Genomic DNA, 72089 nt, shown 5'->3' with positions numbered 1-72089 from the left:
GAATGGGGGACTCCGAAAAAAAAACAGAAACTTTGGCGCCACATAACTCTGCCATACTTTTGCCTAGCAACGTGATTTAAACTTTAAAATGCACACACAACTTTGGTCTTTTTCCGGCCAATGGGGATGAGCTGTAATTGATTAAGCCCCGCCCCCTCTGTAACAGGAAGTGCCTCTATAACTCATGAACCGTTTGTCGTACAGACTCGCGGCTGGTGTCATAAATTTTTTTTTTCTCAACATTTTTTTTTCTCAAAAAAAATATTTTCTCAATTTTTTTTTTCTCAAAATTTTTTTTTTCTCAAAAAATCTTTTTTCTCAAAAAACTATTTTTTTCTCAAAAAACTATTTTTTTCTCACAAAACAATTTTTTCTCAAAAAACTTGTTAAAGTGCGACCCGTGATAACGGCCAAAAATGCGCCAAAACGCCACTAATTAGTCGAAATGGCTGACTTCCTGTTTGGTTTCTGATTGGCTGCTGGCCTTGTGACGTGGGTAGAGCTGCGAGGGCCCGGTCATCGCTGCTTGCAGCTTTAATTCATTAATCCTAGCCTATTTCGCCAAACAGGAAGTGCCCCTCACCAAAAAGGAAGTGACCCTTTTTCTCGTGAACCGTTTGTCGTACAGACATGTGTGTGGTGTCATATGAAGAACAGTAATGTTAAAGCTTATGCAAAAAATGCTAATGTTAAAAAATATAACGCTAATGCTAACACCAACCGCTACACAAGGTTGCACAGACTTAGCGAGCTGCAGGCACACTTAAAATTTCTTAGAAATTGTCTTTTCTAGTTAATTAAGTGTGCCTGCCATGCAATGCAATGGCAAAACACTTATTGTAATCCGCCATACTTAAGTCATTAATTAATTAAGTCTTTCGCCACGAATTTCTGCACGTAATAACTGCCGCACAATTTACGCCACCGCCGCAATATATACATCAAAACGTGCGGCTCGGCCGGGAATGGTGTGCTATTACTTTTCTTTCCGATCCGCGTTACCATTGCGACGTAATTCGCAAAAAACGACGCCAAAAAACCCCATTGACTTAGAATGGGGGAAACTTCGGCACGTAATAACTGCCGCACGATTTACGCCACCCCCGCAATATATACATCAAAATGTGCGGCTCGGCCGGGAATGGTGTGCTATTACTTTTCTTTCCGATCCGCTTTACGATTGCGATGTAATTCGCAAAAAACAACGCCCAAAAACTCCATTGACTTTGAATGGGGGACTCCGAAAAAAACCCAGAAACTTTGGCGCCACATAACTCTGCCATACTTTTGCCTAGCAACGTTATTTAAAATGTAAAATGCTCACACAACTTTGGTCTTTTTCCGACCAATAGGGATGAGCTGTAATTGATTAAGCCTCGCCCCCTCTTTAACAGGAAGTGCCCTTCACCAAACAGGAAGTGCCTCTATAACTCATGAACCGTTTGTCGTACAGACTTGCGGCTGGTGTCATACCTTTTCTTTTTTTCTCAAATTTTTTTTTCTCAATTTATTTTTTCTCAAATTTTTTTTTTTCTCAATTTTTTTTTCTCAAATTTTTTTTTTCTCAAATTTTTTTTTTCTCAAATTTTTTTTTCTCAATTTTTTTTTCTCAAAATTTTTTTTTTCTCAAAAAATTTTTTTCTCAATTTTTTTTTTCTCAAATTTTTTTTCTCAAATTTTTTTTTTCTCAATTTTTTTCTCAAAATTTTTTTTTCTCAAATTTTTTTTCTCAAAAATTTTTTTTTCTCAATTTTTTTTTTCTCAATTTTTTTCTCTAATTTTTTTTTTCTCAAAAATTTTTTTTCTCAATTTTTTTCTCTAATTTTTTTTTTCTAAAAAAATTTTTTTCTCAATTTTTTTTTTCTCAAAAATTTTTTTTCTCAAAATTGTTTTCTCAAAATTATTTTTTTCTCAAAAAAAATTTTTCTCACATTTTTTTTTCTCAAGATTTTTTTTTCTCACAATTTTTTTTTCAAAATTTCTTTTTCTCAAAAAAGTTTTTTTCTCAAATTTTTTTTCTCACAAAACAATTTTTTCTCAAAAAACTGTCGTTAAAGTGCGACCCGTGATAACGGCCAAAAATGCTCCAAAACGCCACTAATTAGTCGAAATGGCTGACTTCCTGTTTGGTTTCTGATTGGCTGCTGGCCTTGTGACGTGGGTAGAGCTGCGAGGGCCTGGTCATCGCTGCTTGCAGCTTTAATTCATTAATCGTCCATGACCTTAATTGGGGCCTATTTCGCCAAACAGGAAGTGCCCCTCACCAAACAGGAAGTGACCCTTGATCTCGTGAACCGTTTGTCATACAGACACGCGGGTTGCGTCAAATGAAATAACGCTAATGCTAACACCAACCGCTACAGAAGGTTGCACAGACTTAGCGAGCTGCAGGCACACTTAAAATTTCTTAGAAATTTTCTCTTCTAGTTATAATAATAATAATGATCCCACAAATTTGGTGCGGTAATAACTGCCGCACAATTTACGCCACCACCGCAATATATACATCAAAACGTGCGGCTCGGCCGGGAATGGTGTGCTATTACTTTTCTTTCCGATCCGCGTTACCATTGCGACGTAATTCGCAAAAAACGACGCCCAAAAACCCCATTGACTTAGAATGGGGGAAACTTCAGCACGTAATAACTGCCGCACAATTTACGCCACCGCCGCAATATATACATCAAAACGTGCGGCTCGGCCGGGAATGGTGTGCTATTACTTTTCTTTCCGATCCGCGTTACCATTGCGACGTAATTCGCAAAAAACAACGCCAAAAACTCCATTGACTTTGAATGGGGGACTCCGAAAAAAACCCAGAAACTTTGGCGCCACATAACTCTGCCATACTTTTGCCTAGCAACGTCATTTAAAATGTAAAATGCTCACACAACTTTGGTCTTTTTCCGACCAATAGGGATGAGCTGTAATTGATTAAGCCCCGCCCCCTCTATAACAGGAAGTGCCCTTCACCATACAGGAAGTGCCTCTATAATTCATGAACCGTTTGTCGTACAGACTCGCGGCTGGTGTCATACATTTTTTTTTTCTCAAAATTTTTTTTTTCTCAAAAATGTTTTTTTTCTCAAAAATGTTTTTTTTCTCAAAAAATTTTTTTTTCTCAAATTTTTTTTTCTCAATTTTTTTCTCTAAATTTTTTTTTTCTCAAAAATTTTTTTTCTCAATTTTTTTCTCTAATTTTTTTTTTCTAAAAAAAATTTTTTCTCAATTTTTTTTTTCTCAAAAATTTTTTTTCTCAAAATTGTTTTCTCAAAATTATTTTTTTCTCAAAAAAATTTTTTCTCACATTTTTTTTTCTCAAGATTTTTTTTTCTCACAATTTTTTTTTTCAAAATTTCTTTTTCTCAAAAAAGTTTTTTTCTCAAATTTTTTTTCTCACAAAACAATTTTTTCTCAAAAAACTGTCGTTAAAGTGCGACCCGTGATAACGGCCAAAAATGCTCCAAAACGCCACTAATTAGTCGAAATGGCTGACTTCCTGTTTGGTTTCTGATTGGCTGCTGGCCTTGTGACGTGGGTAGAGCTGCGAGGGCCTGGTCATCGCTGCTTGCAGCTTTAATTCATTAATCGTCCATGACCTTAATTGGGGCCTATTTCGCCAAACAGGAAGTGCCCCTCACCAAACAGGAAGTGACCCTTGATCTCGTGAACCGTTTGTCATACAGACACGCGGGTTGCGTCAAATGAAATAACGCTAATGCTAACACCAACCGCTACAGAAGGTTGCACAGACTTAGCGAGCTGCAGGCACACTTAAAATTTCTTAGAAATTTTCTCTTCTAGTTATAATAATAATAATGATCCCACAAATTTGGTGCGGTAATAACTGCCGCACAATTTACGCCACCACCGCAATATATACATCAAAACGTGCGGCTCGGCCGGGAATGGTGTGCTATTACTTTTCTTTCCGATCCGCGTTACCATTGCGACGTAATTCGCAAAAAACGACGCCCAAAAACCCCATTGACTTAGAATGGGGGAAACTTCAGCACGTAATAACTGCCGCACAATTTACGCCACCGCCGCAATATATACATCAAAACGTGCGGCTCGGCCGGGAATGGTGTGCTATTACTTTTCTTTCCGATCCGCGTTACCATTGCGACGTAATTCGCAAAAAACGACGCCCAAAAACTCCATTGACTTTGAATGGGGGACTCCGAAAAAAACCCAGAAACTTTGGCGCCACATAACTCTGCCATACTTTTGCCTAGCAACGTCATTTAAAATGTAAAATGCTCACACAACTTTGGTCTTTTTCCGACCAATAGGGATGAGCTGTAATTGATTAAGCCCCGCCCCCTCTATAACAGGAAGTGCCCTTCACCATACAGGAAGTGCCTCTATAATTCATGAACCGTTTGTCGTACAGACTCGCGGCTGGTGTCATACATTTTTTTTTTCTCAAATTTTTTTTTTCTCAAAAATGTTTTTTTTCTCAAAAATGTTTTTTTTCTCAAATTTTTTTTTCTCAAAAAATTTTTTCTCAATTTTTTTTTTCTCAATTTTTTTTTCTCAAAAACTTTTTTTCTCAATTTTTTTTTTCTCAAATTTTTTTTTCTCAAATTTTTTTTCTCAATTTTTTTTTTCTCAAAAATGTTTTTTCTCAAATTTTTTTTCTCAATTTTTTTTTTCTCAAATTTTTTTTTTCTCAAATTTTTTTTTCTCAAATTTTTTTTTCTCAAAATTTTTTTTTTCTCAAATTTTTTTTCTCAATTTTTTTTTTCTCAAATTTTTTTTTCTCAAATTTTTTTTCTCAAAATTTTTTTTTTCTCAATGTTTTTTCTCAAAACAAATGTTTTCTCAAATTTTTTTTCTCAAATTTTTTTTCTCAAAATTGTTTTCTCAAAATTTTTTTTTTCTCAAAAAATTTTTTTCTCACTTTTTTTTCTCAAGATTTTTTTTTTCTCAAAATGTTTTTTTCTCAAAAAAATTTTTTTCTCAAAAATTTTTTTTCTCAAATTTTTTTTTCTCAAATTTTTTTTTTCTCAAATTTTTTTTCTCAAAATTTTTTTTTTCTCAAAAATGTTTTTTCTCAAAAAAAAATGTTTCTCAAATTTTTTTTCTCAAATTTTTTTTTCTCAATTTTTTTCTCAATTTTTTTTTTTCTCAAAAATTTTTTTTTCTCAATTTTTTTCTCTAATTTTTTTTTTCTCAAAAAAAATTTTTCTCAATTTTTTTTTTCTCAAAAATTTTTTTTCTCAAAATTGTTTTCTCAAAATTATTTTTTTCTCAAAAATTCTTTTTCTCACATTTTTTTTTCTCAAGATTTTTTTTTCTCAAGATTTTTTTTTCAAAATTTCTTTTTCTCAAAAAAGTTTTTTTCTCAAATTTTTTTTCTCACAAAAAAATTTTTTCTCAAAAAACTGTCGTTAAAGTGCGACCCGTGATAACGGCCAAAAATGCTCCAAAACGCCACTAATTAGTCGAAATGGCTGACTTCCTGTTTGGTTTCTGATTGGCTGCTGGCCTTGTGACGTGGGTAGAGCTGCGAGGGCCTGGTCATCGCTGCTTGCAGCTTTAATTCATTAATCGTCCATGACCTTAATTGGGGCCTATTTCGCCAAACAGGAAGTGCCCCTCACCAAACAGGAAGTGACCCTTGATCTCGTGAACCGTTTGTCATACAGACACGCGGGTTGCGTCAAATGAAATAACGCTAATGCTAACACCAACCGCTACAGAAGGTTGCACAGACTTAGCGAGCTGCAGGCACACTTAAAATTTCTTAGAAATTTTCTCTTCTAGTTATAATAATAATAATGATCCCACAAATTTGGTGCGGTAATAACTGCCGCACAATTTACGCCACCACCGCAATATATACATCAAAACGTGCGGCTCGGCCGGGAATGGTGTGCTATTACTTTTCTTTCCGATCCGCGTTACCATTGCGACGTAATTCGCAAAAAACGACGCCCAAAAACCCCATTGACTTAGAATGGGGGAAACTTCAGCACGTAATAACTGCCGCAAAATTTACGCCACCGCCGCAATATATACATCAAAACGTGCGGCTCGGCCGGGAATGGTGTGCTATTACTTTTCTTTCCGATCCGCGTTACCATTGCGACGTAATTCGCAAAAAACGACGCCCAAAAACTCCATTGACTTTGAATGGGGGACTCCGAAAAAAACCCAGAAACTTTGGCGCCACATAACTCTGCCATACTTTTGCCTAGCAACGTCATTTAAAATGTAAAATGCTCACACAACTTTGGTCTTTTTCCGACCAATAGGGATGAGCTGTAATTGATTAAGCCCCGCCCCCTCTATAACAGGAAGTGCCCTTCACCATACAGGAAGTGCCTCTATAATTCATGAACCGTTTGTCGTACAGACTCGCGGCTGGTGTCATACATTTTTTTTTTCTCAAATTTTTTTTTTTCTCAAAACTGTTTTTTTTCTCAAAAATGTTTTTTTTCTCAAAAATGTTTTTTTTCTCAAAATTTTTTTTCTCAAAAAAAATTTTTCTCAATTTTTTTTTTCTCAATTTTTTTTTCTCAAAAACTTTTTTTCTCAATTTTTTTTTTTCTCAAATTTTCTTTTCTCAAATATTTTTCTCAAATTTTCTTTTCTCAATTTTTTTTTCTCAATTTTTTTTCTCAATTTTTTTTTCTCAAAAACTTTTTTTCTCAATTTTTTTTTTTCTCAAATTTTCTTTTCTCAAATATTTTTCTCAAATTTTCTTTTCTCAATTTTTTTTTCTCCATTTTTTTTCTCAATTTTTTTTTTCTCAAATTTTTTTTTTCTCAAATTTTTTTTTCTCAAAATTTTTTTTCTCAAAAATGTTTTTTTTCTCAAAATTTTTTTTCTCAAAAAAAATTTTTCTCAATTTTTTTTTTCTCAATTTTTTTTTCTCAAAAACTTTTTTTCTCAATTTTTTTTTTTCTCAAATTTTCTTTTCTCAAATATTTTTCTCAAATTTTCTTTTCTCAATTTTTTTTTCTCAATTTTTTTTCTCAATTTTTTTTTCTCAAAAACTTTTTTTCTCAATTTTTTTTTTTCTCAAATTTTCTTTTCTCAAATATTTTTCTCAAATTTTCTTTTCTCAATTTTTTTTTCTCCATTTTTTTTCTCAATTTTTTTTTTCTCAAATTTTTTTTTTCTCAAATTTTTTTTTCTCAAAATTTTTTTTCTCAAAATTTTTTTTTTCTCAAAAATTTTTTTTCTCAATTTTTTTTTTCTCAAATTTTTTTTTCTCAAATTTTTTTTCTCAAAATTTTTTTTTTCTCAAAAATGTTTTTTCTCAAATTTTTTTTCTCAATTTTTTTTTTCTCAAATTTTTTTTTCTCAAATTTTTTTTTCTCAATTTTTTTTTTCTCAAAATTTTTTTTTTCTCAAATTTTTTTTCTCAATTTTTTTTTTCTCAAATTTTTTTTTCTCAAATTTTTTTTCTCAAAATTTTTTTTTTCTCAATGTTTTTTCTCAAAAAAAATGTTTTCTCAAATTTTTTTTCTCAAATTTTTTTTCTCAAAATTGTTTTCTCAAAATTATTTTTTTCTCAAAAAAAATTTTTCTCACTTTTTTTTCTCAAGATTTTTTTTTTCTCAAAATGTTTTTTTCTCAAAAAAATTTTTTTCTCAAAAATTTTTTTTCTCAAATTTTTTTTTCTCAAATTTTTTTTTTCTCAAATTTTTTTTCTCAAAAATTTTTTTTTCTCAAAAATGTTTTTTCTCAAAAAAAATTTTTTCTCAAATTTTTTTTCTCAAATTTTTTTTTCTCAATTTTTTTCTCAATTTTTTTTTTTCTCAAAAATTTTTTTTTCTCAATTTTTTTCTCTAATTTTTTTTTCTCAAAAAAAATTTTTCTCAATTTTTTTTTTCTCAAATTTTTTTTCTCAAAATTGTTTTCTCAAAATTATTTTTTTCTCAAAAATTCTTTTTCTCACATTTTTTTTTCTCAAGATTTTTTTTTCAAAATTTCTTTTTCTCAAAAAAGTTTTTTTCTCAAATTTTTTTTCTCACAAAACAATTTTTTCTCAAAAAACTGTCGTTAAAGTGCGACCCGTGATAATGGCCAAAAATGCTCCAAAACGCCACTAATTAGTCGAAATGGCTGACTTCCTGTTTGGTTTCTGATTGGCTGCTGGCCTTGTGACGTGGGTAGAGCTGCGAGGGCCTGGTCATCGCTGCTTGCAGCTTTAATTCATTAATCGTCCATGACCTTAATTGGGGCCTATTTCGCCAAACAGGAAGTGCCCCTCACCAAACAGGAAGTGACCCTTGATCTCGTGAACCGTTTGTCATACAGACACGCGGGTTGCGTCAAATGAAATAACGCTAATGCTAACACCAACCGCTACAGAAGGTTGCACAGACTTAGCGAGCTGCAGGCACACTTAAAATTTCTTAGAAATTTTCTCTTCTAGTTATAATAATAATAATGATCCCACAAATATGGTGCGGTAATAACTGCCGCACAATTTACGCCACCACCGCAATATATACATCAAAACGTGCGGCTCGGCCGGGAATGGTGTGCTATTACTTTTCTTTCCGATCCGCGTTACCATTGCGACGTAATTCGCAAAAAACGACGCCCAAAAACCCCATTGACTTAGAATGGGGGAAACTTCAGCACGTAATAACTGCCGCACAATTTACGCCACCGCCGCAATATATACATCAAAACGTGCGGCTCGGCCGGGAATGGTGTGCTATTACTTTTCTTTCCGATCCGCGTTACCATTGCGACGTAATTCGCAAAAAACGACGCCCAAAAACTCCATTGACTTTGAATGGGGGACTCCGAAAAAAACCCAGAAACTTTGGCGCCACATAACTCTGCCATACTTTTGCCTAGCAACGTCATTTAAAATGTAAAATGCTCACACAACTTTGGTCTTTTTCCGACCAATAGGGATGAGCTGTAATTGATTAAGCCCCGCCCCCTCTATAACAGGAAGTGCCCTTCACCATACAGGAAGTGCCTCTATAATTCATGAACCGTTTGTCGTACAGACTCGCGGCTGGTGTCATACATTTTTTTTTTCTCAAAATTTTTTTTTTCTCAAAAATGTTTTTTTTCTCAAAAATGTTTTTTTTCTCAAAAATGTTTTTTTTCTCAAATTTTTTTTTCTCAAAAAAATTTTTTCTCAATTTTTTTTTCTCAATTTTTTTTTCTCAAAAACTTTTTTTCTCAATTTTTTTTTTCTCAAATTTTCTTTTCTCAAATATTTTTCTCAAATTTTCTTTTCTCAATTTTTTTTTCTCAAAATTTTTTTTCTCAATTTTTTTTTCTCAATTTTTTTTTTCTCAAATTTTTTTTTCTCAAATTTTTTTTTCTCAAATTTTTTTTTCTCAAAATTTTTTTTTTCTCAAAATTTTTTTTTCTCAAATTTTTTTTTCTCAAATTTTTTTTTTCTCAATTTTTTTTTCTCAAAAAATTTTTTTTCTCAAAAATGTTTTTTCTCAAAAAAAATGTTTTCTCAAAAAAAAATTTCTCAATTTTTTTTTTTCTCAAAAATTTTTTTTTCTCAAAAATTTTTTTTTCTCAATTTTTTTCTCTAATTTTTTTTTCTAAAAAAAAATTTTTCTCAATTTTTTTTGAGAAAAATTTTTTTTTCTCAAAATTGTTTTCTCAAAATTCTTTTTTTCTCAAAAAAATTTTTTCTCACATTTTTTTTTCTCAAGATTTTTTTTTCTCCCAATTTTTTTTCAAAATTTCTTTTTCTCAAAAAAGTTTTTTTCTCAAATTTTTTTTCTCACAAAACAATTTTTTCTCAAAAAACTGTCGTTAAAGTGCGACCCGTGATAACGGCTAAAAATGCTCCAAAACGCCACTAATTAGTCGAAATGGCTGACTTCCTGTTTGGTTTCTGATTGGCTGCTGGCCTTGTGACGTGGGTAGAGCTGCGAGGGCCTGGTCATCGCTGCTTGCAGCTTTAATTCATTAATCGTCCATGACCTTAATTGGGGCCTATTTCGCCAAACAGGAAGTGCCCCTCACCAAACAGGAAGTGACCCTTGATCTCGTGAACCGTTTGTCATACAGACACGCGGGTTGCGTCAAATGAAATAACGCTAATGCTAACACCAACCGCTACACAAGGTTGCACAGACTTAGCGAGCTGCAGGCACACTTAAAATTTCTTAGAAATTTTCTCTTCTAGTTATAATAATAATAATGATCCCACAAATTTGGTGCGGTAATAACTGCCGCACAATTTACGCCACCACCGCAATATATACATCAAAACGTGCGGCTCGGCCGGGAATGGTGTGCTATTACTTTTCTTTCCGATCCGCGTTACCATTGCGACGTAATTCGCAAAAAACGACGCCCAAAAACCCCATTGACTTAGAATGGGGGAAACTTCAGCACGTAATAACTGCCGCACAATTTACGCCACCGCCGCAATATATACATCAAAACGTGCGGCTCGGCCGGGAATGGTGTGCTATTACTTTTCTTTCCGATCCGCGTTACCATTGCGACGTAATTCGCAAAAAACGACGCCCAAAAACTCCATTGACTTTGAATGGGGGACTCCGAAAAAAACCCAGAAACTTTGGCGCCACATAACTCTGCCATACTTTTGCCTAGCAACGTCATTTAAAATGTAAAATGCTCACACAACTTTGGTCTTTTTCCGACCAATAGGGATGAGCTGTAATTGATTAAGCCCCGCCCCCTCTATAACAGGAAGTGCCCTTCACCATACAGGAAGTGCCTCTATAATTCATGAACCGTTTGTCGTACAGACTCGCGGCTGGTGTCATACATTTTTTTTTTCTCAAAATTTTTTTTTTCTCAAAAATGTTTTTTTTCTCAAAAATGTTTTTTTTCTCAAAAATGTTTTTTTTCTCAAATTTTTTTTTCTCAAAAAAATTTTTTCTCAATTTTTTTTTTCTCAATTTTTTTTTCTCAAAAACTTTTTTTCTCAATTTTTTTTTTCTCAAATTTTCTTTTCTCAAATATTTTTCTCAAATTTTCTTTTCTCAATTTTTTTTTCTCAAAATTTTTTTTCTCAATTTTTTTTTCTCAATTTTTTTTTTCTCAAATTTTTTTTTTCTCAAATTTTTTTTTCTCAAATTTTTTTTTCTCAAAAATTTTTTTTTCTCAAAATTTTTTTTTCTCAAATTTTTTTTTCTCAAATTTTTTTTTTCTCAATTTTTTTTTCTCAAAAATTTTTTTTTCTCAAAAATGTTTTTTCTCAAAAAAAATGTTTTCTCAAAAAAAAATTTCTCAATTTTTTTTTTTCTCAAAAATTTTTTTTTCTCAAAAATTTTTTTTTCTCAATTTTTTTCTCTAATTTTTTTTTCTAAAAAAAAATTTTTCTCAATTTTTTTTGAGAAAAATTTTTTTTTCTCAAAATTGTTTTCTCAAAATTATTTTTTTCTCAAAAAATTTTTTTCTCACATTTTTTTTTCTCAAGATTTTTTTTTCTCCCAATTTTTTTTCAAAATTTCTTTTTCTCAAAAAAGTTTTTTTCTCAAATTTTTTTTCTCACAAAACAATTTTTTCTCAAAAAACTGTCGTTAAAGTGCGACCCGTGATAACGGCTAAAAATGCTCCAAAACGCCACTAATTAGTCGAAATGGCTGACTTCCTGTTTGGTTTCTGATTGGCTGCTGGCCTTGTGACGTGGGTAGAGCTGCGAGGGCCTGGTCATCGCTGCTTGCAGCTTTAATTCATTAATCGTCCATGACCTTAATTGGGGCCTATTTCGCCAAACAGGAAGTGCCCCTCACCAAACAGGAAGTGACCCTTGATCTCGTGAACCGTTTGTCATACAGACACGCGGGTTGCGTCAAATGAAATAACGCTAATGCTAACACCAACCGCTACACAAGGTTGCACAGACTTAGCGAGCTGCAGGCACACTTAAAATTTCTTAGAAATTTTCTCTTCTAGTTATAATAATAATAATGATCCCACAAATTTGGTGCGGTAATAACTGCCGCACAATTTACGCCACCACCGCAATATATACATCAAAACGTGCGGCTCGGCCGGGAATGGTGTGCTATTACTTTTCTTTCCGATCCGCGTTACCATTGCGACGTAATTCGCAAAAAACGACGCCCAAAAACCCCATTGACTTAGAATGGGGGACTCCGAAAAAAAACCAGAAACTTTGGCGCCACATAACTCTGCCATACTTTTGCCTAGCAACGTCATTTAAAATGTAAAATGCTCACACAACTTTGGTCTTTTTCCGACCAATAGGGATGAGCTGTAATTGATTAAGCCCCGCCCCCTCTATAACAGGAAGTGCCCTTCACCATACAGGAAGTGCCTCTATAATTCATGAACCGTTTGTCGTACAGACTCGCGGCTGGTGTCATACATTTTTTTTTTCTCAAATTTTTTTTTTTCTCAAAAATGTTTTTTTTCTCAAAAATGTTTTTTTTCTCAAAAATGTTTTTTTTCTCAAAAATGTTTTTTTTCTCAATTTTTTTTTTCTCAAAAAAATTTTTTCTCAATTTTTTTTTCTCAATTTTTTTTTCTCAAAAACTTTTTTTCTCAATTTTTTTTTTCTCAAATTTTCTTTTCTCAAATATTTTTCTCAAATTTTCTTTTCTCAATTTTTTTTTCTCAAAATTTTTTTTCTCAATTTTTTTTTCTCAATTTTTTTTTCTCAATTTTTTTTTCTCAAATTTTTTTTTCTCAAATTTCTTTTTTCTCAAAATGTTTTTTTCTCAAAATTTTTTTTTTCTCAATTATTTTTTCCTCAAAACTTTTTTTTCCTAATTTTTTTTCTCAAAAAACTTTTTTTTTCTCAAAAAACTTTTTTTTTCTCACAAAACTGTCGTTAAAGTGCGACCCGTGATAACGGCCAGAAATGCGCCAAAACGCCACTAATTAGTCGAAATGGCTGACTTCCTGTTTGGTTTCTGATTGGCTGCTGGCCTTGTGACGTGGGTAGAGCTGCGAGGGCCCGGTCATCGCTGCTTGCAGCTTTAATTCATTAATCGTCCATGACCTTAATTGGGGCCTATTTCGCCAAACAGGAAGTGCCCCTCACCAAACAGGAAGTGACCCTTGATCTCGTGAACCGTTTGTCATACAGACACGCGGGTTGCGTCAAATGACAAGATTAAGAGTCCTTAACCTTAATTGGGGCCTATTTCGCCAAACAGGAAGTGCCCCTCACCAAACAGGAAGTGACCCGTTTGTCGTACAGACATGTGGGTGGTGTCATATGAAGTACAATAATGTTAAAGTTTATGCAAAAAAATGCTTATGTTAATAACGCTAATGCTAACACCAACCGCTACACAAGGTTGCACAGACTTAGCGAGCTGCAGGCACACTTAAAATTTCTTAGAAATTTTCTTTTCTAGTTTACTTTGTTTTGACAGTTCAACCGTCCTGGGGATTGAGGGTGGGGGGAGGGGGGATAGGGGATGGGTTTTATTCACTCTCATAATAATGTACTCCGTTTTTCTACATGTGATGTATCCATCTTTTTGAGATTGTTTACCCGCCTCTGGGCTTTGCTCATTTGAAAATTGAATAAAAAGATTTGAAAAGAAAGAAAGAAAGTTGAAATCATGTTGCTACGCAAAAGTATGCCAGAGTTATGTGTGAGAGCAAAGTGTGACAGCAAAGTGTGACAGCTGCTGCACACCTTTAGTAGACAGAGGGGGCGGGGCTTCAACAATTACAGCTCGTCCCTTTTGGCGGATAAAAGGCCCAAGTCGTGTGAGTGTTTTAAAGTTGAAATCACGTTGCTAGGCAAAAGTATGGCAGAGTTATGTGTGAGAGCAAAGTCGTTTATTGCAAAAATGCATTGATTTTAATTGGGGTCATTTTTTACCCCACTCATGGAAGAGTGGGGTAGTGATACAAAACTGCAATTTCTTAAAATTAATGAAAGGAATGATAAAAATGCAAATGGCCTCATGTCACAAACATGTTTGATGAGGAATACCTGGAATATGAAAATATTTAAACTTTTAATTTGAAAGATATTGAAGAATAACCATCCCTGGGGTCGTTTTTGACCCTCATGCATCCTAAAGGCTGGCTCAGTGATTGGCCTCCCTCAGGATACTTTGGATATCACCATAGCCAAGCGAATGAGCACCAAATTGAACACTATTCCTTCCTTCGAAGGCCATCCTCTTTGTAAGGTATTTAAGGACCTGCGTAGTAAGTTTAGCAACAGGTTTTTGATGCCTATAATCTCTACTGAGAGAATGAAGAAATCCTTTGTTCCTGCTGCTGTTAGATTCCTTAACGAACACCGCTAGCTTTGTTTTGGGAGGGTGTTATGTTATGACATTTGTAAAGTCTGTTATTGTCACTTGCTGTGTATTGTATGTTTGTTATATGTTGTTATTGTTACTGTGTATTTGTATTCGCTCTGGTGGCAAAACTGTTTCCCCTCGGGGACTAAGCAATAAACCCATACCATACCATACCATACCATACCATACCATACCATACCATACCATAACATACCATAACATACCAGGCCAGGGTACGTGTCCACGCTTATCCATTCTCCAGTAAAGTATCTTTTATATTATACCCAGACAGCACAGCGACTAGCGCTGATGCTATAAACCTCTCTGTCAACAAGGCGCCATGTAGCATTTGCTCAATGCAGGAGATCAACATATCTCTCCCTACTGCCATCTAGTAGATACAGTATGTACATTGTACATAGGCTTTATTGAACCATATGTAACACAGAGACCATACGGAACCATGCATATTGACGTAATTTGGGCTAAAAACGGGCCGACAATACTATGGTGTAGTGATGGTTTGTTTGGGTCTGTTTTTCACCCAAGGAATGTTTTTCATGCAAAACAAATGCTTGGAATGGATTCAGAATAATTATAAACCCCTAATTTGACCCCTCACATGCTACTTAAAGCAGGTTTTTTGGGGGTATGTTTTCCCTGTATAGTATAGTGTATGGTAAGTGAATGAGACACAAACTTTCAGGGGCTGTCAAACATTTTGCTGCCATTTCTGCGAGGGTCATGGGAGCTCAGTTTGTTATTTAACCTTCAAACCACTGAGAAACTGACCTTTGCTCTCCACGGTCACTGAAGTATCGGATTCACCTCAAATAATTGCCGCATGTTCTTTCTCACCCCCAAACGTACACAAAATCAAACGTACGTACGTAACGTACGTTTGACGTAATGTCAAACGCACTCGCCCTCTGCGTGACCTCGTAGGTTGCTTTTAGCCCGTAGGTGTCTTCTTACTGGTTAGTCTTATTATAATAATTATTATAATTATTATAATTATTTATTGTCTCCACCAGCCGAAGGCATGGGGGAGAGTATGTTTTCGCCTCCATCCGTCCGTCCGTCCGTCCGTCCGTCCGTCCGTCCGTCCGTCCGTCCATAAAGTTTGTTACCAGCTAATCTCCGGCACCGTTGGCCCGGTCACTGCCAAACTGAGCACACACACTCCCTGGATGTCAATTCAGAACCTCTGACCCACATTTCTTTTGTTCTAGCGCCACCATGAGGCCGATGTTTGCAAAACACGTTTCTGTACACTATTCTTAGAGATTTTGTTCACAAATCCTACAAATCGGTAGACAGTATCTCTACAGTCATGTGATCGGTCCGATTTTCCATATTCCATCCTGATTGGCTACAATTGGCTTCCAAAGTTTGCAGGATTGCTCCGTTTTGAAAAAAATGCCTCAAATCACAAATGCAGAGTGCAATCAAGGTGAAATTGGCCGGTGGCGCTATGCCAAGGCAATTTGTGTTTTTACCTTTAACTCCACCGACAAGTGGAAAACTTTGTATGTGCACTACCTAGAAGCTAAGGATAAACTTTTGCCCTGCATTTTTCACTTTTGACTTTTATAGCGCCACCAGGAGGACAACTTAAGTAAAACACATTATTTGCTATTACTCCATCAGATTTTCTCCAGCGATCATGCAAGTCAGTACACAGTATCTCTATAGTCATGTGATCAAGTCCGATCCGTCTGATATTTCATATTCCATCCTGATTGGCTAATATTGGCTTCCAAAGTTAGCAGGATTGCTCCGTTTCTGAACAAAATGCCTCAAATCATCAACGCAGCTTGCGATTACCGTGAAATTTGCTACACATATTCCCACTACGTTAAGGAACAAATGCTACCCTTTTCACATTGGCCTGTTATAGCACCACCAGGACGTCTGGCCTGGTGGAGCACTGCTTCTAATTCGTCTAGATTCTTTTTTTTTTTATGGGGGAGGGGGGCAAAGTCTGACAAATAGCAGATCTACAAGCTCACAGTGCATAGTGTTGTGAAGGAAAAGAAGAGTTGCATATAATACAGTAGTGTTAATAGAATTAATATGCTTTTATAATATTATAAACAATATGATAATGATCCTGTGTTGACAGACAAACCAAAGGTGGCCTTCTCTGCTGGGTTGAGGGGAAGTATAGAAACGGTTGGACCATTTAGTTCTACCACCACTCTGGTCTACCAGAACGTCATCACTAACATCGGCAACGCATACAATCCATCTACAGGTAGGTGGAGATTAAATCATGTTCATTAATTAATTACACCACATATCTATCATACAATCCATCTACAGGTAGGTGGAGATTAAATCACGTTCATTAATTAATTACACCACATATCTATCATACAATCCATCTACAGGTAGGTGGAGATTAAATCATGTTCATTAATTAATTACACCACATATCTATCATACAATCCATCTACAGGTAGGTGGAGATTAAATCATGTTCATTAATGAATTACACCACATATCTATCATACAATCCATCTACAGGTAGGTGGAGATTAAATCATGTTCATTAATTAATTACACCACATACCTATCATACAATCCATCTACAGGTAGGTGGAGATTAAATCATGTTCATTAATTAATTACACCACATATCTATCATACAATCCATCTACAGGTAGGTGGAGATTAAATCATGTTCATTAATTAATTACACCACATATCTATCATACAATCCATCTACAGGTAGGTGGAGATTAAATCATGTTCATTAATTAATCACACCACATATCTATCAGGTATAAATTAATAACCAGTAATCAATTAATATGCAGGGTGAGACGACTTCAATATCTCTCTCTATATATCCCCAATATCATTGAATGTTTAAAAAGTTAAATATTGGTTTAAACCACTGATTTATTTCCTCAAGATTGATTGATTGATTGATTGATTGATTGATTGATTGAATAGTTATTTAGTCATAAATGCAAACAGCAGGTGTTTCATACAGTAAGACCTTATAACATAGTGTGTGTGTGTGTGTGTGTGTGTGTGTGTGTGTGCGTGCGTGCGTGCGTGCGTGCGTGCGTGCGTGCGTGCGTGCGTGCGTGCGTGCGTGCGTGCGTGCGTGCATGCGTTTGTGCGTGTGTGCGTGTGTGTGTGTGCGTGTGTGCGTGTGTGTGTTTGTGTGTGTGTGTGTGTGCCTGCGCATATGTGTGTGTGTGCGTGTGTGTGTGTGAGTGCCGGCGCATATATGTGCGCGTGTGTGCGTGTGCGTGCGTGCGTGTATGAGTTCATGTGTGTATGTACATGCGTGTGCATTTGTGTGTGTGTGTGTGTGTGTGTGTGTGTGTGTGTGTGTGTGTGTGTGTGTGTGTGTGTGTGTGTGTGTGTGTGTGTGTGTGTGTGTGTGTGTTTCAGGCCAGTTTGTCGCTCCATCCAGAGGAGTCTATCTGTTCACATTCACTGCAGTGGACACGAGGGATCAAGAGTATGTGCACGTCTACATGTATAAAAATAACCAGCTGCTCATTAATAACGGTTCAAAGAATAATGGTAACATTTATATATACGTGTCTAATGGACTGATCCTAGAGCTGCAGCAGGGAGACACAGTTTATATGAGGATACCTGGTGGTTCCTACATGCTCTTTGGTAGCTCAGCCAACCACAACACATTCAGTGGTGTTCTGATCTATCCTCTGTAACACTACTGGTACCATTACTTTATAAAGATACCATAATGTTCATATTCATCTCTCAATAAACTCATAATCCAATGCTTAATCACTGTTGCCAGAGTCTATTTTTATTATCCGGTGCGTATATATTTTAACGTTTAATTAACCTAGAAACCAATTATGATGTGTTTTTTTTTATCCATAGGCTATATGGCACATGCAAAACATTAGGGGTGTAACGATATAGTAATTGCATCGAAATATCGTTTTTAACTAAAAAATAAATCTAAGTGTATCGAAATGAAAACAGCTAAAATCGAATCGTATCGTTTGATTTTGTATCGTATCGAATCGGCAGTGCAAAGAATCGATTGTATCGATACTACCTACTCGTGCAATGTTTTTAGCATTTTTAAGAAGAAAAAAAATAAAAGGAGGGGTTTAATTACTTTTCCTTTCCATATAGCTACACTGGTCTATCGATAAATGTGTGTAATCTCTGGGTTTGTCAATATACAATGTCCATGTATTTGGCAGATAATCACTGATATGTTTCCATGTCAGTGGTGCTCAAACTTTTTCATGTCAAGGACCCCCAAGATGAAACGTATTTGGCCACGGACCCCAATCTCAACATTTTTAGTTCCAGGGACCCCCCAGAAGCGTAAAAAAAAAATATACATATATTCGAAGATTTGCACACATTTTCATGACTTTTTGAAAATAGCAGATCTACAAGCTCGCAGTGCGGCACCACTAGGTGCACAGAAGAACCAGGAAAGATCAAAATATAAACTGGATATTTATGTCTGAATAATTACATTCTGGAAACAGTGCCACCCTCACTACACCAGGGGGCAACAGAGTCCAACTAAAAAGAGGGACTGTGTTTGATGTTCTGGCCTCTAAACTTTAATGTTTTCAGGACAAGGACCCCTTAGTTGAGAGAGAGATGAAGCAGGGACCCTCACAATCTGTTCATAGGTTCCATATAGTTTCATTGTTTGACATCACAATCATCAGTGTATTTTGGATTCATGTCAATTTGTGTTTTCAGATATTTAACAACTTGAACCGTCAATACTTAATAAACTTGACCTTTCACTCTGTACTTAGTCTGCTCTTTTTTCCCTCTACACCAAAGCCCTTTGCCGAAAATAGCCCATCTACAAGCTCACAACGCCTCTCAGCACGAGGCGTTGTGAGCTTGTAGATCTGCTATTTTTGGCAAAACTTCTCAGAATATGGACGCTAGGGTTCAAGTGGTTAATATAAAAAAGGAGAAGAAAAAAAACGTTCTCTCTCTGAAAGATTTGGAGGCTCCCCCCTAGGGGTCCCAGACCTCCTGTAGTAACTCTGAGGACCCCCTGTAGTAACGTCAGGGTGGGGGTCCCCAGTTCAAATATGTTTATTTTGGGAGTCACGGTGTGGGTCAAAGATCCACTCGGGCTGCCTTTTCTGCTCGCTTCCGGCGCTCTGCTGAAAACAGCAGACCTACAAGCTCAAAACGCATAGCAAGCGCAACGCTTTGTGGGCTTGTAGATCGGCTGTTTTCGCCACCCAACACAGCCACCGGTGCCCAGTCGTTTTTAGAATACTACAGCTACATGGATTATTAATTCTTATTGAACACAGGAAAATAACAAGTTTCTTTAAGAATATTTATTATTAGAAGAAACTATTTACTATATTAATAATATAGTAAAAGTTTATTTTAATATAGTAATAATAATAATATAGTAAATAGTTTCTATATTAATAATATAGTGAATAGTTTCTTTTAATAATAAATATCAGCGGTGAGAGACACCCCGTGACCCCGGTGGTCAGCGGCGAGACCTCCGCCGCTGACCACGGAGCCGCTGAGGCGAGGTGACCATCGGGTCTCCCGGTGTAGGGTCGACGGACTAGCCGTGAGTCAGCAGCCCTGCGGGGGTCTCTCGCCGCCGACCACGAGCAGGAGCGGCCCCGGTGGTCAGCGGCGAGACCCCCGCCGCTGACCACAGAGCCACTGACCCCCGCACCACTCACGGACCTCCGCTGGAGGTCCGTGAGAGGTGCGGGGGTCAGCGGCTCCGTGGTCGGCAGCGAGAGACCCCCGCAGGGCGGCTACTCACGAGTCACGGCCACCGGGAGACCACCACTCACGGTCAGTCACGGACCTCGCCCCGTGGTCGGCGGTGAGAAAGCCCCGCAAGACGGCTCACTCACACTGAGGTCTCTCGCAGACCACCTGTCCTCAGGGGGGTGCCTCAGTACTGTTATTTATTATTAAAAGTTACTTGGAATTTTCCGCAATAAGAATTAATGCAATACTGTTATTTATTATTAAAGGCAATATGAATTAATGCAGTACTGTTATTTATTATTAAAAGTTACTTTGGGGGATGTTGTTAGTCCTTGTTCAATAAAGGTTTGAAGAGAAAAGCCAATCACAACATCATATTGTGTGCCGTCAGTTGCAACCGCCGGATGTGCAGAGTAGAAATGGCAGACGCGCAAATCTGGACCCGACAACGGCCTAAAAAGGTTTGAGAAGCCCTGGTATAGAGCATTAACAAATTCATCCACCAGGGGCATTGACAACTAATTCTTATGACTTCCTATCTAGCCAAGCTTTATAAACGTTATATTTTTTAAAGAAAAAAACTAACAAACGAATATTCGACTTCGGTGAACAACGTCGAATAGTGACTTTGATATTCGAATATTCAAATATTTGGTGAATGCCCTACTGTATATCACTGCATTGTCTGAAGGAATAATATGTTTAACTCTTAAAAAGCTGGCAATACACTACAAGATAATCTGGCCCGACTGAATCGGGTAGAATTAAACACTACAGGATAATTTTTTCAGATTATTTTACCAGATAATCTAAACAGGCTCAGACTAGCCGTTTTGAACAGTCGGGCACTCCGCACGCTACAGGATTCTATTCAGATTGAGTCGGGCCTGAACAAAGCAATAATACATAATATAACCAGTAAGACTCCCGAATCGGGAGATAAGCGACCGTCAGGTGACAGCGTGACCTGACGGTCACGCTGTGGACCTGACGGTGATGTCAGCGAGTTGTGACACTTCCTGTACAGGGCGGCTACACGAAATGTGGATAACACTATATATGGAGTGTGACATGTGTACTGGTATGATGTGGCGTGATGTCATACAATACACAAACAAGCCCTATATAAAGGGGCAATTATCAGCAGGGAAGAGAGCATTCCCTAACTAGCTGAGTATCTTAAGATGGTTGGATGTGATGATAAGCTATAAGCTTAGTTGATCCTGGCGATAAGGTCTGAGTCGAGGAATGCTCTCTTCCCTGGTGAGAATTGCCCCTTTATATAGGGCTTGTTTGTGTATTGTATGAGATCACGCCACATCATCAGCTGTGGAGGCAAAAGTGTGACGTCACACGTGTCACGTCACACGTGTGACTCAGGGACGGACGGACTCAGGGACGGACGGACGGACGGCCGGTGGAGGTTTTGATACTAAACTGCGACCTGACGGTCGCAATTAATACAAAATGTCACGGGGGCTGTTCTTCGCCTTGCGAAACACACGCACGCACACGCACACAACAACACATAAACATTATCCACACAACACACCATCGCTTCGCGCAATGGAGGAAAAAAAACGCTTCAATTGTGTCCCATTTTGATGATCATATGAGTTCACTTTGACACGTTTCATGTCATGTCCATCCATGCCTTTGTTCAACTCTCTGAATGTTACCCTCTCTGTCTCTATCACTGCTGCGTGCTGCGTGTTGTCTGCTTCTCACGGTGCCTGATTTATGATTAGTCGTATATGACTGTGTGGCGCACAGAACATTAGATTTCCAAGATCAAACTGTGTCCCTCCGCGCCACATAGTAGGGTTTGTAGATCAGGCAGGGGGCGTGTACTTGCAAGAGCAAAGTAGAGATGGGATTTATGGCTCTTTGAAGTGAGCCGGATCTCTGGGATCCGTTCCTTTCAAAGAGCCGTTCAAAAGACTGGCTCATTCGAGTTACTAGTTACTTTGTAGATTTTAATTATAATTACAAATAACTTCAACCCTATACATTTATTTATGACATACATAGGTTACATACCTGCCATTTGAAAATAGCCGATCTAAATAGCCGATCTAAATAGCCGATCTGACTACGGAGTCCACGTATGGTATCGTGACGCCCCACAAGCCCTGAAAACTAAACTCCAAACAGCCCAAAATAAACTAATTAGGGTCCTGCTTAGCCTTCCCTATCAGACTCACCTCACCGCTACTCACCAGTTAAGAGTGGGGTGGCTCAGAGTAGATGACAGAGTACAGCAACTTGCAATGGGCCTGGTGTACAAGATACACTACACCACTATGATACCCAAGTACCTGTCAAAATACTTTATAAACATTAAGGATGTCCATAATTACAACACCAGAGGCAGCGCCACAGATCACTTTCAACCCAGAGTCAAAACCAACAAAGGGTCAAACTCTTTTTTCTGCTATACCACCAAAATGTGGAAAGCCTTACCGAAGGCCACAAAGGAGTGTGGATCACTAGCATCCTTTAAAATTGCCCTGAAAAACCACTTACAGGCAACAGCCGTTCGCAACTGGTAAAAAAAAAAGAACCTAGCCCAACCCTACCCTCCCCTGCCCCTTCTTTGTATATACTGTTTGTTTAGACTGTTGCGCCGATCGGCCGATGCGTGGCAGATCAAACAAAATGATTAGAGCGCTTGATCATCATGCATACAGGCTGCGATGATGCTCTGCTGCTGGCCAGAGTGAGAGATTCACACTGTGTCAAGTAGGCAAGGGAGGGCAAGCACCGGTCTATTTACTTCCTGTAACTAGACTAACAAATACAACTAATCATATACATGATAGCCCAATACCCCATGCTCTTATTTTGAAATCCACGGTTTTCAGAGGAAGGAAGGTGGTTTAATTCTACCATCATGCTGTAAACCATTCATCTCGTCACAGCTTTCAAACATGTCAACACAATTAATTCACGTGGATTAACTACTATTAACTATGGAAATGCGTTCTTTTTGAACCTCCAAAACTTAGGTGAGTCAGTGGCAGTGCTTTTTATCTCATGCTGGATAAAGTGTAGCCCTGTCTGAAACAGAACAGGCTAGATAAATGTTGATAAAGTAGTGCTTCTGTCAAGTTCTGTATGGAAAAAGTGAAACGGTCTGCACAACTGTAGCTTCGGTCATCTTTGCCTCGCAAAAGCCTTTAGCGTGTGTGTGTGTGTGTGTGTGTGTGTGTGTGTGTGTGTGTGTGTGTGTGTGTGTGTGTGTGTGTGTGTGTGTGTGTGTGCGCGCGCGAGCCCCCCCTCATGCGCGTGCATGCATGCGTGTGTTTGAATTGATTGATTGAATACTTGATTAGCAGTTTGCATAGCAAAAGCACTACAGTAGGCTATATGGCTTGTTTACATTGGGGTCCTCTGACAGACATGCAAAACATCTTAAAGTATAACAGTAAGACATCTGTCTGTCTGTGGAAGTGAGATGTATTATAATTATGTAAGAGTGGCCCAACTCACATTAACAGCCAGTGTTAAAACTGGTACCTTTGTCAACACCTTATTACTGAGATTTGCTAATAAATAATTATGATTACACCCCTTGGTTGAAGTGTATTGTTTAAGTATTACCATTAGCGTACCCATATAATATATAAGACTTCCGACAACGCCACCTCTATTAAAGAGGAAAGAAGGTTTGTTAAATACGTAACCTTTAAGGACACACAGGTTCGTCATACGGGATACCAGAGCAATATAATATTTCAGGAGAGAGTGACCAGGACACCAATTTAGAAAAGTATAACAAAGCTTTATTTCTAAATTACAGGGGCTTCTATCACGCCATAAAATACAATGCAAGATAAAATAAAAGAACCCTATGCTCCTACGGCGCCACTACACTAAAACCTAAAAAAGACACTACCAACAATAAAACCAAACAAACCCGGGTAAACTTCCCCCCTTATCAGATCCACCGCACAATTCAAGTGCGGGTGCAATATTTGCCGTTTAGCAGTTAAGGCTTATTATATAATAATAAGCATATTGCAATTAATGCGATTCAGCAAGGACGTATGGTAGATCACTACGTTATCAACAGGAATAGGCGATAGGCAGGTATAATAATAATAATAGTTATAACTAGAAAAATATTGTTCCTTTGAAACAATTGTGGGCTCGCTTCAAGCCAGAAAACAATGGCTATAAAAGTACAAAATGTCAAGATCGCAGGCAGTGCTCTCTTTGACGTTACTGACGTCAAAGATTGGTCCATTTTGTTCCAAAAATGTGTTGTGCAAAAGTTGACCCGCTGGTGGCGCTATAACAGGCCAATGTAAGAAGGGTGGTATCTGTTCCTTGACCTATTGGGAATGTGCTTGCAAGATTTCACGCACATTGCAGGCTGTGTTCATGATTTGAGGTGTTTTTGGCTTTGGCCACTTTATCGCTGCTTGCAGCTATATTTATTATTATTATTATATTTTTTTTTGTGTGTGCACTTCATAGGCATATTAGATAAAGGTCCTTAGATTGTGTGTAGAATGTTTCATGCAAATTTCTAAAAAAAAATCCTAACGGGTTTAAGCGTTTCACAAACTGCTCAAAATGATATAGCGCCCCCCTTTGGCCAATTGGAGTAAGATTGGTTTAAGTGATATTTGGACTAACACTCTACATCTTTGCCAAATGCCATGAACATGTTACTTTGCATGTATGATTTAGAGGCAGAAGAATAATTTGCATAAAACTGCAATATTCATTGAATTATTAAAAAAGCATGTTTCAATTTAAAAAAAAAATCCGATCTGACAGATCTTTAGATATTGGTCCAAAGTTCATGTAAAAAAAGTTTTGTGGACGTGATGCGAAAATTCCAGAATAAAAGCGGGTTTAAGCGTTTTACAAACTGCTCAAAATGGCAGAAAATCTATGGGCGGAGCTTACTTAACAAAGACACAGATGTCTTCCGCTTGAGTCAAAGCACGCGTGTAAGCAAGTTGCATGTCTTCAAACGAAACGAGGCATGACTTATGCCCGTTTAAAGTTTGAATTTTCAAACGCTTCGTATAGCGCCCCCCTTTGGCCGATTTGAATAAAATTGGTTTCAGTGATACTTTGACTAACCCTCTACATCTTTGCCAAATGCCATGAACGTGTAACTTTGCATGTATGATTTAGAGGCCGAAGAATAATTTGCATAAAACCGCAATATCGATTGAATTATTAAAAAATTATATTTCACTTTAAAAGAAATCCGCCGAGACTAGTTTGACCGTATTGGTCCAAAGTTCAAGTGAAAAAAGTTTTGTGCGCGTTATGCAAAAATCCCAGGAGGAGATAGATTTTTACTGTTTTTCATATAATTCAAAATTCTGGGGGATCTAAAGGTCAGAGGTCAAAAGTTAGAGCGTAAAAGTTGTTCGGCATGAGGAGACGCATACGTGTATACAGGTTTCATGGCTGTACCTCAAACACAGCATGAGCTCTATCTGTTCAAAGTTCGCACTTTCGAAGGCTTCCTACAGCGCCACCATTTGGCCGATTGCTGTAAAAAATAATAGCACACTTCGCCACTGTAAGCTGAACACATTGATGTTTTTATTTTCATTTTCAGTCTAAGTATGTAGGAGTAGAAAGGAACCGAAGTTTTGAGGAGAACTGTTGACTGCTCTGGTAGATAAATAATGACAATATCTAAAGTGTGCTCGCCTTATAGGCGAGCCCACAATAATAAGCAGAGTGAGTGGAAGGTGTAGAGGGACACAGCAACTCTTCGGTAACGTCTACTTCTTAGGCCCACGCATCTGCGAACAAGGAAAATAGGCCAGTATCTTCGTATACTTCAATTTATCGGCACAACTTCAGGTCAGTGGCTCGAATAGACAATGGTGCATAGATAGGATACTCACAACCAGGCAGCCGAGTGGCTGCCGGTGCGGTTGATTCGCACGACACCACTGTCACCACTGCGACCCCTCTCGTCAGCTCGGATAGAGCGGCTCGTCTCGGCTCGTCTGGATCAGGATAGATGGTCCGCGGGAACACTGCTGGTTCTGCTGGGCCACCGTGTTGTCTGGATCACTGCGTCGCACTGTGGAGCTCACTCGTTTTCATCATCAATGTTTCTCAGTTAGGGCTTACTGCTCATGCCCTCCTGTTAGCAGTCAGTATAAGTCCCTCATTACACCGGTTGCCTCTGCCGGTTCGCCTGCCTCTCCCCTCACATACACACGTCTGTCTCGTTCCTCGTTCAGAGACAGAATGACTCTGGCTCTCCTTTTAAAGGCCGCCTCTCACTCTGCCAGCCGCCCACATTGGCTGAGCTACTGGGCCTAGTTACCCTATCCGCTCTCAGTTCAGGACACACATGCACAGGAGGAGGAGTTGGTTCAGGGGGGAAACAGCATTAACAACATATCACAACAGTCCAACAATGTATTCAAAAGTAGAAAGACAGAAAGAATACATGGAAATAGTTAGTAATAAAGAAAAACTAAAAAATAAGAATACCGCTTCCTTTCAACCCCCTTACACTCTCCCCCTCTTAATCGTTGCCAGTCCCTGCAACTATCCTACAGGAAAGAGAAAAAAAACAACATGGCTCATACATTAACTCAGTGCGCACTGCCGGTCACTGGGAGCTACACATGCCTTTAAAACATTACTATTCGATCCCGCCAAGAAGTCAACTTCCTACCTGCTCTCCGCTCGTACATATGCTTGCGCTGTCTGGGGTCTAAAGTCTTGATCACCTTGGCCTTCTCCATGTAGCGCATGCAACACTCCACCATGTGCTTCATGTCCTCGTCTTCCTTCCTCAAGACCTCCTGGAGCTCATCAATCTTCTTTGCCATATTGCCGTCCACTTTGGGTTCCAGGTCGTCAATAACCTCCCTCTTCTTCTGCATGTCAGAGTGGGCCTCATGGAGCTCCTCCAAACCCTCCTCTGGCCTTCTCTTCAATGGGGATGAATCCTCCGTCTGGCGGCCTGGCTCCTGCAGAGCCCGCTGGGGCTCCTCCACTTGGGCTCTCCTCTCTCTCCGGGACCTCTCAATCTGAGACTCCTTGCCTGCACCCTCCCGCTGCAGGGCAGACAGCTCCTCAGCCATGTGGCGGATTTGGACATTGCACTGCTCACGCACACTCTCCACCTCTTTCCTGGTGTGGACAGCAGCATCCTGGATCAGCTGCTTAAAGGTCTCCTTGGCCTTCTCCAACTCATCACACCTTTGCTTCTCCCTCAGAAGGGCCTGCTCCTTCTGTAACGTAGCCTCTTCGGTGAGCTGAGCGCTGTCGTGGACCTTAGCCAGGGCCTCGTAGCGCTCCTCCTCTAGGGCGGCGCACCTCCCCTGGAGCTCACACACATTTCCCACCCACACTGCCTCTGTCTCCTGAGCCGCTGCTACTAACCTGGCTTCTAACTGACTCAAGGCTGACTGAAGCTGTTGTAGTCTCCAGTCCGAGGCCTCCTTCAGATCCTGAGCCTCCGCTGCGTCTTCCTCCCATCCCTGCATCTGATCCTGTACAGTCTGTAGCCGCTCGGTCATCTCCTCCACTTTGGCTGTGGCAGTCCTCAGCTCCGTCTTGGCCTGCCTGAGCTGGTCACGTAGCTCCTCCATCTCCGTGCTCTGCTCCGTCACCATCTTGAGGAACTGCTGCTTGTCTCTACATAACCTCGCTATATGGCCTGACCGCTTACATTGTCGACATATCGGCCTCCCCTCTCCATCCCATTCGTTTCTCTGCGGTGGCCCATAACGGCGTGCCGGTGGCACGTAGGATGGCTGCGGTGGCGGCGGTGTGGGACGTACAGCTGGAGCGGCGGCTTGCATGAGCGGTCGGATTTCGTTCATCAATTCCTTCGTAAACCCTTTCATCTGTGTTTTGACGTCCTCCATTATTTCTCGCTTCAGTTCGTCTCTCCAAGCAGAGGTCTGTGGTGGCACAGGGACAGTTACTGGGTTAATAGCATGACAAGCAATTTCAGTAGCTGGCGTACCTCCATGTTCCATGACCAGGGTCAAGGCCTCCTGTCGTAATGCGGCGAAGTCTTCATCGGGGTGACGTCGAGCATATATGCGCAGGGCTTGGCCAAGTGGGCCCTCAGCTAACCCCATGAGAAACTGATCTCGGAGAACGGCCTCGGAGGGGGCTGTAGTGGCATCGTATCGTCGCAACCCACAGAACAGTTCTCTAAGTCTTAAAATAAAGGCATCAACACTTTCCCCCGGGCGCTGTGTACAACTATAAAACTGCGAGCGTACCTTCGAGACAGGAATTGTTTCCTTATACACACCGTCTAAATATGTAAAGAGTTTTTCTACAGTGTCTCGCTCTCCGTCATCCAACACATTAACCTGTCGCCTAGCCTCGTCCGTTAGAGTTTGTCGCAAAATAGCAACTTTCTTAGCCTCGTTAACATTTTGTGTGCTCAATAGCCCCTTAATCTGTTCTTTCCACTCTCTGTATTTAGTTTCGCCTTCTGTAGGCCTACCTCTGAACGTAGGCAGCCACGGGGCGCCTGGGTACACCGGCATCATCATCATCATCAATTATAAGTTCAAGTCACACACAATTGTTCAGTCTCTCCGTTATATTGCTCTGTACCCGATCCTGCCGACGCACGTCAATATGTAAGAGTGGCCCAACTCACATTAACAGCCAGTGTTAAAACTGGTACCTTTGTCAACACCTTATTACTGAGATTTGCTAATAAATAATCATGATTACACCCCTTGGTTGAAGTGTATTGTTTAAGTATTACCATTAGCGTACCCATATAATATATAAGACTTCCGACAACGCCACCTCTATTAAAGAGGAAAGAAGGTTTGTTAAATACGTAACCTTTAAGGACACACAGGTTCGTCATACGGGATACCAGAGCAATATAATATTTCAGGAGAGAGTGACCAGGACACCAATTTAGAAAAGTATAACAAAGCTTTATTTCTAAATTACAGGGGCTTCTATCACGCCATAAAATACAATGCAAGATAAAATAAAAGAACCCTATGCTCATACGGCGCCACTACACTAAAACCTAAAAAAGACACTACCAACAATAAAACCAAACAAACCCGGGTAAACTTCCCCCCTTATCAGATCCACCGCACAATTCAAGTGCGGGTGCAATATTTGCCGTTTAGCAGTTAAGGCTTATTATATAATAATAAGCATATTGCAATTAATGCGATTCAGCAAGGACGTATGGTAGATCACTACGTTATCAACAGGAATAGGCGATAGGCAGGTATAATAATAATAATAGTTATAATAATAAGCAGAGTGAGTGGAAGGTGTAGAGGGACACAGCAACTCTTCGGTAACGTCTACTTCTTAGGCCCACGCATCTGCGAACAAGGAAAATAGGCCAGTATCTTCGTATACTTCAATTTATCGGCACAACTTCAGGTCAGTGGCTCGAATAGACAATGGTGCATAGATAGGATACTCACAACCAGGCAGCCGAGTGGCTGCCGGTGCGGTTGATTCGCACAACACCACTGTCACCACTGCGACCCCTCTCGTCAGCTCGGATAGAGCGGCTCGTCTCGGCTCGTCTGGATCAGGATAGATGGTCCGCGGGAACACTGCTGGTTCTGCTGGGCCACCGTGTTGTCTGGATCACTGCGTCGCACTGTGGAGCTCACTCGTTTTCATCATCAATGTTTCTCAGTTAGGGCTTACTGCTCATGCCCTCCTGTTAGCAGTCAGTATAAGTCCCTCATTACACCGGTTGCCTCTGCCGGTTCGCCTGCCTCTCCCCTCACATACACACGTCTGTCTCGTTCCTCGTTCAGAGACAGAATGACTCTGGCTCTCCTTTTAAAGGCCGCCTCTCACTCTGCCAGCCGCCCACATTGGCTGAGCTACTGGGCCTAGTTACCCTATCCGCTCTCAGTTCAGGACACACATGCACAGGAGGAGGAGTTGGTTCAGGGGGGAAACAGCATTAACAACATATCACAACAGTCCAACAATGTATTCAAAAGTAGAAAGACAGAAAGAATACATGGAAATAGTTAGTAATAAAGAAAAACTAAAAAATAAGAATACCGCTTCCTTTCACCCCCTTACAATTATAACAATGAAAACTACATTTTTATTAGGAAACCTTATCTGTATTTTAACATCAGTCATAATGGTGTAGGCCTACTTGGTGGTCAATTGGCACTTTAAAAAATGGGTTACAAAATCGTGGGATATACATATATCTTTTTATAATAATAATGATTGTACTTCAGAGTCAAATATTATCTATAACTGGTACTCAGTCTAAAAAAAAAAACACTGCTGCATTTAGATTTCACATAATAGTAGGAAACCAATTTTGGGCCAGTTTTAAGACGTGACTGTGTTTGGTGGGGATCTTTTAATTTTAATATCCTTCTAATTCTAGAAATATACGGTAAAAATACTTTTACTTTTACTTTAAAAGTACTTTTCAAAGCACGTACTTTTTACTTTTTACTCAAGTAATTATTTGGAATGAGTACTTTTACTTTTACTTAAGTACAGAACGTGAGTACTTTTCCCATCTCTGGTGTGTGTGTGTGTGTGTGTGTGTGGGGGGGGGGGGGCTTAATGTTTTATATCTATATATATATCTTTTTTTATTAATATATATTTTTTTATCTGATAACAAGTATGTATTAAGAATATTAGACATGATAATTGAATAAACAGCAAGAATAAATTATTTTTGCACATACATGTCACACTTAAGAACTAAAATGCCATCCTAAGAGTGCTCTGGAGTGTGCGTAGATTTTTTCTTAACATAAGAACAAATCACAGCTAAGAAAACATTGGTGTATGCCAAATCTTCGTAAAAAAAATCTTAAAAGGGTCTAAGAAGAAATGTCTTCGTAAGAACGTTCGTAAGTAGGTTGGTGAATCAGACCCATTGAGAACATGAGAACATGAGAACATAAGAACATAAGAACATGAGAACATGAGAACATGAGAAGAAGAAGGTGTTCAAGAGGCCCTGGTCTCCTCTTGTGGACCAGAACATGAGAACATGGTCAGTATCATAGGGGTTTTCAAAGTGGGTGACGGGGCACCCTGGGGTGCCGCGACGGCAGTCCAGGGGTGCCGCGAGATAATTTGATTATAGTTGGAATTTATTTGGACACTTGAAAAAATATTTAGTATCATTTTAAACTTGAAGTACAAAGTTATTTTCAGTCAGTTCTAACCAGAATGGTTACTAAAATATCGTCACTGTCGGGCAGAAACCTCTGTCGCACAAAATTTGTGAAAACAGATCTACAAGCACAGTTGTGTGCTTGTAGATCTGCTGTTTTAACAAGTTTAGTACATTTTATAGATGATAAATACAAAACGAACGGTTTTGGACCTTAGGCCTACAAGGTTTCCACCCGACAATGACGATATGCTATAAATATAAGGTGCTGGGAGTGAAAATTATAATGTAGGGGTGCCTCGGATTAAAAAAATATTCATGGGGTGCCCTGAGACAAAAAAGTTTGGGAACCCCTGATAAGACCCTACATGGTTTATGCCCACCTCCCCTAAAGGAATTCATAAAAAGGAAGCCTGATAGAGGACTCAATACTAGGGCAATCACTAGAGGGGACTGCGAAGTACCGTACCGGGTAACCGCTTTTGGAAAAAACACCCTTTCAGTTCAGGGCTGTTCAATCTGGAATGACCTACCTCTAACAATAAGAGACTGTTTGTCATTTCCATCCTTCAAGTACAATCTAAAAAAATGGTTAGTGGACAAACAAACCTGTGACCATGTATAGTCTTAATAGTAAAGCTCCTTTTTCTAATGTAGGGTACTTTTGGTCATAATGTGTTGTTTTTTTGTTGTTTTTGGGGTTACAGGAGAAATAGTATTTATATGTATGTTTTTAAACGCCCTCTCTAAATGTAGGGTTACTGTTTGCTGGTATGTGTTGTTTTGTCTTCATGTTTATGTAGTGTTCATTAATATGCGTTGTCCGTCTAAATAAACACATAAAGTAAAGTAAAGTACATGAGAACATGAGAAGTTTGAGAACATAAGAACATGAGAACATGGAACATAAGAACATGGGAACATGAGAACATGAGAACATGGGATCATGAGAACATGAGAACATGAGAACATGGGAACATGGGAACATGGGAACATGAGAACATGGGAACATGAGAACTGAGAACATGGGAACATGGGAACATGGGAACATGAGAACATGAGAACTGAGAACATGGGAACATGGGAACATGGGAACATGAGAACATGGGAACATGAGAACTGAGAACATGAGAACATGAGAACATGAGAACATGAGAACATGAGAACATGGGAACATGAGAACTGAGAACTGAGAACATGAGAACATGGGAACATGAGAACTGAGAACTGAGAACATGAGAACATGAGAACATGAGAAAAAGAAGGTGTTCAGCAGGCCCTGGTCTCCTCCTGTGGACCAGAGGGATACCGCATGGGAACAGCTCAAACAACAGCCTCTTATTTTCACCGTTGTGCTCCTATACAACCTTTGTTTTGTCAACTTGGACGTTTATTACCCTGCTTGTCTGGAGTGTGTGTTGAACATTTTGTTTGGTAACACCAATCCTCTCTTCCAGGGACCCCCTGGCACAACACATTGTCAAATACATATCATTTTGGGGGTCCTTGGCACAAAAAGGTTTGAGAACTACTGATTTAGATCTCCAGTCTCAGGTCTGAACCCCTAAAACCGGGAAAGCATCTGTGTCGTTTTAGATTTGAGATATACTGTTAGATATAGCAACATAGGGTTTTCAAAAAAATAGCAGATGTAATAGCTGAAGCGCCGCACTGTGAGCTTGTACATCTGCTGTTTTTGAAAGCTCCAACATCTGGCTTAGTCCGTTTGTCCAAAGTTTGTTGTACGCCCAACATTGGTCAAGTTTCGAGGGACGCTTGATGAAATTAACTCACAAATAGCACCACTCACTTCACACTAGGTGTGATTTTGTTCCCCTATTTTTTACATTTTTGAAAATGTTCCCAGGATTTTTTAACCCATTTTTCACCCAGTGCCAATTGTCCAAGCTGTAATCCTGGGCTCTGCTCTCCCTCTGCCAACCTGGGGAGAGCCCTGAACTGAGCTCATGCTTCCTTCAGTGCACGAGGAGTGACATGCCGCTTCTTATCACCTGACAGGGGGGAGTTTCCCCGGTTGGACGTAGCGTGTGGAAGGAACACGTTATTCCAACCAGTTCCTCTCCCTCCATCAGGCGCCCGGGTGGCCAGAGGGAGGCAGAGTGTGTATGTGTACTGTGCAGTGTGCATGCATGGATATGCTATTCATTATCTGGGTTAGGCAGGCAGTGGACCTAAAGCAGAAAAACATTAAAAAGGATATAATGCGTGTTTCTCCCTCCGCGTCATCAGGGCCCATACCCTAGGTGGGGTCGGCGATAGGGCCTTTCTGTGTGGAGTTTGCATGTTCTCCCCGTGTCTCCTAGGGTTGATACCCTCACAAAAACATGCAGTAATCCTGGTCTCAATAATGCCAGCCGGGGCGCCTGATGGAGGGGAAAGGAACTGGTTGGAATAACGTGTTTCTTCCACGCGCTACGTCCATCCCGGGGAAATCCCCCCTGTCAGGTGAAAAGAAACAACTTGGACTACTCATGCATTGAAGGAAGCATGAGGTCAGTCCGTTGTCTCCCCAGGCGCGGCAGAGGGAGAGCAGAGCCCAGGATTACATAGACAATTCGCACTGGGTGAGAATGGGTTGAAAAAAAAAAAAAAAAAAAAAGATATAATGCAATTGTTTTTACTAATATCATGAGTAATATAGATATCGAGGTATTCAACAACATTATCGCATATCGAAGGTTTTCCTATGCCCAGCCTTAAAGGGGAAGACCATCCATTTTCAATTTTCAACTATGTCATTAAAGGGATATTACACTTTCAAAAAAACTTTTTCGTCTAATCAGGCTTGTATGAACACCCTGAACAGTTTTTAATTTGCTTCATTTAGTTTTTAGATATTTGATGTAAATGTTACCACCTCCAACACGCCCAGGCCCTTTCCACATACACACCCATTGTAACTTCAAACTCCATTTTAACCATGATAGATTCATTAAAAACACCCATTATTTTTTCTGGTGACTCATAATACCCTCCTAATACGCAATAGCTTTTTTCATTTATTTTCAATAAAATATTATTGTATTTAATGTTTTCCATTTTCCCAAAGAATTATTAAAAATAAATGAAAAAAGTTATTGAAAAAACACGGTCTGCTCACGTATTAGGAGGGTATTGTGAGTCACCAGAAAAGATAATGGGTGTTTTTAATGAATCTATCATGGTTAAAATGGAGTTTGAAGTTACAATGGGTGTGTATGTGGAAAGGGCCTGGGCGTGTTGGAGGTGGTAATATTTACATCAAATATCTAAATATTGAATCAAGCAAATTAAAAACTGTTCAGGGTGTTCATACAAGCCTGATTAGACCATACAATGACCAAAAGTTTTTTGAAAGTGTAATATCCCTTTAATATACCTTAGAGGAGTTGTGTGGAAATTAAAAAAAAGAAATCCCCCCCTTCTGTGTTGCCTAGAACTGGAGGATTGATTTTGGGGTTTGTATTGTAAAGTACAACGGTGTGATGTCATCACATTGTGATTTGCAATACAAACCCCAAAATCAATCCGCCAGTTCTAGGCAACACAGAAGAGGGGGAACTTTTTTTTTTTATTTCCACACAACTCCTCTAAGGTATATTAACCCTTAAGTTCTGTTCAGATTCACTACACCTTCGTTCTGTTCGGGTCATTTTGACCCGGGGGACATTTGGTTTAAAAAAAACAACACTAATATAAATTGTAACTTAACAAATCATCATGATACATTGACTTTGACTCAATACCAAACAATTCATATGATATATATGGTAAATGTTTGCATTTCTGCTTTGCTATATCACATTAAACACTGAACGAGCTAGGCGTTTTTACTGATTCAGCTGGAATTCATGTAAAAAAAACTACTTTATTTAATACTGGGCAATATTGCTCATGCTTATAGGAAAAAATTTAAATCAGACAGGGGGGCTTCGGAAGGGGGGTGTTAGAAGGGGGGGGGGCTGTTTGTCTGTGTTTTGGCACAATACTGTGTATTTCTGTGCATAATTATGTCCTTCCGGGTCAAAATGACCCGAACAGCACTTAAGGTTCAAAAAATATGAGGGGGGTGTAGCATGGGTGTAGTGCAAAAATATATTTTTTACACGTTCATCTCAGAAGAATCTTTAAGGCCAGTGAGTTTCAGCTGGAAAGAATTTAAACTTCTACCTTTTTTTTTCAAATGAAAATGTAAAACGGGTCAAAATGACCCGAACAGAACTTAAGGGTTAAAGGAGTAGTTCACCCCCAAAATGACTTTTTTTCTATTGATTACTCATGCCATGGAGAGTGGAGTTCAATAATAGTTTTAGTTTTTTGTCACATTCCTAAGACAAAAATTTGATTCGAGTAAATTTACCCCCATTGATTCCGGATGGGGACCCGTTTCGAAACGGGTCCCCATCCGGAACGAATGGGGGTACATGTATTGTTATCACATTTTTGTCTTAGGAATGTGACAAAAAACCAAAAATATTATTGAACACTAGTCTCCATGGCATGAGTAATCAATAGAAAAAAAGTCATTTTGGGGGTGAACTACTCCTTTAATGACATAGTTCAATATTGAAAATGGGTGGTCTTCCCCTTTAATGCAACCTCCACACAGGTGGTGATGTGCATGCAGTGACTGACCGTCAAAGCTCCCATGCAGCCGGGCGTGCTCCAGCAGCCGTGCGTGGGTGTCCAGGGAGGGCCTGAACACAAACACCCTGGAGTTGAAGCAGTCGGGCCAGCCGGGGTCCGGGGCCGCAGACAGCTCCTCTCGCTCAAACAGCTCGTCTACGTTACACAGAGCCTGGGAGAGAGAGAGAGGGGGAGGGAGCGAGAGGGAGAGAGAGAGAGAGAGAGAGAGAGAGAGAGAGAGAGAGAGAGAGGGCAGGTCAACCCATTAAGACAGGGGTCTTCAACGTTTCCAGGCCAAGGACCCCTTAATTGAGAGAGAGAGATGAAGCAGCAGGGACCCCCCCAACCTGTTCATAGATTCCATATTGTTTCATTGTTTGACAGCACAATCATCAGTGTATTTGGGATTCATGTCAATTTGTGTTTTCAGATATTTAACCACTTGAACCGTCAATACTTAATAAACTTGACCTTTCGTTCTGTACTTGGTCTGCTCTTTTTTTCCCTCTACACCAAACCACTTTGCCGGAAATACACTGCGTGGTTGAGAGGCGTTGTGAGCATGTAGATCTACTATTTTCACAATCTCTGCCTCTAATATTTGACAATTTAGCCAATGTTTATTTTGTAATAACATAAAATAAAAGGTATAAAAAAGTCCTTAAATTGTCTCAACTACGTACCAAACAAAGAAATTAGATCCAAATTTAAGCTCAACTGGAAAGCGGAATCAATAAAATATTTGGGAGTACTAATCACCCAGGAGGCTGACAGACTCTATGAAACAAATTACAATATAATAAATGAAAAAATAAAGAGGGACGTGGCAAAATGGTCAACTTTAATACTAGACTTTAGTTCAAGAATTGAGGCGGTTAAAATTAACCTTTTACCAAGACTGCTGTATCTTTTCTTATCACTCCCGGTTAAGATACCAGAGACACAGTTTTCAGCTTGGAATAGGTTGATTTCACGGTTCATCTGGGCGGGAGCTCGACCCAGAGTGAGACTCAAGACTCTCCAACTGGACAAGGGAAATGGGGGACTAGCGTTGCCAAATCTTAAAGAATACTATTATGCGGCACAATTGAGATACATAGTATATTGGTGCTCCCCTACGTATATAGCCAGGTGGAAGGACATTGAGGTGGGTCGGGCTCTCCCCCAAGCATGTTTAAGTGGAAAAGAATACAAGGGTAACAACTCTATTGTAAAGGAGACACTGGGAGTATGGCGCGAGGTGGTTAAAAAATCAAACCTCGGTTCGAAGTGAAGCGGTGGACAGATAAAACCTCTATTCTGAATGTATTTGGAGAGCCGGTATGACAGTTGGTATAATAGGTTGAAGGCCAAATTATCATGTGAAGCTTGACCAATCCTCAAAGTATCCATTCATCTGACCGGGAGGGACACCGCACACATATTCTGGATGTACAGGACATATAAAGCCTATTCATTCTGAACTGAAATGACCATATATGGACATGGGACACACATTTTGCTTTTTGAAAAAGCCTATTCATTCTGGACTGATATTTTGCACGTACGGGACAGGAAAAACCTGTTCATTCTGGCCTGGAGTGACCATATATGGACATAAGGTAACGGAAATTCTGTTTTTGAAAAAGCCTGTTCATTCTGGACTGAAATGACCATATATGGGCGTGATACACACAAAGCCATTCATTGGAAGCGGTTTCCACCGCTTCAAAAAATACAAAATGACAGGTGATAATAAACTTCTGATATGGCCATCTCAGACATCAAAATTCAAACCTGGTGAACATGATAAGACCTATGAAAGATGGAGGGATAAGGGAATAACAGCTGTATGTACTATCTTTTGAACAACTTAAGAGGGAGTTTGGTCTAGAAAATGGCGATTTATTCAGATACTTGCAGCTAAGGCATTTCTATGATAGAGAAATTAAAAAATACCTTTCAGCTGAGGGTAATGAAGTAATCCAGGTATAAACGAGTGCATACAAACAAACACCCTCAAGGATTGTTTCTAAACTGTATAGAGGATTGCAGAGCCAGCATGGAGGAAATACACTGTATGTAAAACTGAAGTGGGAATCTGAACTCAATATTGAACTGTCTGAGAGTGATTGGCATTCCATTTGTGAAACACAACAGTCTTCAACTAGCTCTAAAGGTTGGAGGGAGTTTGCGTGGAAAAATGTGTTGCGCTTTTTTATTAGGCCTACACCAAAAATCAAAAGTAAACAATTAGGAAAGCCGCAATATTGTTGGAGACAATGTGGCCACTTGAATGCCGATCACTCACATATATTCTGGTCATGTAAGAAAATACAGACATTCTGGGACAGTGTTCTAAGTATATTAGAGGAAATCATGGGTTATAAGATCCTTAATGACCCCACGGTATTATATCTTGGCCTGATACCCGAAGACACAGTTGGACAAGAGGACATTCATCTGTTTAAAATCTTGACACTGGCGGCTAAAAAAGCAATCACAAGAAGGTGGTTGAAAGAGGCCCCTCCCAGCGAGGATCATTGGTTGGACATTGTGGAAGAAATCAGCCTCATGGAAAAAATTACGTATAACCTGAGGACCAAAGCAGAGACATACGAAAAGCGATGGGAAAAATGGTATTTGTATAAGAGTAAATAGTGTCGCCCCCCCGTGTTGTTTTTGTTTTTGTTATTGTTGTTGTTGCTGTATTTGTATGTGGTTGTCTGCCTTGGCAAAAAAAAAAGTCCTTAAATTGTCACTTTAGAAATGTGCAGATACCCTATACACTTAAACTTCATGTTGGTTTGTTTACTGTTGAGTGAGAAATCAATGTTGCACATTAAGTTAATAATCTGGGGACCCCCAAAACATAATTTGGGGTGAGCCCCTGGGGGTCCCGACCCACAGGTTGAGAACCAGTGCTATAGTGAACATTGAACAGGATCCTGGGTTCAGCGCCACTCAAACATGCTCAAACATGACCTCACAACCTTCAAACATGCTGCCGTCTGAGCAGATTGTTCTGTTTGCTCTGGGCTGTGTGTGTGTGTGTGTGTGTGTGTGTGTGTGTGTGTGTGTGTGTGTGCGTGTGTGCATGCGTGCGTTTGTGCATGCGTGCGTATGTCTGTGATGGCCGCTCATGTTCGCTAACATGTGAACGTATGTACAGAAGCTCTGACCTCTTAAAGAGGTCCGTCTGTCGCAACGTGTGACACACAGAACCGTCTCTGTCTGGTGGAAACCTCATATCAAACATATAATTTTCCAATGTCTGTCTGTCTAAGTGAGTGTCTGTCTGTCACAGCGTTTCTCCCCAGTGGCTGGAGCAATTGATCTGAAATCGCATCACCATTAGCATATGAACACACCTGACATAACTGTGAAGCCCGTTTGGCACTTTCACAAATCATATGCTTTATATTAGCATTTTTATGGTGTATCTACTATCTATTTTGCATCTAGCTTGAGGCATATCTATTCTGCATCTAGCATGAGGCAACATGTTTAACCAGCTGTGTGTGTGTGTGTGTGTGTGTGTGTGTGTGTGTGTGTGTGTGTGTGTGTGTGTGTGTGTGTGGGGGGGGGGGGGGGGGGGGGGGGGGGGAGGGGGGGGGGGGGGGGGTACACAGTATCTCTGTAGCCATTAAACAAAACGGGTATTTCTTACATTGATGCTCCTACATATTATCATGCAAGCACCAGTTAAAGTTACTTTCTATCCCTCATATACTGTGCACAGTGCACATCCCATAACCCACACATTGCACATCATTTCGGAGCTCATATCTTTGAACGGGTAAGGGCTAGTATGTAAAAAAAAGGACCTTAATTTACAGGGGAGTCATGGAGTTAAGACGTTTCGGCCCCACATCAACGTAGGCCAAAGTGGACCATGGACGGTAGAATTGAAAACATAATTGCAACCTAGGGAGAAGTTTTCAAAACCTACGCCTCATGTCACGTTCCATATGGGAATGCCCTTATACGGACATATTGTGTCTCATGTGCTCTGTCCCTTTTATGCCCATAATATATGAAGATCCCAGATGTCTTCAATATTAAGCCCATATCTGGTATTATTGGTTTATTCTGTTTAGGTCTGAGAGTACCTTTGAGTTTCTTTGTGAGATCTATTGAGCAGCGGTTCTCAAAGTGGCGTAGGCGGACTGACTCCCAGGGGTCCTTGAGGGGGTTCCGAGGGGTCCTCAGCATAATTAGTCGATATGACATACCATCAATCAGTTTAACCACTGTAACCATATCATGCATCAGCCACTCGAAAGCAGCTGGTTTACAGACTCACCTCGCAGTCAGCTATTTGAAAATAGCTGATATACACGCTCACTGCGTGCCACTTTGCGCCGTGCCGCAAGCTTGTACATGTCTGCTATTTTACAACATGTTCAGATGGGTGGTCGCTGCGACGCGTTGTGAGCTTGGAGGTCGGCTATTTTCTGTACTTGATACCACACTAAACTAAGCATAAAAAGGCAATACTGGAGATGCGGCGTACAGCATGGATTTCAACATAAGATGCTGCGTTCAAGTCCAGGAGAGTTTGGACAAGGCAATTCTCTTGAATCCTGCTTTCAGGTATGGCATTCTGGCATTCTTTCACCATAGTGAAAACAGCATTCATGGTCTGGAGAGGGCACTTTTTTTCTCCAGTATTGACTTGATTATGCTTAGTTCGGTGTGGTATCAAGCATCTAAAATAGCTGTTACGAATGGCTCAATTCGTAACAAAGAGGAAGCTCACACAAACCAGAACATTTTCAATTATTTTATTAGCTAACCCTTAATAAATAAACTTAACAACAAAATCATAGAACATTATGGAAGTCAGTAGTATCAGTGATGTATGCAAGTGTGTGGATGTGTGTAACATGTTGCATGGGTGTTCAAATCATACTTAAACTGAAACACAAGAGAAAAAGGGTTAGTGTGCTCCCATGCTGGAGCCCGGTGAGAGAGTGTGAGAATGGCCCAGTAGCCTCTTATATAGAGGCAGCACCAGGTGGGCCAGATCCTCACTGATGGCACATTCCGCCCTCCAATCATCTCTGCAATACAGGCACCAGGTTAGAAATCATGACAACCATCTGGGTTACCCTGACAACCCCAGGGTTGTCACCACCCCCCCCCCCCCCCCCCCCCCCCATAAGAACAGGGCCATACTATGCTGCCCTACAAAGGCAGAGTGCAGTAACTACGTTTTGGGACACACCGACTTATTTGTATCGCCCAACGGTCAAATTAGCCTTCATGATATTGCGGGATGAACAATTACCTCAAGAACAGATGTAAAATCAGTGTAATATCACTTTTATATCTTTATCTCATTTGGCTGATAAGCTGTAACACTTTTAAACCCATTTTTTGGTGAAATTCGAAAACGTAGTTACTGCACTCTGCCTTTGTAGGGCAGTATGGGCCTGCCAACAGAGTTGACCCACACATTTTCAATTGTTCCCATAGCGTATGGCATAGATTACTTGCTAGCTGTTAGGGACTCCTTCACCACTGTCAATGTCATGCCCTCCCCCCTCAGCTACTTGGAATCTACGAAGCACTTTTAAGAGCACAGCAACTTTGTCTAGGAAGCACCTTTAAGAGCTCAGCCACTTTGAAACTAAGAAGCACCTTTAAGAGCAGAGGAGCAAACAGGGACACAAACACATGGTTACCTGACCCCTACACACCTCAAAGCAATGTTCTACCCAGAGCACCAGCCATTCTATCGTCAGAACCTTTACTGTGCCTCAAATCCAAATGGTATGGAATCAATGGCACCTCCACACATGGAGCTGTAGGCATGGGAACCACTTTTTCCATGGCTCTCACTTTGACTTGTACAGGCCTCACGGTACCCTGCCCAAACACCCTGCCCAGGTATCCCACCGTGCCCATAGCAAAATTATCTTTTGCCAAGTTCATGGCGAGGTTTCCCCAAGCACGGCGACCAGACCGAGCCCGACTAACCTGCAAGTGCTTTGAATACGTCCACCAACCTTGGGTTACGGACGTTGGTACCTTATCCTCCTGCCTTTCCACCAACTTCTGGTGTCTCCTCATTTCTCCCCAAGGCGCTGCCACCGCAGTAACACCACCTGTTTTTACTGAAGGAGAAGTATTGGTTAAAGGGCCTACACCATGCTTTTAAAACTATATTTTTTGTATAAATATATGCTCAAAATTGAGTCTTAGACAGCTTTTAACCCTCAACAAACACTCTGACCATTCCTTTTGTTTGTTCTAGCTCTACTATAATGAGGCTCTCCAGCTGCAATACCAAAACGGACTCTGTTTGCTCAGGGTGGTGTTTTTCCACTGAAAAAAAAAAGCTTTTTTGGAGAAAACATTTTTTTTTTGAAAAAAAAAAGAATTTGATTTTTTTTTTTTTTTTTTTTAAACGGGAATCCGTGTGACGTCACACGGATCAACTCTCAGAACAGCACTGTTCTGAGAACCCGTGGAAAGCTTTTCATCTCTGTCTTCCCAAAACCAGAGAAAGACAAAATTGTCAGAAATAGGACTTTGTGAGGATAGAAGGTGCCAGTGGGACCCCAAAAAAAGGTTTGAAAATAGAAAAAGTGAAAATTCATGGTGTAGGTCCTTTAAAGAAGGCTTGGATACAAGTGGCACCTGAGGACCATCAGGCCATACTCTCCTGCCTGCCAAATCATTCCCCAAGATGACTGCAACTCCTGGAACTGGTAATGAGGGCCGGATTCCCATGTTCACCTCCCCCTGAACTAAATCAGAGGTCAACACCAGTCGATGCAAAGGAGTAGACAATACTTGCATGCCCATTCCCCTAAACAGTACCGACCTCCCAGTACCGGTTTCTGAGGAAAAAGGAAGCACCGACTCCAGAATATATGATTCCAAAGACCCTGTGTCCCTCAAAATCTTAACCGGTACCTTAACATCACTGCCTGGCAGCGACACATTACCGTGCTGTATGTATGGTGCATAACCTGGATCACACTCCTCTGCCATCAGAGAAGTTTGAGCCCATACCTCAGAACCTGTAACAGCACTCATTTTGGGGTTAGTATGCCATCTGACGGCGGCTATAACCGCATCCCTTTCTGACTGGTGCACACGAGCAGCAAGGGCAGCAGGTTTAGGTGCACGGCTATCTGGGCCCACCTTGTTTTTCTCTTTACGTAGAGGACAGTCGCTTTTCCAGTGATCCTGAGCTGAACACAAGTGACAGGCCTGATTTGCATCTCTTTTATCCCAACCATAATATGAGAACTTCTGCTCTGGCCTTACTTCGCTGTCCCCCACAGTATTGCGAGCACCAACCCAGTTATCTTTATGCTCCTTGTCACTCCTCCCCTCTGAATACACCTTGTGTGTCAAGCTATATTCATCAGCTAACACTGCTGCCTCTGTCACCTCCTTAACCTGATGTTCAATCAGATAGGTGGCAACCCGCTCAGGGAGTATTTCTTTAAACTGTTCTAAAAGAACCAATTCCTTCAAGTCATCTAGGCTTTTTACTTCAGCAGCACTTAGCCACCGATTAAAAATGATGGACATCTCTCACCCCAGTTCTACATAACTTTGCCCCTCTGCTCTCTTCAACTTCCTGAACTGTTGACGATATGCCTCTGGCACCAGCTCATAGGCTTTTAACACAGCAGCTTTAACTTTGATGTACCTTTGACTGTCCACTAGGCTCAGTGTAGACAAGGCTTCTTGAGCCTTGCCTGTAAACACACATTGTAACAACAATGTCTTCTCTGAATCAGACCACTTTCGGGTGTGACTGAGCCTCTCAAACAGACAAAAGAAGGTGTCCACATCCTTTTCATTAAATCTTGGCAGTAATCTTAAATTGTAGGCTACATCAAATGTATCTGTTGAGGCCCCAGACGAACTTGGAACAGACTTACCCTCTTTAATGAGCTATAATTTATACCTCTCCAGTCTCAGCTTTTGCAGTTCCACTTCCTGGCCACGGAGCATCTCCTCATGCTGGTACTGTAACAAGAGGATTTCTTTTCTCTGATCAAAGGTTAATTCACCAAACTCAGAAAGAGGCCCACTTGCCCCAGTGCTTTTACTCCCAGCAGCTTTAACTTCACCGTGTGCACTAGGAACTTCCTCTATTGGCAAAACCTTAAGTGCTTCCAATTGGGTTTTTACAGTGTTGAACATAGCCTCTTTAAGACCCTCAGGAACATCCACCTTAAAGTGCTCTGCAACCGATTGTAACTGTTTTCTTGTACAAGATTCCAACAATTCCAAACTCGGACATTGCAAGAACTTCTCCACAGTGGTCATCTTAACTACAGATAAAACCCCAGTGTACAAAACAAAGCACCAAAAACAGCACAAAGGTTACTGACAGGTAGCCATTAATTCCTCTTCACCATTATAATGGAGGATAACCAAATAACCCTGAACCTGGTGTTTTAAGAGTACCTTCCCCCCTGGCTCACTGCCTAACCCAAACTAGACTGCTCCTCAACCCTAGTCTTTTTGTGTATTCCACAACGGGTGTTTTAAACACACTCTCACTGACGTGGTTAAGCCCCGGCTATGCCGTTACTCACCAGACCGTCAGTGCACGTGTACCCAAGGCCGTTCCCACAATTAGGCAAATTGTGTCTATACACGAAAATAACAAGCTAAAATAACAAACGCAACACGGCCCGAAGGTCAAGTTGCACACCCTTACTAGGAAAGGCACCCAAAACTTTAACCAGGAACAGAATTACAAAACCCTTACCTCCAATAACATAGCTCCTCAGGGACACACACTGACAAATAATAATTTGTTCTGTTTGTGGAACCTCCTCACTTAGTGTGTAACTGTAGCCTCCACAGTTACACACTACCAAATGAACCCAAAGTCCAGGAAATATTGTCCTGTGGTTCAAACTCCTACTGACGAGCCCCCATGTTACGAATGGCTCAATTCGTAACAAAGAGGAAGCTCACACAAACCAGAACATTTTCAATTATTTTATTAGCTAACCCTTAATAAATAAACTTAACAACAAAATCATAGAACATTATGGAAGTCAGTAGTATCAGTGATGTATGCAAGTGTGTGGATGTGTGTAACATGTTGCATGGGTGTTCAAATCATACTTAAACTGAAACAAGAGAAAAAGGGTTAGTGTGCTGTGCTCCCATGCTGGAGCCCGGTGAGAGAGTGTGAGAATGGCCCAGTAGCCTCTTATATAGAGGCAGCACCAGGTGGGCCAGATCCTCACTGATGGCACATTCCGCCCTCCAATCATCTCTGCAATACAGGCACCAGGTTAGAAATCATGACAACCATCTGGGTTACCCTGACAACCCCAGGGTTGTCACGACCTCCAAGCTCACAACGCGCCAAACTGCGACGCCTTATGAGCTTGGAGGTCTGCTATTTTTGATGTTTTCACCAAAAGGCCCTTTTAGAAATTTTAGCCCCTGCCTCTCTAACATTCTCTGCACGTCCCTATCTTGTCTGTTAACAATCTTGTGGTGTGACTCACCAGTGTGTCTGCGTCATAGAGTTATAATAAGAATAGAGAGGACACCAGATATCCCCGCCCGTCCACTTGCATTGAGTTGCTCACCCAGCGCATGAGGCGTTTTCACCCCTCCTTCCGCGTAGTAAAACCGCGACGTAGTGGGGCCACTGTGGCGCATTTTTCGTCATAGTTTGTGTTCATGGACGCGCTGGGGCTCAAATTCATGAACGAGCTCTTCCGGTATGAACGTGCAGTCAATACAAAGAAGCCTATGCGCGTTCATGTGGTTAGTAGACCCAACTGCAGTACCTCAAAACGGCCACCATGTCCATTTGGTTTCAGGGCGCCCCCAGGGTTCTGGGGGCTTGGTCTGCGTCCAGGAACACACACCTCCTGTACTGCAGCAGGATCCAGCAGGCCAGCTTTGTGAAGGTGACGCCCAGCTCAGGACGTCCCAGGGAGGACAGGCAGGGGCGTCACAAGGGGTAGGAAAGTGGGACTGATTAACCAGGGCCCAAGGTGGAGTGGACCCTGGTAACTTTGGCTATTGAAAAATAGCAGATATACAAGCTCACAGCGCGGCACCGAGTGCCACGCTGCGAGCTTGTAGATCTGCTATTTTTGAAAAGTCGTGAAAATGTGTGCAAATCTTTGAATATGTATTTTTGAAGCGTACATTTGTAACTCAAATTTTGCTTCCGGGGGGGGGGGGGGGGGGTCCCTGGAACTAAACATTTTGAGATGGGGGTCCGTGGCCAAATTCATATCATTTTGGGGGTCCTTCACATGAAAAAGTTTGAGCATCACTGACATGGAAACATGGGTTTCTTGCACACTTTTTCACAATTTTTTCAAAAATAGCAGATCTACAAGCTTGCAGCGAGGCACTCGTGCCGCGCTGTGAGCTTGTATATCTGCTATTTTTCAATAGTTAACATTCATGGGGGGCCCCGCAGTGAATCCTTGTACCCAGGGCCCAGAATTTGGTGTGACGCCCCTGAGGACAGGCGCTGGGGGTCCCTGCTGTCCAGCTGCTACCACCTGGAGCACCTCGTCAAACACCTGCTGCAGAGCAGCTCTGGAGGGGCAGAAACATCAAAGAGATTACATACAGTACAAACATGCAGGCACGTGCACACATAGGGAACCTTCCTACCGGCAAAGAACCGTTAGTCCAGTCAATCTGAGGTTTGACCCAAAATAAATTGCAATGGTAATGGTTCAAGGATGTTTATGATCCTTAGAGTCATCCAAAAAACATGTTCATCAAGGTAAATTCAGTTGGTTCAAGTTTGGGTCCCTTCACTTACTATATAGGAAAAAAGACTCCCCAAAAAAACGTCTTTAAGTAGCATGTGAGGGGTCGATCTAGGGGGTTTTTATGATTCTGAATCCATTGCTAGCATTTGTTTTCCTCTGGCAAAAAATGGACCCCACAAAGTGTGAAAAGTGAAAACCCCCTAGTTAGACCCCTCACATGCTACTTAAAGAAGATTTTTTGCGGTGTATTCTTTCCTGTATAGTAAGTGAAGGGACCCAAACTTGAATCCCCTGAATTGACCTTGATCCACTACGAATATTTTGGAAGATTTTTAACATGTGTTTTGGATGACCCTAAGGATCATACAAAACCCTGAATGATTACTATTGCAATTTCTTTTGGGTCAGGCCCCTTTTTAGCTTAGATTGACTGGCCTATTTGGGGTTCTTTCTCCCGCCTATGGGATGAACCAGAGGTGAGCTTTTCCACCGAGAACCGGAGTTGGTTTCCGAACCGTAAAAGTTGGTTCAGAACGGGAACCACAAAATCCTTGGTTCCTCTGGTTCAATCTGGTTCAATCTGATGGAAACGCAAGCCGGTTTGCGGCTCACAAGAACGAACCAAGGTTCCAAGAAAGTTTTACGGCACTGGTTCTTGAACCAAGGTTCTTTTGGTGGAAAAGGCCCCTGAAAACATCAAAGGGGGCTTGAGCCCCTGCCCTTTTATCCATCTGTAATAATAAGTGCCCTCTCTCCAGACCATGAATGCAGTTTTTACTATGGTGAAAGAAATGCAAATGCCCCCTCTTTCCATGCCATACCTGAAGGCAGCATTCAAGAGAATTGCCTTGTCTAAACTCTCCTGAACTTGAATACAGCATCTTATGTAAGAATGTATTCTATTTAATCAGTTAGGTTCCAGTTAGGGCCAGGCCTTAATTTTCTGGCCCACTAAGAACTATAGCCAGGAGGCCGACCGAAGAGTTTATTGGACGAGTGGATCGGTGTCCTGGGTTTTTTAGCGAGGGTTCTGTCAGCATCCCTGTGTGTGTGTGTGTGTGTGTGTGTGTGTGTGTGTGTGTGTGTGTGTGTGTGTGTGTGTGTGTGTGTGTGTCTCTCTCTCTCTCTCACCGTGAGCCCGTGGAGACCTCCTGTGTGACCTAGCCATAAATTATAACTTCCAGGAGAGGGCGCTAATATGCGGAGGTTATGTCTCTCCTGGAGTTATAAACAAGAGTCATATGGCTCTCGCTGGTTGAGCCCCAAAGTCCATACTACGCTCAAAACATGTAAAAAACAATAAGTTGCTCACCGAGTCGTCGAAACAGCTTTATATCTACCTGACGGCACACTCGTTGGCATGTGTTAGTCCATATGTTTCATAAAAATACATGTTTACTCCTGCTCGGCTCGGATCTCCCCATCTCGCGTCTCATTCTGCCGGAAGTTGTGGTGTTGTTTCTTCGTTTCCTCAAATGAGCGCAACTGCGCAACAGCGCCCCCATGGCGGTCGGGGATCATATTGCGCATTGAACACATGCAGATACAGTCACTCCTCCAGTACTTTTCCAGTGTTTGTTTTTAGATGCAAATGACCCATGACACCAAGCGTTGAAGTGATGCGCCCTGGGAAAAAAAGTAACTTCTTTGTTTACTGTGAGGAGACTCAGGAGAGAGGAGTGAGCAAAAAACGGAAAACAAATTACAAAAGATAAGAACTTCATCCATTCATTTCATAATTGTCATATTGTGTGCTAGTGTAGTTATTCTTACTTTTATTGTCATTTATCTTTTTCAATCTGTTTTAACTGTAGTTTTTCTGATAAATGAGGGGAAAAATACAAAAAACTCCACTGTCTACTTGTAGGTTGTTTGTTTTTTCACTTTCCCTTTGGTCTCTAATAGTTGTTTATTATAGTAGCCTAATCTTTAGGTTATTATTGTTATAGCTAAAGACGTTTATTTTTTTAAATGGCTGTCATTTCAGTTAGTGCATCTAAGTAGACTATTTATTGTTTCCCCCTCCTTGTGTTTTTTTCTTTTTTTTTTTTATTATTCATTGTTCTGTTTCTCATCTGGCTAAATAACATGGTCTTATTTTTCTGTTCAATTTAGTTTTCTTTATAACGTACATATTTGTATTGTTAGTTGTTATTGCTATTTTTGAATTTTATTGTGTTTTTTTCATTTTATTTTTATGTAAGAAAGTGAAAGGTTTGCTTTTGGCTTATATTATTTGATATTGTTTGAAAACACACACAATGTCTGAGCTTTGTCTTGGCTGCAATATAGGCTTTGTTAAGGGCCCTAAAGGCTACAATAGAATCAAAGTTTTGAATGTAGCGAGCCCTCGCACTACCAAAGGTGTTTTTGCTCGCTCCCCTCAAAAAAATTCATTTATCTGTAATCAATGTGTAACTTATTTAAACGAAAGAACTGTAAAGAAAGTGAAGAATAAAAAGCGAAGAACACTTCCCTCTCAAACAAAAACCCCTGAATCAACAAAGCGCACACAATCGATGCGTACACCATCTCCAACTAAAACATCACCCAATCCAAAGAAGCCAGCCCAATCTGTGTCATCTCCAACATCACCAATCCCCTCTACATCAACACATTCACCAACTAAGATGAACACTCCAAAGACACCATGCTCAACACATTCCAGAGAGAGCACACCAAAGATTTCCAGAAGAAGAAAACCACTGAGAAGCTTTGGAAAAGGACCATTGGCTCAAGCCAAATATTATTTGGCCAATTATGCGTACTTTAAAGCTTTCCAGCAGTTTTTAAAATCTCCTGCCAAGAACCATCTTCTGAAAGCCTGCACACAAGCCATCAACAAAGAGGTAAGAGGTCTTTTTACATGTGGTGTTATACTTGTTTAATGTTACATTTGTACTAGTTGATTTTTTATTTAATTCATTTTATGCAGAGAAAGACACTGTCTGAGGATGTGGATGGGCCACTGAAAAAGACACCTGACCTCAGGGAAATGGCCTCATTTTCATGGGATGGTGTGCTGGACTGGGCAAGTTGCAAGGCACCAGTCCTGATGGCATGTTTGAAGGCCATATTGCCACCGTTGTTAATTGGACGTGGACAGCATGTGAAGTACGATACATTTTGCTTGTATTTTATACTTAGGATATGGTGTTTTATTCTACTAGGTTCTATTGGAATGGATTCTGTATTGTTTTCTTTTTCGTAATATACATAATAATAGACTGTATATCCACCTTGCCCCTCTTTTCTTTGGCAGAAAAAGAGTTAGAGGCAAGAAAACACTTCCAAAATATGTTGGAAGAAAATCCTGGAAGAAAGCCCTAGCAAAAACAGCACTGATCCGAGAGCAAAAGCTCGCCGCCAGGTAAGACTTTTGAAAAAATAAGCAAAAATCAGAGTGCTGAGGTCTGATCTTTTCTTATTTTCACCTTATTGGTCTGTTTTTTTACGTACATACTGAATGTCAAAAGGCAGTGCTGTTGGGGGTGGTGAGTAGTGTTAACCAAAAAATTAACAACAGTTTAAGGGACATGTAAAATAAAAACAAAAATATTATACATTGCAGGAACAAAGTATTGTGAATGGATTACACATCGGCACTCCAAAACATTGCTATTCAGAAGATTGACTTCCATTATTCTGTTACAACTATGCTATACTTTACAATAAATGTTATCTATTGTGTATGTATATTATTTCAGGAATCTGAGGATAAACAGTCAGCGAGACAGAAAGGTCAAACAGAGGATGGGAATGGTGCTGGCCATGTCAATGTTCACATCAAATATGAGAACAAATTTCATTCAGAAATGTGTGGGAGTAGAACTCTGGAAGCAAGGCTGCAGGCAAAAGGTCATCAAAACGATGAACCACATGGGTGTGTCCCTTGGAGTCGGCAGCACCAGAATGACAATTGATACGATGCGGTTAGGCCACAATGTAAAAATCAAAGAATGGAAGGAAAAAGCAGAGGTACAAATGATGCTCTTCATATACTGTCACTATGACAAACATAATGTGCTATTCCATTAATAACATTGTACAATTAGATTATTCATATATATTTCAAAATTATAAGTTGCGTTACATGTACAGGTATGTCTGTCATTGTCTCTGTAGCAAAGAAAAACTCCAATAAGTGGCATTCCTGAGCCTGCAGCTGAGCCTGAGCCTGCAGCCTGTTCCTACTCTGTGACATGGGACAATGTTCAGGTAAGTTGAAAATGCACAAACTATGATTTACTGCAAACATTTGTAAAACTATATAAAATGTATGTAACAGAACAATTGGACTTTGAATAATGTTTAGTTAATGTTAAATGTTAACAATTCTCAGAATGGTCATTAAAAATGATGTTTGATGGAGAGCTACAAAATCATCATTCTACCACACAAAGATCCAATCATGTACCTCAAACCCTAGGAAACTGTTTAGCACATTCTCAACCCTCCTTAAACTTGATTATATTGTGTTTTTCTCTAGATAGATATCCATTTACATTGTTATATTGCTGTTAATGTACTGACCTATTATCTTGTTTATTATTGTGATGTTGTATCTGCTTATTGTAAGTCGCTTTGGATTAAAAGCGTCTGCTAAATGCCTAAACTGTAAACTGTACTAACCTGTATCATGTTTTGGTAGAACTGCTATACAGGGCTTGTTGACTTATTGAATGACTTACTTACTCCTATACTGACAGGATCACTCTAGCTATGGTCAGCTAGAGGTGTAATAAGCACTAATGTAAACACATACAGTATGTTGGAAGGCCATTAGCAGGAAGATTTCATCCTACTTTCAGCTCCTCAAACTCTATCCGGAACAATGTTTTTTTTTTTTGTAGAGTTCATATAGAGCATTGAACATGAACATGAACAAGTCAGCTAATTCATTCATTCAATTCAATATGATAAAGATACTATCTTCTTTGGTCCAAAGATGTCGGTGCATGGAAAACACCAAAGCAAGGACCATGCTGATAGGACCATGCTGATAGGTTCCTGTCGTATGGCCTGGCATTCGCACAACAGAACAAGGTGGACTTTAGCGACCTTCAAGGCCCAGAATGCCAGGCCATTGAGGTCCAACCAAGAACAATTCTGCCTACACCGCAGGTGAAAAAAAAACAAGTATATATATATATATATACATATATATGTGTGTGTGTGTGTGTGTGTGTGTGTGTGTGTGTGTGTGTGTGTGTGTGTGTGTGTGTGTGTGTTTATCTATAAATAATGCAAATACAACATTCTCTATGTTTTAGGATATTCAAAAAGTGCGAGAAAGAATGGTAATCATGGTCACGAGAATTTTGGCGGATAACCTGCCTCCACTATCAAAAGTCCAAAAGAAGGTGGAACAACACATCCCACACAAGTACATCAAAGAAATGAACACCAAAAGCAACCTTGTAAGATATATTTTTCTGTAAACTTTGTTTTAAATAAGATGCAAGTATAATTGTAAGCTTAAATAAGTAGTACACCCCCTAAAACTGAATTTAGTCAATTTGCCCCCATTGATTCCGGATGGGGACCCAAATTATTGTCTTAGGAAAGGAACAAAAACTAAAAAATGTTATTAAGTCTCCATAGCAAGAGTAATCAATAGAAAAAAGTTCATTTGGGGGTGAACTATTTGTTTAATCAACCTACTGAGTTGAGTTGGCTCACACAGCTTAGGTGTATGCCGCCACCTAGTGTAAAACAGTATGTAGTACACGAGTCCCTGCTGCACTTGGAAGAATAGTATCACCTACCCAAGCTAGCTCCAGTTGGGGGCTGCGGATGTCCTTAATGTCTTACTGTCTTACTATCTCTTCTGTTGCGACAGCAGCGACACCCGAAACACCCCAAAAGTTCAGGTTCCAACACTGATGATGATGTGTCCAAGTTTGCATCAGTAGTCTAGTAGATGTATGTATCAGCTGACAATAGAACGTGTATTTAAGCTGCCACATCCAGATCCATGAAAGGTTATTTCCCAAATGAGATGAATTAATTTAATTTAGACGTTCACGTTAGTGTTTATTCACACGGTAGTGGAGGGCAGTCTATGGAAGTTTTATTTTTTATTTATTTAATTCATTGAGGAATTTCATATTGAAACAATGTATTTCAATATTGAAATAATGTGCAAAAAAACTTCCATAGCAGTCCGTCCAACCATCCTTAATTCACTAACAGTTACGCACCTCCTCCACCAGGCGGCGACAGACAAACAGTGCCTGGCTCCTTTGCTGTTCACGCTTGTAACACGTTGACCCGGAAGTGAATGCGTGTTGTTTATGTTCAGCGCAAAATGGTAGAATTGGGATTCCTCGAACACACGTAGACACAGCTTTACACTTTGTTTAAGGATATCTGTTGGAAAGGATCTTGTGTTTTACACGATATCAGTCCTCCTTACGATATTATATTCTTACTAATTATCACTCAGTGCGTCACTTCGAGCTTCAATGACGGCAGTAGGATAAGGGTAGGCACTCAGGTAGAAGGAGAAGAACTCATTGTTCCGCAGGTCCGTTGTTCCGAGTAGGATGACCGTCTGCAGGTTAGCCACTCACCAGTGTTAGTTTTACTGAGGTTACTGAGGTTAGGGTTAAGGTTAGGTTTAAGTAGTCGGAAATCGGAATACTGTACTGTTTTACTCTGGAAGCTACCATGGAAGGTGGCCCTGGCCTAGATGTCTTCTAGTTCACATCTGATGGTGTAGTAAGGCTCAATCTGAATGTCTATCTGCCTATGTAAGGTTAGTCTATTCAACTGGAGCTGCTGCCTGCCACTGTCTATTATTCCTTTTAATCATAACGACGACAACTTCATTATAATATTATATAATTGTGCTTAAGTAGTAAGCAGTAGCCTAAGTATATTTCAGTTGGTCAAAATTTCTCATAAAGGAGGTAAAACGAGTCAAATGGAGTCTGTACGGCTGCCGATAAAAGAACACATGACGTCGGTGGGAGAGGAGATATTGTTTGTTTTGGAGAAACAGCAGCATGGTGCTGATGTTTGTAGTGTGAAGCTTAATGTCAGAGTGTTTGTGTTGGAGCGCCTTAGTGCTGCTGCAGAGTTTGTGTGCAACCTCTTCCAGAGAGAGATGGAGACACTAGAAACTCTGCTGGAGAAACAAAACAAACTGCTGGACGTCATACTAAAGCCACACATCAAACTACACAGAGCAGGTTGGTTCATGCTTCTTGTCAAACTAACATGTTTACAGGCCACTGCCACAGCAATGAATCACTTTACGATTTATGTCTGTGGCCATACCACTACCATTTCTAAACATACTGTACTACTTATTAACTGAGAACCAATGTCAATAGTATCAACAATATGTCAATTGCTCAGTAATCATGTATTCAAGCTATTCAAAAGGAACAGAATCATTATTTATTTTTGAAAGAAAATTTAAAAAACATTTTTAATTGATTAATCAAGTAACAATTTCATACTCCATGCAGTACCGCTGTTACCTGACTTTCGCCAGATGGTGGCAGCATTGCTTATGCATTGCTTTACCATCTGGGCTCGCTCCAGCACAGTTGATAGCCCCTTACATCGGTTGTGCTGGAACGAGCCCAGATGGTAAAAAGCAGAGCGTTATGCAGGCATACGCAATGCTGCAACCATCTGGCGAAAGTCAGGTTAGTACCGCTGCGGACCCCCTGTTGAAGACCGCTAATGTTTTAATGATCTGCAATCTCACAACCTGTCGTGGTCAGACGTGGTCTATGGATATGCATATAGGTCCTTACAGGCGGTTTTCTTTGTTAAATTACCCTGCGGAACACTACAGCGTTTGTAAATGTTGTCGAGGCTGTTTGTGCTGCAACTTCGGATCAGCTATTATTGTCATCCAATGTCATATCCATTTGAATATTCTGGCCTGGCACTGCAGGGCTCGAAATTTTACTTGGTAGCACCGTTGCTACCACTTTAAAAAAGTAGAAGCACCAGAAAATATTAGGAGCACCCAACTAAATGTAAGGAGCACCGAACCATTTTTTTAAATCAATTAAAAGATATATATTCAAGTGCGGACACAAGAGTGGGCACTAAGCTATGGAAGAGTGGGCACCTCAATGTAAAACTGTCTATTGTGTCCAAAATGTTAAAACAATTTAATATTTGGAAAATGTAAGGTAAAGTACATGATGTGAACATCATGCACCGTATGTCATTATCAGACCTACATTTATGCCCAACATGATTGGATTCTGTTTTTCTAGCAATTATAGAAATAGGCCTTTTTAAATAGCCAGTTTTACATATTAAGGTACCCACTCTTCCTTAGTGCCCACTCAGCTGTCCCTCATCCATCCATCTCTCTGAGACAATTAGGCTACAGTACACATTGATTCTGATTATTTACAACTGCTTCCAAATAAGCATACCAGCCATGTGTTCGATCTCTGCCTAGCCCTAGCCCTAGCTCACACACACACACACACACACACACACACACACACACACACACACACACACACACACACAGCGAGCGTCTCTCCTCTGTTCTTTTCTCGCCATTTTCCCATGGGTTTCACATGGACGATGGACCACATTTCCTGCAGTAAGCACTGGTATTAGGGCTGTCAGTCAATTACATTGCATATATTTTATATGTTCTAAATCGACTGTCCTTAATGAGGGTTTTGCTCTATAGGTACTTGGTCTTTTTCTATGTATAAGATGTATTGGTGTATCGCTTAGGATTAAGAACGTCTGCTAAATGCCTAAATTGTAAATTGTTGGGAGATGTATGTTACTTTTGGATGATGAGGCGATGCACACACAGGACTGCCCGAGTGCCTGACGTTAAATAAACATTTACTGTAAGGGACAGTAGGTGGAGAACATGGTGTTAATAGGCTATAAGCTTTTTCCGGTGGCATATTATGTTGAATTAATCTACAATTGTACAACAACACATTTACCTCAGCCTTTGGAGTGATTGTCCCTTGAAAAAACACTATCGCGGAAGCGCTTTAATTACGTTGCACGTACGTCCCGCAAACCCGTCCTGTGTGCCGAGGGCTATTAAGGGGAGGAGACGGGGGCTATGAACGAAAGCGTGAACCAAACAGTTTAAGGGAGTGAACGAATCCTTCACGAGCCTTGCTAATGATTCGGTTATTATGAACAAATCACTCATGAACGACACATCACTACCTCACGCCAGCAGCACACCCAATTCTCTACTCTCCATTCATACAAAAGTCACAGCATCATTCTCCACCTTATAAGGAACACAGCAATAATAATAATAGCCTCAAATAATGTAAGCACATTCCAACACATAATTAATATGGTCAATTAACCAAATACAAAATATTAATGATATGGCTGGCCGTAACACACTCACTCAATGCATCCAGCAGCATATCATTAGCAGCTGGAATCGGACAACGTTGAGGCTTGCTGTAAAACTCCACCATAAGAATGGTAGCTCAGAGCTGATTCAGAACCTAAAGAAGAGCATGTCACTGACACTACCTATGATGAAGTCTTATGGTTCCGGAAGTCGGCTGCCAACTATGCTTCAAAGGTCCCAGATACTGTATATACCTGCTTGCAGTTGGCCTGGAAAGGCGCATCGGCACTATCCACAGTTTGGGTGATAATTGGGGTCCGGTGGTTTTCACACCTAATGGTCGCCACGACTAATGGTATGATCACTCAGATTGTGAGTCCAACAGGTATCCTGTTCACTGGAGGAGTCACTCCTGGTGCTGGGGCCATGTCCTTAAAACTACTCCAACTGATAAAGATAGGAAACTTTGTCTAGCTGATAAGAGTAGTTTTGTCATTGAACATTATGCAGGCCCCAAGAGGATGACTCCTCCATCTTTAAAATAATTCCCTGATATAGACCTGATGCTACCCACCCCCACTTGATCATTGGAGGAAGGCACCTACATCAAAACTGAAACTTGAGTGAAATCACTTACCTTATCTGTAAAGGGGAAGACCACCCGTTTTCAATATTGAACTATGTCATTAATATACCTTAGAGGAGTTGTGTGGAAAAAAAGTTCCCCCTCTTCTGTGTTGCCTAGAACTGGAGGATTGATTTTGGGGTTTGTATTGTAAAGTACAACTTGATGACATCACACCATTGTACTTTACAATACAAACCCCAAGATTAATATTCCAGTTCTAGGCAACATAGAAGGGGGGGAACCTTTTTTTCTATTTCCACACAACTACTCCAAGTTATATTAATGACATAGTTCATAGTTTAAGGAATTAAAAAGTAAATACACTTTACTGCATCAAACGTACTCAAAGAAGTGCGCAAACGTTGGCCAAATTGTGAAATGATATAAGAAATGCGTAAGAGTGTATATGGAATACATGAACTGTACGTACATTCACATCACAGCCATGTTACGACTAGTGCTGATGCTACCTCTTCCGCCCTGTCTTTGTGTGAAGAGGTTTCCCGAGAACATGAGGAGGAGAGGATCCCCAGTCTGGTCCAGGAGGAACCACAACCTCCACACCATGAGGAACAACATGAGGAAAGGAGTTCCAGGCTGGTCCAGGTGGCTCCACACATTAAACAGGAACAGGAAGAAGAGGCTGATGTGTCCAGGTGCAACACTCTCTCAGGTAAAAGACAATAGACCCACAATTAGCCCATAGTAGTTGCTAGATTAGATTAGCCTGGCGTTGCTCATACTAATTCCTCACTGCGTGTTGGATATTAGTCTGGACTCGGGAGCAGAATTTTCATTTCCAAGGGGTGGTTTAAAAAATGTTAAGTTGACTTGCTCTTAATTGCTCCCTCTGAACTTCAAAGGGCTTGTGAGCTGCTGTAATTGATTGAGCCATACAAGTGTCAATAGCTCGTTAGTCACTGAAAGCATCAAAGACTACAATCTGTTTGATGTCTGTAATAAGAGTGGAGGGGGGAATGTGTTTGAATACACACAGACTCGCCTGATTGGCTGAATGGTTTTGAACCAGGCCACCACCCACCATGTGCCCCAAGCCTACAGCCCTGATTGGCTCGCCCTTTCTGAGGGCTGGTGGAAAAAGATTATTAAATGTGAAGGGCCAGACCACAACACCACCACTACCGCCAGGGGGTGGTGTTGTGCAGTCTGGTTTATTAACCAGGCTAAGGTTAGATGGGTTTACGTTGTAAGGTGTTTATTGTATTTAGTAGTAGTAGTACATTATTATGTACTGTACTTTATGCCTGTACTGACATAAGGTACCCGAAGTACATTTTAATACAGCTATTAACACAGATGTGAGTTAATTAAGACAGTATCCTACTTTACCACTGCGCCATCCACCCAGCCCTCAGGCTGAAACAGTTATTACGTTGACACTAAAGTTCTCATATGTATTAAAAAGAAACGAAAAAAGGAAATGATCAAATATGCTGCTATAACTTCACATTAAAGGCGTAGTTCACCCCCCATTTTTTTTTTTTTTTGTATTTGTATTTGTCGCATTCCTAAAGATAAATGTGATTATAGTAAATTTACCCTCAAATGCATGGCCCTGGATGGGGAAACCGCCAGGGTAAGTTTACTGTAATCACATTTTTGTCTTAGGAATGTGACAAAAAAAACTCTCCATAGTGTTAGTAATCAATAGGGGAAAAAAAGTAATCTGGGGGTAAACTACTCCTTTAAAGCTTTTACCAAAGGTATTGATACCATAAAACCTGTAGTTCACCTATCTATAAGCTTAAATTTAGTGGAGATAAAAAAGTGCAATATTTGGCATTGTAATGTAATGAACCAAAAGGTCTGATTCTGTTTAATATAGTGCTGTAGATAGATGGAGACTTGTGTTACTGAACAAACAAACACGCTGATAGAAATGATTACTGTCACAATATAGAGCTATTTAACACTTATTTTAACCAAAGAAAATCACTTGCCCTGCCTCGAAAACAACCTTTTAAAGTTGAAACATTTCATGGCTGCTTTCATTTGATCTTTTCTACAGATATCCTGCACCTCCCTTTGTGTAAAGAAGAGGTTTCTCCTGAAGAGGAGAGGAGCCTCAGTCTGGTCCAGGAGGAACCCGAGCCTCCACACATTAAGGAAGAGCAGGAGGAGAAACTTCAAAAACCAGAAGAGGTTGATAGGCCAATACTGACATTATTAACAGTGAAAAGTGAAGATGATGTTGAACACCGAGACACAGAGCCTGTTGCCAGCACCTCAACCGAACACATGGAAACCAAAGCTTATATCGAGTACTGTGTACCACCACAACCAAGTGAGGACCAGCTCCTCTCTTCACACTGTTCTGAATCTGACATCACCGAAGGCAGTGATGAGTGGGAGACTAATGTAGACCAGTCACCTTTCAAATTGAACTCTCTCAAGACACAACATGTGGAAGGACAGAGCGTGTCTTTGAGCAACAAGATGTCCCAGGACCTGACATCACGAAAAGAAACTCAGAGTCGCACAGGGAAGAAAGGTTTTAGTTGTACAGTTTGTAGCAAAGGCGGCTTTCATGGCAAAGGTAATCTTAACAGACACATGAAGACCCATACAGGAGAAAGGCCATTTACTTGTACAATTTGTGGACACGGCTTTATTCATATGGCTCATCTAAAAACACACACCAGGACTCATACAGGAGAAAAGCCATTTGCTTGTAAAGTTTGTGGCAAAGGCTTTCGTCACGCACATAGTCTGGAAATACACATGAGGACTCATACAGGGGAAAGGCCCTTTACATGTGAAGTTTGTGGCAAAAGCTTTGGTGACAAAGGTTATTACAAAATACACATGAGGATACATACAGGGGAAAAGCCATTTACTTGTACATTTTGTAGCAAAGGCTTTGTTCACACTAATGACCTAAAAAGACACGTAAAGACTCATACAGGGGAAAAGCCATTTGCTTGTAAAGTGTGTAACAAAGGCTTTGCTCAGACAAATACTCTAAAAAGACACATGAGGACTCATACAGGGGAAAATAACCTCTAGTCATTCCCTGCGAGGCGTTACAAGGGCTGTCACGATTATAAATTGCTGATTAATTGTCACACAAATAATTGTGATCAGACATTCAATTGTGTTTTTGAAATTGAACAATGGAACTTATGAATACAAATGTAACACATTGTACTGGGCAGTTATGACAAATAACTTATAGACAATGTATTTACCGTCATATTTAACTAATTTACTGCCACGATTAAAACTGGCGAATTTGCGGGTTGGACGCCACAATTTTCTTACCTTTTAACGTGGTCGCGTGCATGTCCATAGTCCACGATGGTTCATGGATCATGCGCGACACATGTGCACGCCGTTTGCAAAAAACAAAGAAGAAAAAGAAAATGCTTGTGAATCCGAGATCCTATTCTTGAGTTGTGTTTACAAAGTAAGCAAACGGACTACCTCTAGGTTACTCTTGGTAACTAAAGACTTGGGTCCTTGGTAGTTCAGACTTGCAAGTTCGCCTCGGGAGAATGAACTTCTGAGGACAGGAGGACGCAAGTCGGCCATTCTGGGTTTGGAACACTACTTCCTGCAGCGCACTCGGTGACGTCACCATCTCGGCTCGATTCAGCGCATGTCAACTGAACATGTAGAGAGCAGATCTACAAGCTGTCAATGCATCGCGAGGCGACGCATTGACAGCTTGTAGATCTGCTCTTTTTGTTCAACCGTGTAAAATAAGCTTTATGTGCAGTTTGATTTGATGTATTCATTAGATGTATATTTATTATATCCCCATTAACGTACTGTACACTGTGTACCACATCTACTCTCCTGGGGCCTCAAAACAACTTTAAAACTAAACATGTTATACATGCTTTAAATAAATAAAACAACACTGTCTCTTAGTTTTTTATAAATACATTTTATTAAATAGCCTATTGTTGTATTTGTTTTAAAGTGTATAGAAATATGCATATGAATCGCCTATCATTATATAGGGCACTGTCTTTACAAACCTGGGTGATCATTATATTATGTAATGTCGTGCTTACCACGACTGGCCAAAAAAAATATTTAATACCAAGAAGTAATCACTAGCCTCTTTATAATAGCCAGCTATTACATCTCTTCATTAAATGCACCAATTAAAGGTGTATTCAGTGATGATAATGAAAGTGGCCGGGGGTCATCTTGTCCCTTACTGGCCTTACAGCGTGGACATGTTTAGTTTTTTATAGATTTTTTACACCATTATAATCTCGTTTTGATCATTAGACCCAATCACTGAATATCTCCAGCTTCAGGATATGTATGATACTGATTTACTACGAGACTGTGGCATTTTATGAGTTCAGTAGTTTATAATCTAGGTATTTAGCAGACGTTCTTAATTCAGAGCGACTGTGGTTCTCAACACTTTTATTTTGACCATCATAACACGGGCCATGGTGGAAGTCCTTATATGGTCAGCACACATTCTAGTGAGGAGAATGAATGGAAAATGTATCAATTATATTTGAATGAAATACAATCACTGAATATAAGGTTTTAGGGCCTAATGTGTATTAACAATAAAACGAAATGACAGCTGACAATAGGTAGAGTACAGACCATAGCCTATCTGGATATGGTTTACATTGTACACAACTTATGTGTACACATTGTACACAACTTATTTACGTTTTAATTGTGGGCTCGCCTCACGTATGTTATTTTCATTATTTATCTATCAGTCAGTCAGTATCTCCTCAAAACTTTGGCACCTATCTACTCCTACATACTTACATCTTTCAACACCATTCAGTTATCTGTTCAGCTTAATGTGGACACGTGTGCTTGTACTTTTCACTTTGCAATGTTTTGTAGTTTAAGAGAAATTTAACCTAGAAAAGAAGAACCAAGGATTGGTTGTGATATGTCCCTGGCAACCGGCGGCAACCAGTGTAATGGCGGACTGTCCCTTCAGGCTATAGAATTTAAGGATTTTACTGTAGGTCCCAGTGGCCTGAGGGGACAGTCAGCCATCGTGTTGTTTGTTGTCAGGGAGATCAGTTGACAGGCTTTTAATTTTTATTACTTCTACTCCGCTACAATTACAGAATTTGACAGCTTTAGTTATTTGTTACTTAAAATTGTGTTTGTTTGTTTGTTTGTTTGTTTGTTTGTTTGTTTGTTAGTTTGTATGTTTGTCCATCTGTACTGTAACTCCACGTTCAGCAGTTGTTCAATTGTCTAAAAAACATAATACAAAAATCAGGGGGGGGGCACATAGAATTCATAGATATAGAACACATAGAATATGTACAGTACAGTACAGTAGAATACAGTAAAGTACAGTAAGGTACAGTAAGGTACAATACAGTAGTGTACAGTAAGGTACAGTAGAGTGCATTACAGTAAGATACAGTACAGTAAGGTACAGCAAAGTACAGTACAATAAGGTACAGTAGAGTACAGTACAATAAGGTACAGTCAGGTACAGTAGAGTACATAAAAGTACATTACAGTAAGGTACAGTAAGGTAGTCAGGTACAGTAGAGTACAGTACATTAAGGTATAGTAAGGTACAGTAGAGTACATTAAAGTACAGTACAGTATATTACATTAAAGTACAGTACAGTAAGGTATAGTAAGGTACAGTAGAGTACATTAAAGTACAGTACAGTAAGGTACAGTAAAGTTCAATACAGTACTGTACAGCAGAGTACAGTACAGTAAGGTACAGCAGAGTACAGTAAAGTACAGTACAGTAAGGTACAGTACAGTAAGGTACAGTAGTGTACAGTAACGTACAGTACAGTAAGGTACAGTAGTGTACAGTCAAGTACAGTACAGTAAGGTACAGTACAGTACAGCGAAGTGCAGTACAGTAAGGTACAGTACTGTACAGCACAGTAAGGTAAAGTACAGTAAGGTAGGGTAAAGTAGGCTACAGGCACAGCACAGTAAGGTACAGTACAGCACAGTAAGGTACAGTACAGTAAGGTACAGTAAGGTACAGTACAGTACAGTACAGTACAGTACAGTACATACACACACAGGGTATAGCTGCTCAGATTCACCGCTCCACTTCGAACAGGCCGGACTGGGCACGTAAGTAAAATGAAAGAGAGTATTGCCTGGGACCTTGACACCTTTTACTATTATTTTTTGGGTGGAAGCGAGCCCACACTGTTTTGAAGGAACAGTATTTCTAGTTAAATTGTATGTAGCTAGAGGTGGAAAAAAATAGCTCAAATTCTTTACTTAAGTAAAAGTATCCTACTAGGCCTACTGCAATGTAGAAATACTATGTTACAGGTAAAAGTCTGAGATTAAAAATGTACTTGAGGAAAAGTACTAAAGTTGTCATGAAAATAAAGTAGACTACAGATACCTAAAAATTGTACTTGTGTACGGTACTTAAATAAATGTAGCCTATTCTTTGTTACTTCACATCACTGCCTATAGCTATATTTGCGTCAATACTATTAAGTCGATTGGCTACTTTTTCGCACCGCAGTGACATCGGCGGGAAAAATAAGTTGAGGAGATAGTGGATGGTCTTCAAGTTTATTGACAAAGAGAACATACACAAAGAATATACAAAGTACTCACAAGAACAATGGACGACAAGAAACGTCGCATTATTGCTGCTGTAGCCGTGGGAATGCTATATGAAGAAGCAGAAAAGGAGGCTGCTCAGCGGAGGAGGAGAATTTGTGAGAGGAGAGCCAAGATGCGGTTGAGAAGGCAGAGGAGAGATGCCATGATGTTGGCCTGCCTCTCTAATGTAAGTTTAAAGTAATGCGTTGTGTGTAGTCTACACACACACACACACACACACGCGCACACACACACACACACACACACACACACACACACACACACACACACACACACACACACACACAGGGTATACACACACTCTATCAATACAGTGAATTATTCAAAACCTTTAGTTTACATTTTGATTTTTATGGCATACAGCTCATGAAAACCATAAAATCCATATTCCAAAATATTAGATTATTACACACAACCACTCAAAATAAGGATTTATAATACTGTAATGTCAAAATTATGAAAGGTTATGTTAATTTATGCACTCAGTACTTGGTCAGGAATACTTTTGAACAAATGTCTTCATCAATGGGGCGTGGCATGAAGGTGGTCATCCTGTGGTACTGCTGAGGTGTTATGGAAGGCCAGGTTTGCTTTGATTTAAGCTCATCTGTGTGGTTGAGTCTGGTGTCTCATTTTCCTCTTGACAATACAACACAGATTCTATGTGGGGTTCAGGTCAGGCCAGTTTGCTGGTCAGTTAAGCCCAGTAATGAGTGCATCTCTCTACTCCGACATGTCTCCTTTCCGACATGTCACCATTCCGACACTAACCCTAATCCTAAACCTAACCCCTATGGGAGTGTCGCCACTCGACCATAAGAATTCAATTTCGGAGTGGCGACATGTCGTAATGGAGAGAGCCTCCTCCCCCCAGTAATACCATTGTCAGTACACCAGTTACTAGTAGTTTTGGCTCTGTGGGCAGATGCCAAGTGCTTCTGGCTAAAACAAATCATCATCTCCATAAAGTGTGTCAACCTACAGAAGCACAAAGTGCTCTAAAATCCCCTGGTAGATGGCTGTGTTGACTCTGAACTTGATAAAACAATGTGCAGCAAAACTAGCATTGCATTGTATTGGTGGTGTTGGTCCACTGTGTTTTATCAAGTTCAGAGTCAACACAGCCATCTACCCAGGGATTTTAGAGCAAGCTTTATGGAGATGATTTATTTTAGCCAGAAGCCCTTTGCACCTGCCCATAGTTACTAGTTACTAGTGTAATGACCATGGTATTACCGTGGCCCTGTTACAGATGTTGTCCAAAAATCATGCAGATCGGTACACAGTATCTCTGTAGCCGTTAAATGGAACGGGTATTTCGGTAGCACTTTACAATAATGACCTGTTATAAATCATTTATAAACATTTATAAGCAGTTTGTAGATGAGTAATAAACATGAACAAACTGTTTATTGACATTTGTAAATGTTTACCTAAACATTTATAACTGTTTTAAACATTATTTACATGTTATTAGTAAGGTATTAGTAAGTAGTAAACTAATCATGAATAAACCATTTATATACATTTGTAAATGTTTATTAAATCATTTATAAACAATGCTAAAAATCACATATAATGTGTAGGAATGCATTTACAAATGTCTGTTAAGGTGACCTCCATGTTTGTTCATGTTTAATATACGCTTTGTAGATGTTATAAAGAGCCCTAATGTAAAGTGAAGACTCGCGGTCGCAAGTTACTATGAAAACCTCAACCGGCTGTCTGTCAGTCCCTCCGCCAGTCTGTCCGTCATGTCATGTCATGTCATGTCATGTCATGTCATGTCATGTCATGTCATGTCATGTCATGTCACACTTTTGGCCCAACTCTTTTCCCCTATCCATGCCAAACTTGCCAAACTGCTAAACATGAACAAACATGGAGGCCACATTTACAGGCAGTTGTAAATAATGAATAGTCTTCACTTTACATTAGGGCTCTTGATAACATCTACTAATGATTTATAGATGTCTAAGGGATGTTTTACAAAGCATAACCATGAACAAACAAGGAGGCCACATTAACAGACAGATGTAAATAATCAGTAAGACTCCCTAATTGGGAGATAAGCAACCTCATGGTGGCGCTAGAAGAGGGACATATGAGAAATCAGGGGCGGAGGTTGTGGTTTGGCAGCCAAGGAGTGTGTGCAAAGTTTGGCATGGATAGGGGCAACGGTGCCGGAGATAAGAGTAGGGCCAAAAGTGTGACGTGACGTGACGTGACGTGACGTGACGTGACGTGACGTGACGTGACGTGACGTGACGTGACGTGATGTGATGTGATGTGATGTGATGTGACGTGACGGACAGACAGACAGACAGCCGCTGGAGGTTTTCATAGTAACTTGCGACCGTGAGTCTTCACTTTACATTAGGGCTCTTGATAACATCTACAAAGCGTATATTAAACATGAACAAACATGGAGGTCACCTTAACAAACATTCGTAAATGCATTTCCTACACATGATGATTGGTGATTTTTAGCATTGGTTATAAATGATTTAGTAAACATTTACAAATATATATAAACGGTTTATTCATGATTAGTTTACTACTTACTAATACCTTACTAATAACATGTAATTGATGTTTAAAACAGTTATAAATGTTTAAGTAAACATTTACAAATGTCAATAAACAGTTTGTTCATGTTTATTACTCATCTACAAACTGCTTATACATGTTTATAAATGATTTATAACAGGTCATTATTGTAAAGTGTTACCAGATATGGTTTAAGGGGACATTGATATGTTCTTGTTTGGCAGCAGAGCATGTGGCAGCATGCAGTCATCATGTCAGAAAGAAAGGTAAAACTCAAGCCCTATTTAAAAGAAACCTAGATTCTCAGGCATAAATCAGGCAGCAACGTGGCCTGGAAGTCTAGACCTACTGTAGCGTTGATAAGAGCTATATTAAGGACGTTTGAAACGTTTCACACTGCTGCAACACTGTGCAGTGCCCCATGTTTGAGAAATTGTTTTATTTTCTCTGGACCCCTTGGGTTAAAGTTATGACCACATCTGTTTGACTTACTTTTAAAAGTAAGCCTAATTAGGTTTCTATATCTGTTTCAATTCAATTCCTGTCATTTAGAATTGGATTCCGGGACCAGGGTGGTGAAGGCTATTGGCTGCAACCGCAGCAAAGGGCGGGACAGTGACAAATCAACACACTTTGTGCCAATAGAGTTGGTGCCCAGCCACCAAGCATGAACGTACGTACGTACGTACGTACGCACGCACGCACGCACGCACGCACGCACGCACGCACACACACACACACACACACACACACCCACACCCTTAGGGGAGTAATTATGAACCTGAGATGCATTTCCTTATGCTGACCTTGTGACACGATTGTCGAAATCATGATATAATATACAAAGATATATCCATATTGTGTAATGGAGACATTGATAGGCTCGTATAGGCAGCAGAACATGTGGCAGCAGAGTACAAAGAAAGGTAAAACTCAAGCCTTTAGAAAAAATCTGGCTGCAACGTGGTCTGGAAGTCTAGTCCTATTGAACTGATAAGAGCTACAGTATAGCATACATGGTCAAATGTAATCATGTAAAAACTGAAATGAAATACAGCTATAGGTTACCTGGTCACAAGATAGGATAGGACCCCTGTTATACACATATAGGTTACCTGGTCACAAGATAGGATAGGATCCCTGTTATACAGCTATAGGTTACCTGGTCACAAGATACTGTATGATTCAATTAAAAGTTTCAATTCACTTAATGCGGCCTGCAGGTTAATATCATAATACTGATATTATTATTGATTTCAGCTGTTACAATTCCAAACATGCAAATATGACCTGCTTGTTTTTTTTATTTTTTAATGTATTTATTTGTATTTCAGTTCATAAAGTTGATTCCAATTAAAAAATAGACGATCTACAAGCTCAAAATCAGGAAACACCTGGGAAAGTGATGAACAAGGTAAATGGGAGGTAGGGACATCACGTGACAACGGGGATACGCCATGTTCAGCCATGGAGCTCACCATGGGTGCCAGTATCGCGAGACTATCCACCTGTCTGTGAACCAAATCTTGCGATACTTCGGAGTCAGAAACGATTATTATTTACTGTTATTATTATTATTTCATTATGCACTGTGCACATCGAAAAGCAAGTGATTCTGAAATACCTTTGATTTATTTTATTTTATATTCCTGAAGAGATTATATGACAAAGGTCTCAGTAGTTCATAAATAGTGTTTCTTCCAGGTTTGTTCATGAGCTGATCTAGCCGGCTCCATCATTCTGGCACCCATGGGAGCGTCATGGCCGGTCCCGGCGGTCACGTGGTTTCCCTTCCTTATATTTTAACTTCCTTGGTGATGAACAGGAAACTCAATGATGATGGGCTCTGGGTGAAACCTGTGTTGCCATGTCTGCTTATAATAAGCAATGTGGGTCTTGAAAAAAAAATGTAGTTGCAGACTCCCATCTGAGAATATGTGGTGCCAGGCTGCGTGACCAAAACAAAAAACTCCTTCGTTTTAAATATTTATTGCCATTTCAAGCCCTGTTTTTAAGGAACTGGCTGTTTGGTAAACTACCCTCATCATCATCATCTTAAACAGGAAAGCTATCTTGTACTGTATCAGTACACTACATAGTTACAGGTATCAGGATATGCAGAGCTCAGTCTTCATTGGTAACAATCACTATGTACACAGTATGTTTGCTGTCACCGCTTTAGCAGCAACACACCACTGACGTATAAGCACCAGAGATGCATGAAGTACAAGGAAACAAAGAACTGACATCATTTCTTGGAAATTAGCTGGGAGGGAATCCGTCAAAAAACATCAACTTTGGGCACTTGGTGACAAGTTTTTGATTTTTAGTATGGTGTTAGGTATGGTTATAAGGTTTACAAAAACCATCGCAAACAAGTTGGGCTCGCCCCCTAGTGGTCTGTTTGCGATTAATCAAATATTCGATACATCAGTATATGGTTGAAACCCCAAATAATTGATAAAAGAGATTTTTCAATGGATTCTGTTGCTATTGGGTATGATAAACAACATACTAAAGAATCTTGAAAAAATAACTACCGGAAAGGCACCATTTTCAAGATGGCGTCCACGATGGCTGCCGGGAGCTGAAAATGCCTATAAACTGGGTTTTAATGTCTAAAAATTCATAATAAATCTGCACTTGGTGAAGAGTTTTTGATTTTTGGTATGGTGTTAGGTATGGGTATAAGGTTTTCAAAAACCATCGCATACAAGTTGGGCTCACCCCCTAGTGGTCTGTTTGCAATGAATACAATAGTAGATCTGTCAGTACATGGTTGAAACCCCAAATAATTGATAAAAGAGATTTTTCAATGGATTCTGTTACTATTGGGTATGATAAACAACATACTAAAGAATCTTGAAAAAATAACTACCGGAAAGGCACCATTTTCAAGATGGCGTCCACGATGGCTGCCGGGAGCTGAAAATGCCTATAAACTGGGTTTTAATGTCTAAAAATTCATAATAAATCTGCACTTGGTGAAGAGTTTTTGATTTTTGGTATGGTGTTAGGTATGGGTATAAGGTTTTCAAAAACCATCTCAAACAAGTTGGGCTCGCCCCCTAGTGGTCTGTTTGCAATGAATACAATAGTAGATCTGTCAGTACATGGTTGAAACCCCAAATAATTGATAAAAGAGATTTATCAATGGATTCTGTTACTATTGGGTATGATAAACAACATACTAAAAATCTAGGAAAAAATAACTACTGGAAAGCCATCATTTTCAAGATGGCGTTCAAAATGGCTGCCGGGAGCTAAAAATGCCTATTTAATGTGTAAAAATTCATATAAAATATGCACTTGGTAACTAGCTTTTACATTTTGACATGGTGTTAGGTGTGGGTATATGGTTTTCAAAAACTATCGCAAACAAGTTGGGCTCACCCCCTAGTGGTCTACAATATACTGACCTATCTAATATTTGATTCATTGCAAACAGACCACTAGGGGGCGAGCCCAACTTGTTTGCGATGGTTTTTGAAAACCTTATACTCATACCTAACACCATGCCAAAATTCAAAAACTCTTCACCAAGTGCATATTTTATATGAATTTTTACACATTAAATAGGCATTTTTAGCTCCCGGAAGCCATCGTGGACGCCATCTTGAAAATGATGGCTTTCCGGTAGTTGTTTTTTCCAAAACTTTTAGTATGTTGTTTATCATACCAAATAGTAACAGAATCCATTGAAAAATCTCTTTTATCAATTATTTGGGGTTTCAACCATATACTGACAAATCTACTATTGTATTCATTGCAAACAGACCACTAGGGGGCAAGCCCAACTTGTTTGCGATGGTTTTTGAAAACCTTATACCCATACCTAACACCATACCAAAAATCAAAAACTCTTCACCAAGTGCAGATTTATTATGAATTTTTAGACATTAAAACCCAGTTTATAGGCATTTTCAGCTCCCGGCAGCCATCGTGGACGCCATCTTGAAAATGGTGCCTTTCCGATAGATATTTTTTCCTGAATTTGGAGTATGTTGTTCATCATACCCAATAGTAACAGAATCCATTGAAAAATCTCTTTCATCAATTATTTGGGGTTTGAACCATATACTGATGTATCGAATATTTGATTCATTGCAAACAGACCACTAGGGGGCAAGCCCAATTTGTTTGCGATGGTTTTTGAAAACCTTATACCCATACCTAACACCATACCAAAAATCAAAAACTTGTCACCAAGTGCCCAATATTTACGAATTCCCTCCCAGCTAAATGAGATACAGATCTTTTCAGCACAATTAAAGGAAAACGTTTTTTTTTTTCTTAACAGCAAGGGTTCATATTTTAGATTGTAGAGTGTTAACATGTTTTCATTTACTGCTTTCTATTGTTTTAGCGATTTAGATTTCAGTGGGTGGGGGCATGCGTACTAAATATGTATTTTTAGACACAATAAGCTGGCGTTGAAGGGAGGTGACAAGCTGCAACTCTCTCTATTGCAGTGGTTCTCAACCTTTTCAGGCCGTGACCCCCAAAATAATCATATTTGAATTGGGGACCCCCCGACCTGACGACCACTTAGAGTTGAGGCATTATATTTAGTATAACACGGTTCTATTGTGAGGCATTGTGAGCATGATCGTATATTTTCACAATTTCTGCCTCTAATATTTGTCAATTTGGTCAATATTTAATTTTAGAGGTATTAAAAAGTCCTTAAATTGTCACTTTAGAAATGTGCAGATACACTCTATACACTTAAACATTATGTTGGTTTGTTTACTGTTGAGAGAGAAAACAATGTTGCACATTAAGCTAATCATGTGGGGACCCCCCAAAATAATTTGGGGACCGCCCTGGGGGTCCCGACCCACAGGTTGAGAACCACTGCTCTATTGGATCGTGGATTATCCTTAGTAACTGGTCGGTAGTTTGCTACCCTTTTGATAGAGTGGGGTTACATTTTTAATGGAGAGATAAGCTCTCTTATTAGGTATTCAGATATTATTATATTCAGGTAAATAGCTAACTCTTGCCTGTGGTGGGCAGTGTTGCGCTTCTAAATGTACAGCCTGCTTGAAAGTTATTATTTTCATACTGTTAGTGTTTTTGGTCCAGCAGCCTAGTGGGCTTTGGATGTGCGTGTGTTTTGGCTGTTGTTCAGCCTCTGTTTCAACATAGTAGATTCACAAATATGTGCATTTCACTGAGGACCCCTCCCCCTGCTCTCCCCAAAGGAGTGGACTGGGCATCTGGGCTTGTGTTATGCAGAGCGAAATACTGAATTAGCTTTTTATTGGCATGAGAAAACATACGTTTACATTGCCAAAGGTCAAAATATAATTAAAACAGTTTAACATTGTGAACTTATTTACAGTTGGAGGGGGTACAGCATTGTGTAAACAGATGTGTCACATTTTGTTGTTATATACACTGTATATACAGGGTAGGCCCAAATGCTTAATTTGTCAAGGAATAGGTGCCGGATCCCGGGGTGCGACAAATCTGCCGGTTGGAATTTGCGAGATAGCGAAAATTACGTTGGTGCCAGTCCTTTCCTCTTGTTCCTAGAAGGAAGTAAGGAAGGGGCCCAATTTCTCTCTGATATGGCTGCTGTGCATAGAGCCTATTTCAATCATTTGATTTGATATGACACAATGTAGACTGCATACATCTGGGTATCATTGTGGACAGGTCAGGTGTCAGAGATGGTTTACACACAGATGAGAGTGAATCAACAGCAAACAGATGGATGTCAGTCCTAAGAAATAACAAAACGCCCAACCTTGACGGTGGTCCAATGGACCATTACAGCTCTTTAACTCTAAGAGTTGTGTGGGTTCTTACTTCTTGAAAATAAAAGGTCTGAGAACCGCTGTCCTAGTGGATTAATGTACACACAGTGTCACAGTAAATCATTGTCATAAATATTGTGAAGAAAACCTGCAGACTGACATTCACTAATTCGGTATTGTGATCAAAATGAGAACATTAAAATCTAAATGTTAAATTTGCCACAGACAAGGACAAGTCTGAGACATTCTGGATGAATATGCAGGGGATTATTTCATGGAACACATAATAAATATAGATAATCTTCCATGGAAGGAACAGCTATCTACTGTATAAACCATACATTTACAGAAGAAATAGCAGGATTATTCCTGAGGGTGTCGCTGTTGACTGACTCTCAAGGACAATACATTCTAAGCCCCATGCACTGCTCTCTCTAGTTTATGATTTACTGATTGATTGATTGATTGATTGATTGATTGATTGATTGATTGATTGATTGATCTGAAGATGACGTCAGACGTGCGCCAGGGCTAACATGCGGTGAGAACGCCAAGCTCCGACAAAAACTTGGAAAACTGTGGCTAAACAATGAAATGAAACATTTTAGCGACAAGTAAATAATGCATGTAAACTGCCTCACTTGAGACCTTGACTACCGCGGGATGCCTCCAAAGCCAGCGGCGATAACACGGAAGATAACTACGAGACAAAAAGCGCATACGGAGAAAAGCGAGGCTGCTGCAGGTGAACAAGTGAGTGAAGTGACAACAATGGGAGATGA

General features: G+C 40.0%; 2 protein-coding genes across 2 annotated transcripts; both read left to right on the top strand.

Annotated features, from left to right (window-relative positions):
• Positions 1-48678: 48678 nt before the first annotated feature.
• Positions 48679-51570, top strand: LOC308291081 (uncharacterized protein; the record flags this gene model as incomplete). Its single annotated transcript, XM_080732995.1, has 6 exons — positions 48679-49291; positions 49378-49556; positions 49705-49812; positions 50150-50420; positions 50568-50660; positions 51391-51570. The coding sequence occupies exons 1-6, from the start codon at positions 48704-48706 to the stop codon at positions 51568-51570; spliced, it is 1419 nt and encodes a 472-aa protein (XP_080589121.1). The 5' UTR covers positions 48679-48703.
• A 1651-nt stretch (positions 51571-53221) lies between these two features.
• On the top strand, positions 53222-59906 carry LOC308292037 (uncharacterized protein). Its single transcript, XM_080734254.1, has 3 exons — positions 53222-53638; positions 56895-57071; positions 58428-59906. The coding sequence occupies exons 1-3, from the start codon at positions 53371-53373 to the stop codon at positions 59423-59425; spliced, it is 1443 nt and encodes a 480-aa protein (XP_080590380.1). The 5' UTR covers positions 53222-53370; the 3' UTR covers positions 59426-59906.
• The last annotated feature ends 12183 nt before the right edge of the window (positions 59907-72089 follow it).

Source organism: Nannobrachium achirus (genome assembly GCF_963921795.1).
Source record: "Nannobrachium achirus genome assembly, chromosome: 9".
NCBI lineage: Eukaryota > Metazoa > Chordata > Actinopteri > Myctophiformes > Myctophidae > Nannobrachium > Nannobrachium achirus.
This window is presented reverse-complemented; position numbering and strand designations above follow the sequence as displayed.

Bases quoted from the DNA above. Each gene is read 5' to 3' on its own strand.
- LOC308292037 (XM_080734254.1), top strand. From the start codon at position 53,371: ATGGAGTCTGTACGGCTGCCGATAAAAGAACACATGACGTCGGTGGGA. The intron at 53,639-56,894 runs GTTGGTTCATGC...CTTTGTGTGAAG, and splicing joins CATCAAACTACACAGAGCAG to AGGTTTCCCGAGAACATGAG. The intron at 57,072-58,427 runs GTAAAAGACAAT...TCTTTTCTACAG, and splicing joins CAGGTGCAACACTCTCTCAG to ATATCCTGCACCTCCCTTTG.